Source organism: Apodemus sylvaticus, chromosome 5, assembly GCF_947179515.1.
Source record: "Apodemus sylvaticus chromosome 5, mApoSyl1.1, whole genome shotgun sequence".
In the NCBI taxonomy this organism is placed as follows: domain Eukaryota; kingdom Metazoa; phylum Chordata; class Mammalia; order Rodentia; family Muridae; genus Apodemus; species Apodemus sylvaticus.
This window is the reverse complement of record NC_067476.1, coordinates 68,441,582-68,513,670: the sequence shown is the minus strand read 5'-3', so window position 1 is coordinate 68,513,670 and position 72,089 is coordinate 68,441,582. Positions and strand designations below refer to the sequence as shown.

Genomic DNA, 72,089 nt, shown 5'->3' with positions numbered 1-72,089 from the left:
ATATTCATGGGCATCTCTCTCTTTATGTTGGGAAAGTTTTCTTCCATAATTTTGTTGAAGATATTTGATGGCCCTTCCAGTTGTAAATCTTCACTTTCATCTATTTAGATCCAGGATCGTTTTGCTCAGTTCCATCATTTGTGTGTTTGTGTTTTCTTTTAATTCTTTAAGAGATTTTTGTGTTTCCTCTTTCATGACTTCTGCCTGTTGACTCAAGTTCTCCTGCATTTCTTTAAGTTTTTTTTTTTTTTTTTTTTTTTTTTTTTTTTTTTTTTTTGCATTTCTTCTTTATTGGCTTCTATCTCTTGAGCCTTATTCTCCTTATTCTCCTGCATTTCTTTAAGTGATTTTTGTGTTTCCATTAAACGGGTTTCTAGCTTATTCATGTCCCCCTGTATTTCTTTAAGAGATTCATTTATGTCCTTTTTGTGTTCTTCTCACAGCATCATGACCAGTGATTTTAAATCCAAATCTTATTTCTCTGGTGTTGGCATAACCAGGACTTGCAGCTGTTGGAGAGTTTGGTTGAGATGCGGCCATATTGCCTAGATTTCTGCTAGTAGCGTTCCTGTGTTTGCCCTTTGCCATCTTGTTCTCTGGTGTTAGTTGGTCTTGTCTCTGGCTGGTATTTGTGCCTCCTGTGTGGCTGTAGGGCTATTTCTGCAACACTGGATGACTGGGTTTCCCCTGTTGCAGATTGCTGGTGTTCTGTCCTCCTCTTGGGTGCCCTTGCAGTCCTAGTGTGCCTTGCCCCAGGTTGTCTGTGTGAACCAGGCGGTGCCCATTTGCTCCTTCAAGGAGTGCTGATGGTGTATGCCACGGGACCTTTTCTGAGTGCTGATCACTCTGCTGGGCAGCCGAACTCCCAACTGAGTTGGTGCACATAAGGCTAGCCTAGCTGTTTAGGCCCTGAGTCTAGCTAAAAAGCCTGGCAGACCAATGTCTGAGCAAAGTTCCCCTTGGGCTATGACTGTTAGTTGGTTCTGTCAGATGGCCAGGATGGCGGAGTGTGTGCATGCTCCCTGAAAGTGCCAGGAGAGTCTGCTGGGCTAACAACCTCCTGGCTAGGTTGGCACACAGATGGCCCACCGAGCAGCCCAGGTCTTGGGGGCAGTCCAGGGCCTATTGGGGCCTAGATCCCTGCTATGTTAGCCTCGGGCTATGCCTGTTAGCCATCTTTGCCTGCTAGAACTCTCTGGCATCTGTATGCAAAATGGTGGCGCTCAGGGGCGGGCAAACAACCTCCTGGCCTGGTTGGCACCCCGATGGCCCCCACCCCAACAGCCCAGGGCCTGGGTGCAGGCCAATACACGTCGGGCTTAGACCCCTGCGATGTTGGCCTCAGGTTATGTTTGCATACCTCAGGCTGTCTGATCTCTCTGGCGTCTGAGAACCAAGATGGAGGAGAGTCTCTCATTACTGACTGGCGGGGGGCAGAGTTCTGAAGTGGCTTCTGTGCGGTGAAAGGCACTGTAATTCTGCTGCTGCTTGCAGCCAGGCTGGCCAGCAATGGTCAGTGGTCATGGGCGCAGGGTCTGCCTGGACCCTGTCACCTTGGTTCCACTGCTGATAGCCCTTTCTCTGGACCAGCCACTGGTGCTGCTGCTGTTGCCGTTGCTGCTGCTGCCACCTGAACACTTTCTTCCTCTCCTGTATTTCTTTAAGGGAGTTATTTATGTCCACTTTAAAGTTCCCTATCATCACAAGATGTGATTTTAAATTAGAGTATTGCTTTTCTGGCATGTTGGAACATTTAGGGCTCACTGTGGTAGGAGAACTGGATTCTGATGATGCCAAGTAGCCTTGGTTTCTGTTGATTATGTTCTTGCTGTTGCCTCTCACCATCTGATTATCTCTGTTGTTGATGGTCTTTCTCTCTCTGACTGTGGCTTCTCCTTCCTGCAAGCCTTTGTGCCAGTACGACTGGGAAATCAATTCTCTCTGGGTGGAATTTGGGTATGGAGAGTTGTGGCCAGATCAGCTCAGGAGTGCAGAAGGAATCAGAAGGATCCTGTCCTTGGTTTTTTCTTGGTTCTTGTGTCCTGAAGTCTCCGGGCAGGTCCCTCTGAGCAAAAGTGGTAGCAAAAGTGGTGGTCTTACCTGTGCTCACTGTTGTGCCCATGCTCCTGGGAGACCTGCTTTCTCTCCTGACAGTGTTTGTGTATGGACCACTGTGGCAAATGATTAGCTCTGTGTTTGTAAATGCTGTCCTTTTTACACTAGAGGGTTTTGGTTTCTTTGTCAAAGTTCAGGTGAGCATAGGGGTTTGGGATTAATTCTGGGTTTTCAATTCTATTACATTTACCTGCCTGTTTCTGTATCAATAGGTTTTTATCATTATTGTTCTGTACAATTACAGTTTGAGGTCAGGGATTTTGATTCCCCCAGAAGTTCAATTATTGTTGAGAATAGTTTTCCCTATTCTGTGTTCTTTGTTATTCCAGGTGAATTTGAGAATTGCTCTTTTATCTCTGTAAAGAATTGAGTTGGAATTTTTATGGGGATTACATTGAATTGGTAGATTTCTTTCGATAAAATTGTGATTTTTACCATGTTAATCTTGCTGATTCATTGCATAGGTGATCAACTTCTGAGGTCTTCCACAATTTCTTTCCTCAGAGACTTGAAGTTCTGGTCATATGAACCTTTCATTTGCTTGGATAGAGTCACACCAAGATATTTTATATTAATTGTGATTATTGAGAAGGGTGTTGTTTCTGTAATTTTTTCTCAGCGTGTTTACCCTTTGAGTAAGTTATAGACTTCTGATTTGTTTGAGCAAATTTTATATCAAGCCAGTTTGCTGAAGTTGTTATTGACTATAGGAGCTCTCTAGTGGAATTTTTTGAACGGGTTATATATACTGTTATATAACCTACAAATAGTGATATCTTGACTTCTTTTGCAATTTGTACATCTTTGACAACGTTTTGTTGTCTAACTGCTCTATATAGAACTTGGAGTATTATAATAAATAGATAGGGAGAGAGTGGACGTCCTTGTTTAGTCCCTGATTTTTGTGAGACTGCTTCAAGTTTCTCTCCATTTAATTTGCTATTGCCTATTAGTTTGCTGTATATTGGTTTTGTTATGTTTAGATATGGGCTTGGATTACTGATCGTTCCAAGTCTTATAACATGAAGAGATTTTGTATTTTGACAAATGCTTTTTCAGCATCTAGTGAAATTAAACTGTTTTTTTTTCCTATGAATTTGTTTATATAGTGGATTATTTTGATGGATTTCAAACCATCCTTGCATCCCTGGAATGAAGCCTACTTGATGATGGTGAATGATCATTTTGATGTATTCTTGGATTTGGTTTTTGAGAATTTTATTGACTATTTTTGTATACATATTTGTAAGGGAAATTAGTCTGGATTCTTTTTCTTTGTTGGGTCTTTGTGGTCTTTAAGTATCAGTGTATAACTATGGCTTCACAGATAGAATTAGATAGTATAGTTTCTGTTTTATTTTTGTGAAATAGTCTGAAAAGTATTGATATTACATCTTTGAAGGCCTGATATAGTTCTGTACTAAATCCATCTGGTACTGGGATTTTTTGGATGGTAGACTTTAAATGATTACTTCTATTTCTTTAGGGGTTACAGGACTGTTTAGATGGTTTATCTTATCATGATTTAACTATAGTACCTGGTATCTGTCTTGAAAATAATCTATTTTAGCAAGGCTTTCCAGTTTTGTTGATTATAGGTTTTTTGTAGTAGGATCTGATGATTTTTAAAAGTTCCTCACTTTCTGTTCTTATGACTCCATTTTCATTTCTAGTTTTGTTAATTTGGATACTGTCTCTGGGCCCTCTAGTTATTTTTGGCTGAGGTTTTATCTATCTTGGTAATTTTCTCAGAGAACCAGTTCCTAGTATTGTTGATTCTTTGTATATTGTTCTTTGTTTCTACATGGTTGATTTCAGCCCTAAGTTTGATTGTTTCATACCATCTACACCTCTTGGGTATATTTGCTTCCTTTTAGTTCCAGAGCTTTCACATGTGCTGTTAAGCTACTAGTGTATGTTCTCTCCAGTTTCTTTATGGAGGCACTCAGAACTTTGACTTTTCCTCTTACCACAGCCTTCACTGTGTCTCATAAGTTTGGGTATGTTTTGCCTTCATTTTCTTCTAAAAAGTTTTTATTTTTCTTTATTTCTTCCCTGTCCAAGTTATCATTGAGTAGAGAGTTGTTCACATTCTGTCAGGGTCAAGCCTCGAGACAGGATCAGAGTTCTCAACTCAAATCAGGCGTATCTGGAAGGTGCATAATAAATATAAACAGACTACTATTTGGGTTCAAGCTGACAGGCAATTTTTCAAGCCTTAAAGTTTCTATCTCTTCCCTCTCATTCTCTGCTCTCTTTCTCACTCATTCCCTCTCAGCTTGAGGCTGTCCACACTCTGCATTCTCCTGTGTGCTCTGCTTTTCTCCTGTGCACCTTTCTTTTGCTCACACACACCTCTGTGCATTCCCCTTCCACTCACACACATACTCTTCACACACATCTCATGCATACACCACATGCACTCTCCTTCCACACACACTTGCACTCTCCCTACACACCTCACATTCTCTCTTCACTCACTCTTCACATTCTCTTTTCATTTTCCCTTCACATACTCTTGTCACTTTCCCTTCACATACTCTTCTCATACTCACCTGCCATTTTCTTGCCCCAGTCTTTTATTGATACTCCAAAAGCAGATATAAAATGCATTGTATGATCATTGCCAATAAAATTCAAAAGAACAACCATATCTCACAAAGAATCAAGAAGTACAATTTTTCCCCAAATTCAGTGTTCCCTATTCCCAGGCCTATGGAAATAATAATAATAATTGCAAACTTATCATTATTTAAAGTTTAACTTATACTTCAGAGCTCAGAGCTCTGAGGCCAGATACTTGCATTTTCTTGTGAGGCTCTAATGATAAATGACATGGGCAAAGCTGCCAGGCAGTGGCCAGAACGAATCAAGTTATCCCTTAATTCAACAGTTCCACTAGCTTTCTGCTTCTGCACATTGCACACAATGACTCTCCTAAGAGTCCCCGTGTTTTGACTTAGTTTTACTAATATAAGATTTTACGTATTCTACACTCGTTTATCCAGGAACCACTCTCAAATGTTGTGCAAAACTTGGGGTCCCTATGTTGACTAATTCATTTTCTAATAATTTCATCAAACTTTCTTTGCAAGTCAAGCATTAATCTGGAACTACCATTGTGCATTTATTACATTGTTTCCAAGATGAGAACACACAGCATGTACCTGGGCCATTAGAAATATGCTGTGTTGTGCTCCATCCTTCAAGTTTTAATTGTTTAAGAATCATTACATCAGGGAACATCTAGTTTCACAGATTTTGCCAGAGCAGAAGGAGAAAGAAGTAAGAAATTCAGATATAATAGACTAATTATGCACACAAAGGCCAACTGAAAAGCAAACACACACAAATGAAATCTATACAGCCATTGTCCAGGGCTAAGGTTAGGAGAAATGGCAACAACTATTTTTTTTTTTTAACAAAGAGCTGCTGTGGGCTACTAAGATGTCTCCATCCAGGCCTACTGCAAGCAGTCTCTTTTTTCATTGGCAAATCCCCTGTTGAGATGTGTCTCCTGCTTCTCAGGCTTCTAGACATCATCCTTTTCTACAAGGAGCTACCATGGGCTTCTGAGATGTCTCTATCCAAGTCTATGGCAGGCAGTCCCTGTCACTGTATGCTGTCCCCAGTAAGGTTCTATGCGTATGTGGGTTTTTCTTGTTACTAAAAACCAGCCTTAGTCCATGATGATCCAATAAGATACATGGTATTATTTCAATTTTCTTATATCAGTTGAAGCTTGTTGTGTGCCCAGTAATATGGTCAATTTTGGAAAAAAATACCCTGAGGTTCTAAAAAGAAAGTATATTCTTTTGTTTTAGAGTGAAATTTTCTTTAGATATCTGTTAAAATCTATATGGTCCATAACTTATGTTAGTTTCACTGTATCTATGCATATTTCCTGTTTCCCTGATGTGTCCATTGGTGAGAGTGGGATGTTGAAGTCTCCAACCATTATTGTGTGAGGTTCAATGTGTGCTTTGAGCCTTAGTATCATTTCTTTACAAATGTGGGTGCCCTTGAATTAGTGGCATAATATTCTGAATTGAGAGTTCATCATGGTTAATTATTTCTTTGATATGAATGAAATATCCTTTCTCTTCTTTTTTGATAACTTTTGGTTGAATGTCAATTTTGTTGGATATTAGAATGGCTACTCCAGTTTATTTCTAGGGATGATTTGCTTGGAAAAAAATTTCAGCCTTTTACTCTGAGGTAGTGTCTGTCTTTTTCACTCAGGTTGTTTTATGTATGCAGCAAAATGTTTGGCCCTATTTCCCTATTTAGTCTTTTGGTCTATCTTTTAATTGGGGAATAGAGTCCATTAATGTTGAGAGATATCAATGACTGTTGCTTCCTGATTATTTTGTTGTTGTTGTTGTTAGAGGTGGAAGTATATTTGTGTGACTTTCTCCTTTTGGATTTGTTGTAAGAAGATTAATTTCTTGCTTTTTTCCTATGTGTAGTTTCTTTCCTTGTGTTAGAGTTTTCCATCTATTATGCTTTATAAGCCTGGATTTGTGGAAGAATATTGATTAAATTTTGTTTTGTCATGGAGTATCTTGGTTTCTCCATGTATTGTAATTGAGATTTTTGCTGGGTATAGTAGCCTATATCCAGGAAAATATTTCTCTTAGGGTCCTTATGACATCTTCCCAGGATCATTTGTTTTTGTTTTTGTTTTTTTTTATTTGATATAATTTATTTACATTTCAAATGATTTCCTCTTTTCTAGCCCCCCCACTCCCCGAAAGTCCCGTAAGCCCCCTTCTCTTCCCCTGTCCTCCCACCCACCCCTTCCCACTTCCCCATTATACTGTTTCACTGAGTCTTTCCAGAAGCAGGGGCCACTCCTCCTTTCTTCTTGTACCTCATTTTATGTGTGGATTATGTTTTGGGTATTTCAGTTTTCTAGGTTAATATCCACTTATTAGTGAGTGCATACCATGATTCACCTTTTGAGTCTGGGTTACCTCACTTAGTATGATGTTCTCTAGCTCCATCCATTTGCCTAAGAATTTCATGAATTCATTGTTTCTAATGGCTGAATAGTACTCCATTGTGTAGATATACCACATTTTTTGCATCCACTCTTCTGTTGAGGGGTACCTGGGTTCTTTCCAGCATCTGGCAATTATAAATAGGGCTGCTATGAACATAGTAGAGCATGTATCCTTATTACATGGTGGGGAGTCTTCTGGGTATATGCCCAGGAGTGGTATAGCAGGATCTTCTGGAAGTGAGGTGCCCAGTTTTCGGAGGAACCGCCAGACTGATTTCCAGAGTGGTTGTACCAATTTGCAACCCCACCAGCAGTGGAGGAGTGGTCCTCTTTCTCCACACCCTCTCCAACACTTGCTGTCTCCTGAATTTTTAATCTTAGCCATTCTGACTGGTGTAAGATGAAATCTTAGGGTTGTTTTGATTTGCATTTCTCTAATGACTAATGAAGTTGAGCATTTTTTAAGATGCTTCTCCGCCATCCAAAGTTCTTCAGGTGAGAATTCTTTGTTTAACTCTGTACCCCATTTTTTAATAGGGTTGTTCGGATTTCTGGAGTCTAACTTCTTGAGTTCTTTATATATATTGGATATTAGCCCTCTATCTGATGTAGGATTGGTGAAGATCTTTTCCCAATTTGTTGGTTGCCGATTTGTCCTCTTGATGGTGTCCTTTGCCTTACAGAAACTTTGTAATTTTATGAGGTCCCATTTGTCAATTCTTGCTCTTAGAGCATACGCAATTGGTGTTCTGTTCAGAAACTTTCTCCCTGTACTGATGTCCTCAAGGGTCTTCCCCAGTTTCTTTTCTAGTAGCTTCAGAGTGTCTGGCTTTATGTGGAGGTCCTTGATCCATTTGGATTTGAGCTTAGTACAAGGAGACAAGGATGGATCAATTCGCATTCTTCTGCATGCTGACCTCCAGTTGAGCCAGCACCATTTGTTGAAAAGGCTATCTTTTTTCCATTGGATGTTTTCAGCCTCTTTGTCGAGGATCAAGTGGCCATACAATCCACTACATAAACAAACTCAAAGAACAAAACCACATGGTCATTTCATTGGATGCTGAAAAAGCATTTGACAAAATTCAGCATCCTTTCATGCTTAAAGTCTTGGAGAGAACAGGAATTCAAGGCCCATACCTAAACATAGTAAAAGCAATATACAGCAAACCGGTAGCCAGCATCAAACTAAATGGACAGAAACTTGAAGCAATCCCATTGAAATCAGGGACCAGACAAGGCTGCCCCCTTTCTCCTTATCTTTTCAATATTGTACTTGAGGTACTAGCTCTGGCAATTCGACAACATAAGGAGGTCAAAGGGATACTAATTGGAAAGGAAGAAGTCAAACTATCATTATTTGCAGACGACATGATCGTCTACCTAGGTGACCCAAAGAACTCCACTAGAGAGCTCCTACAGCTGATAAACAACTTCAGCAAAGTGGCAGGTTATAAAATCAACTCAAGCAAATCAGTGGCCTTCCTATACTCAAAGGATAAGCAGGCTGAGAAAGAAATTAAGGAAATGACCCCCTTCACAATAGCCACAAACAGTAAAAAGTATCTTGGGGTGACTCTTACCAAACATGTGAAAGATCTGTATGACAAGAACTTCAAGACTCTGAAGAAGGAAATGGAAGAAGACCTCAAAAAATGGGAAAACTCCCATGCTCATGGATCGGTAGAATCAATATAGTTAAAATGGCCATTTTGCCAAAAGCACTATACAGATTCAATGCAATACCCATCAAAATCCCAACTCAATTCTTCACAGAGTTAGAAAGAGCAATTTTTAAATTCATCTGGAACAACAAAAAACCCAGGATAGCTAAAACTATTCATAGCAACAAAAGAAAATCTGGGGGAATCAGTATCCCTGACCTCAAGCAATACTACAGAGCAATAGTGTTAAAAACTGCATGGTATTGGTATAGTGACAGGCAGGAGGATCAATGGAACAGGATTGAAGATCCAGAAATGAACCCACACACCTATGGCCACTTGATCATTTGGTTTTTAGAGTCTCTGTTAAGTCTGGTGCAGACAAGCAGGAAGGTCAATGGAATAGAACTGAAGACCCAGAAAAGAACCCACACACATATGGTCATTTGATATTTGACAAAGGAGCAAAAAAAAAATCCAGTGGGAAAAAAAGACAGCATTTTTTTTAGCACTTATTTATTTATTTATTTATTTAGTTAGTTAGTTAGTTTTGGTTTTTTAAGGTAGGGTTTCTCTGTGTAGCCCTGGCTGTCCTGGAACTCACTCTGTAGACCAGGCTGGACTCAAACTCAGAAATCCACCTGCCTCTCCCTCCCAAGTGCTGGGATTAAAGTCATGTGCCACCACCTCCTGGCAAGACAGCATTTTAAACAAATGGTGCTGGATTAACTGGAGATTTGCATGCAGAAAAATGCAAATTGACCCATTCTTATCTCCTTGTACAAAGCTCAAGTCCAAGTGGATCAAGGATTTATACATAAAACCAGACACACTGAAGCTTATAGAGGGGATGAATCTTGAACACATGGGCACAGGGGAAAAGTTCTTGAACAGAACATCAATGGCTTATACTCTAAGAACAAGAATCAACAAATGGGACCTCATAAAACTGCAAAGCTTCTATAAGGCAAAGGACAGTCAATAGGACAAAATGGCGACCAACAAATTGGGAAAAGATTTTTACGAACCCTACATCTGATATAGGGCGAATATTCAATATATACAAAGAACTCAAGAATTTAGTCTCCAGAGAGTCAAATAACCCTATTAAAAATGGGGTACAGAGCTCAACAGGGAATTCTCAACTGAGGAAACTCAAATGGCTCTGTCGCACCTAAAGAAATGTTCACCATCCTTAGTTATCAGGGAAATGCAAATCAAAATAGCACTGAGACTCCAGCTTATACAGGTCAGAATGGCTAAGATGAAAAACTCAGGGGATAGCAGATGCTGGAGAGGATGTAGGGAAAAAGGAACACTTCTCCATTGTTGGTGGGATTTCAAGATGGTAAAACTACTCTGGAAATCAGTTTGGTGATCCCTCAGAAAATTAGATATAGTACTACCTGAGGACCCAGCTATACCACTCCTGGGCATATACCCAGAAGATGCTCCTACATACTATAAGGACACATGCTCCACTATGTTCATAGCTGCCTTATTTATAAAGCAAGAAAATTGAAAGAACCAAGATGTCCCTCAACAGAGGAATTGATACAGAAACAATGGTATATTTACACAATGGAGTACTATTCATGTATTAAAAACAATGAATTCATGAAATTCTTGGGCAAATGGATGGATCTAGAAAGTGTCATCCTGAGCAAGGCAACCCAATCACAAAAGAACACACATAGTATGTACTCACTAATAAGCAGATGTTAGCCCAAAAGGTCAAAATAAACAACTTACAATTCACCCAGCACAGGAAACTCAAGAAGGAGGACTTAAGTGAGGGTGCTTTGGTTCCTCTAAGAAAGGGAACAAAATACTCACAGGAGCAATGAGGGAGGCAATGTGTGGTGCAGAGACTGAAGTAAAGGCCACCCAGAGACTGCCCTACCTGGTGATTCATCCTATAAACAGTCACCAAATCCCAACACCTTTTTGGATGACAATAAGTACATACCAAAAGGAGCAGGCCATGGTTGTCTCTGGAGGGGCCCTGCCAGAGCCTTACAAATGCAGAGGCATATGCTAGCAACCAACTATTGGACTGGGCATGGGGTCCCAATGTAGGAGTTGGAGGATGCTCCAGAGGAGCTGAAGGGGTTTACAGCCCCATGGGAAGAACAATGATTTCGGCCACCCAGACACCCCAAGACTCCCAAGGACTGAACCATCAACCAAGGGACGCACATGGTTCCAGCCAAAAAGGTGGCAGAGGAAGGCATTGTTGGGCATCATTGGGAGGAATAGTCCTTGATCAGGTAAAGGCTCAACAGAGGCCCCAATAAAGGGAAACCGAGGGGGTAGAAGGTGGGAGTATAGTGTGCAGAGGGGCATATACATGAAGGCAGGGGGAAGGAGGAGGGGGTGGGTTGGGGGTCTTAGGGGAGGGTAGATATCAGGAAAGGTTTTACCATTGACAAGGTAAATGAAGATGATATTCAATAAAAAAAAAAGAAGTCTGGTATAATTCTGACAGGTCTGACTTCATATGTTACTTCACTATCTTGCCCTACTGCTTTTAATATTCTTTATTTGTTCTGTGCATTTATTATTTTGGTTATTATGTGACAGGAGGAACTTCTTTTCTGGTCCAATTTGTTTGGCATTCTGGAGACTTCTTGTACGTTTATGGGTTTCTCTTTCTTTAGGTTAGGGAAGTTTTCTTCTATAATTTTGTTGAAGATGACTTCTGGCCCTTTGAGTTGGGAATCTTAGCTCTCTTCTATACCTATTATTCTTAGATTTGCTCTTCTCATTGTGTCCTAGATTTCTTGGATGTTTGGGGTTAAGAGCTTTTTGCATTTTGCACTTTCTTTGACTGTTGTGTCAATGTTTGCTATGATTTCTTCTGCACCTGAGATTCTCTCTTCTATGTCTTATACTCTGTTGGTATCTAAGACTCCTCATCTCCTTTGTAGATGTTCTATCTCTAGGGCTGTCTCCCTTTGTGCTTTCTTTATTGACTTTATTTCCAATTTATGTTCTGGATAGTTTTGTTCAATTACTTTACCTGTTTGGTTGTGTTTTACAAAGGCTTCCACTTGTTTACCTGTGCACTCCTTCAGGGAGGTATTTATGTCCTTTTTTAAAAGATTTATTTTATTTATATGAGTACTATAGCTGTCCTTAGACACACCAGAAGAGGGCATCAGATCTCTTTACAGATGGTTGTGAACTACCATGTGGTTGCTGGAAATTGAACTCAGGACCTTTGGAAGAGTCGTCAGTGCTCTTAACCACTGTCTCTCAAGACCTATTTATGTACTTCTTAAAGTCCTCTATCTTCTTCATGAGATGTGATTTTCAGACTGCATCTTGCTTTTCAGGTGTGCTGGACTATCCAAGGTTTGCTGTATTGGGAGAACTGGGTTCTAATAATGCCAAGCAACCTTGGTTTCTATTGTGCATATTCTTGGGCTTGCCTTTTACCATCTGGTTATCTCTGGTGGTAGCTGGCCTTGCTGTCTCTGACTGGAGCTTGTCCCTCCTGTGAGCTTGGGTGCATCAGCTCTCCTCAGGGTTCAGCTTTCTCTTGGTGAGCTTAGGTTTCTGAGGGCTGTAATACAGGGTCAGCTCTTGAGCATAGATAAAGCAGAAAGGATCTTGTCCCTGTCTGTGTTGACATTCCTGTGTCCACAGGCCTCTGGGTGTGTTCCTCTTGGACCTGGTGTTGGGGCGCTAGTACTGCTCTCACCTGTGAGTTTGGGTGTGCCAACACTTCTGGGGTATAATCTTTATCTAGGTGGGATTGGGATATGGAGGGCTGTAGCACAGGGTCAGCTTTGGGATACAGATGAAAACCAGAATGGGAAACCATATTCTTAAAATAATAAAAATACCATCCTAACTTACCACCATTTTGTAAGAGAAAAGTGTGTGATTTGTAGTAATATAACAGCATCTCTGTTAGATGACTCAGGCTATTCTCAGTGTGCATTCTGCCTACTGCATGTGGTTTGAGGTTAGAACTCCTTGCTCTTCCAGGATCCATTGTTTGCCATCATGTACTCTATCCCACTGGAGTAGCAAGCCTAAATAAATGCTTTCTTTAAAAAACAATGTACTTATGGAACTGAATATAATGCAAAGATGTATCTATAAAAATGGAATAGTTTATTTGATATGACATACAGAACTGTCCTTCAACATATAAATCCTATACTCCATGGAAGCAAGAGGTTCTCAGGACTTAACAGGGATGATTTTAGCCAAAATACCTAACAAAGTGAATATAGAACCAGTAGAGACCACCTCCAATAGATAGGCATGGCCTCCAGTCAAGGGATGGGGCCACCCTCTCATCTGAAAATATTTAACCCAGAATTGTTCCTTTCTGATGAAAGACAAGGACAAAAAATGAAGCAGAGACTGAAGGAACAGCTATCCCAAGACAGTCCAAGGTAGGAATCCAACCGCTCTGAGGCACCAACCCCCCACACTATTGCTGATGTCAAGAAGTGCTTGTTTTCAGGAGCTTGGGATTGTTGTCCCATGGAGAGTTCTTCAAGCATCTGACTAATACAGATGCATATACTCACAACCAACCATAAGACTGAGCCTGTGAACCTCAATGGAAGAGCTAGGGGGAAGGACTGAAGGGGCTGAAGGGGATTGAAACTTCATATGAAGAATGATACCAACTAACTAGACCACCGAGATCTCCCAGGGAATAGACACCAACTGAAGATTGTACCTGGAGGGACCCATGGCTCTACCTACATATGTAGATGGCCTTAGCTGGCATCAACGTGAGGGGAGGCCCTTGGTCCTGTGGAGGCTTGATGTCCCAGCATAGTGGGATGGTAGAGTGGCAAGGTGGAAATGGATGAGTGGGTAGAATAGCACCTTCATAAAAGCAAAGGTGATGGAAGATGGGATGGGGGATTTGTGGAGGAAAAACCAGGAAGATCATATCTTTTGAAATGTAAATGAATAAAATACTAAATAAAAAGGGGGAAAACATAAAATACAATTTTATTTGGAAATACTTACCAGTTTAGAAAAAAATAAATGTTACATGCTTAAGCAATAACCATTCTGGAATTAATATTACTAATAAATATAAAATCCTGTCTGGCAATTTATAATGCTATATTACAGGTAATTGTTTACATTATTATTTTCTCTGTGTTGTCATGACAGTACTCTTACTTTAAAATAAATATCATTGTCACAATGGTTACACCACACATACAAGATGCAATGAGTAGAAGCAGAAGTGTCTTTCATGGTAGTGGGGCAACATATGGCTGATGGCAATTTCAAGATTATAGGTATGATTTTACTTTAGCAGAAAACGATTAACAGAAATGGACACTGGAAAAAGAACACAGTACCAAGAAAAACGATGATCTAATTCACAAAGATTATCACACATAGCAAGGGAATCAGAGTGGGCGAGACAATGTCAAAAAAGTAACTGATTCCATAGGAACACTAAAAGTATAAAGAGCACATCTGCAAGTCTTCCCCATGTAAACAAGGATTCTACTGACATAACTATACACACTACACATTACCCCCTAAACATAAATTTGTTTTTCAGGACTAGGCACATCTTCTACTAAGGCCAAACAATGCTGTCAGTTTAGGTGTACAGGATCCACATTCAGGTAGACAATAGGCCCAGGTAGAGGCCCTGTTCCAATTGTTGAGAGACCTGCAGGAACACCAAGGTACGCATGTGCAGGGGTCTTAGGTCTAGCCAATGCTTTCTCCTTATTTGCTTATTCAGTTTTTGGAAGACCTCCAGTGTTCAGGATAGTTGACTCTATTGGTCTTCCTGTGCAGTCCTGGTCCTCTTAAGGTCCCCCAATCCTTCTCCCAAATCTTCCTTAAATCTCTGCAAACTCCATTGAATGTTTGGGAGTGAGTCTCTGGATCTCTTTCCATTCACTGTTAGGTGGAGCCTCTCAGAGGTCATTTATGCAAGGTGTTTGTTTATAAGCATAACAATATTATTAATAGTGACAGGGATGGTCTTTCCTCCAGTCTCTGCTACACAATTTGTCTCTGTATCTCCTCCCATGGGTATTTTGTTCCCCCTTCTAAGAAGTACCAAAGTACTTCTTAGGGCCTGTATGAAATTGGCCCAGGATCTTCTAGCTTTCATAGTCTCTGGTGAGAATTCTGATATAATTCTGATAGGTCTACCTTTATATGTTACTTAACATTTTTCCATTACTGCTCTTAATATTCTTTCTTTGTTTTGTGCATTTGATATTTTGATATTATGTGACAGGAGGAAATTCTTTTCTTTTCTTTTTTTTTCTTTCTTTTTTTTTTTTGGAGGCACTCAAAGCTATGAGTTTTCCTCTTAGCACTGCTTTCATTGTGTCCCATAGATCTGTGGATGTTGTGCCTTCATTTTCATTAAATTCTAAGAAATCTTTGATTTCTTTCTTTTTTTATTGATATATTTTTATATACATTTCAAATGATTTCCCCTTTTCTGGGTCCCCACTCCCCGCAAGTCCCATAAGCCCTCTTCCGTCCCCCTGTTCTTCCATCCACGCCTTCCCATTTCCCTGTTCTGGAATTCCCCTATACTCTTGCACTGAGTCTTTCCAGAACCAGGGGCAACTCCTCCGTTCTTTTTGGACATCATTTAATTTGTGGATTATGTCCTGGGTATTCAAAGTTTCTAGGCTAATATCCACTTATCAGTGAGTGCATACCATGATTGATCTTTTGAAAATGGGTTACCTCACTTAGTATGATGTTCTCCAGCTCCATCCATTTGTCTAAGAATTTCATGAATTCATTGTTTCTAATGGCTGAATAGTACTCCATTGTGTAAATATACCACATTTTTTGTATCCATTCCTCTGTTAAAGGACACCTAGGTTCTTTCCAGCTTCTGGCTACTACAAATAGGGCTGCTATGAACATAGTGGAGCATGTGTCCTTATTACATGCTGAAGAATCCTCTGGATATATGCCCAGGAGTGGTAAAACAGGGTCCTCAGGAAGTGACATGCCCAGTTTTCTGAGGAACCGCCAGACTGATTTCCAAAGTGGTTGCACCATCTTGCAATTCCACCCAGCAGTGGAGGAGTGTTCCTCTTTCTCCACATCCTCGCCAACACCTGCTGTCTCCTGAGTTTTTGACCTTAGCCATTCTGACTGGTGTGAGGTGAAATCTCAGGGTTGTTTTGATTTGCATTTCCCTAATTATTAATGATGTTGAACATTTCTTAAGGTGTTTCTCAGCTCTCCAAAGTTCTTCATGTGAAAATTCTTTGTTTAGCTCCGTACCCCACTTTTTAATGGGGTTATTTGGTTCTCTGGGTTCTCCTTTCTTGAATTCTTTGTATATATTAGTTATTAGCCTTCTGTCAGATTTAAGGTTGGTGAAGATTCTTTTCCACTCTGTTGGTTGATGTTTTGTCCTTTTGATGGTGTCCTTTGCCTTACAGAAACTTTGTAGATTTATGAGGTCCCGTTTGTCAATTCTTGATCTTAGAGCATAAGCTATTGGTGTTCTATTCAGGAACTTTTCCCCTGTGCCCATGTCCTCCAGGGTCTTCCCCAGTTTCTTTTCGATTAGTTTCAGTGTGTCAGGTTTTATGTGGAGGTCCTTGATCCATTTGGAATTGAGCTTGGTACAAGGAGATAAGAATGGATCGATGTGCATTCTTCTGCATGCTGACACCCAATTGAACGAGCACCATTTGTTGAAAAAACTATCTTTTTCCACTGGATGCTTTCAGCTCCTTTGTCGAAGACCAAGTGACCATAGGTGTGCTGATTCATTTCTGGGTCTTCAATCCTATTCCATTGATCCATTTGCCTGATATTGTACCAATACCATGCAGTTTTTATCACTATTGCTCTGTAGTAGAGTTTAAAGCCTGGGATACTGAATCCCCCTGAAGTTCTTTTACTGTGGAGAATAGTTTTAGCTATCCTGGGTTTTTTGTTATTCCAGAAGAATTTGAGAATTGCTCTTTCTTGCTCTATGAAGAACTGGGTTGGGATTTTTATGGGGATAGCATTGAATCTGTAGATTGCCTTTGGCAAGATGGCCATTTTAACTATATTAATCCTGCCAATCCACCAGCCTGGAAGATTTTTCCATTTTCTGAGATCTTCTTCGATTTCCTTCTTCAGAGATCTGAAGTTCTTGTCATATAGGTCTTTCACTTGTTTGGTTAGAGTCACCCCAAGATACTTTATACTGTTTGTAGCTATTGTGAAGGGGGTCATTTCCATAACTTCTTTCTCAGTCTGCTTATCCTTTGAATATATAAAGGCTACTGATTTGCTTGCGTTGATTTTGTAGCCAGCCACTCCGCTGAAGTTGTTTATCAGATATAGGAGTTCTCTAGTAGAGTTTTTGGGGTCACTTAAGTATACGATCATATCATCTGGAAATAGTGATAGTTTGACTTCTTCCTTTCCAATTTGTATCCCTTTGACTTCCTTATGTTGTCTAGTTGCTCTAGCTAGGACTTCAAGAACTATATTGAAAAGATATGGAGAGAGGGGGCAGCCTTGTCTAGTCCCTGATTTTAGTGGGATTGCTTCAAGTTTCTCTCCATTTAGTATGATGTTGGCTACCAGATTGCTGTATATTACCTTTAATATGTTTAGATATGGGCCTTGAATTCCTGTCCTTTCCAAGACTTTTAGCATGAAAGGATGCTGAATTTTGTCAATTGCTTTTTCCGCATCTAATGAAATGATCATGCGGTTTTTTTCTTTGAGTTTGTTTATGTAGTGGATAGCATTTATGGATTTCCTTATATTGAACCATCCCTGCATCCCTGGGATGAAGCCTACTTGATCATGGTGGATGATCGTTTTGATGTGTTCTTGGATTCGGTGGGCAAGAATTTTATTTAGTATTTTTGCATCGATATTCATAAGAAAAATTGGCCTGAAATTCTCTTTCTTAGTTGGATCTTTGTGTGGTTTTGGTATCAGCGTAATAGTGGCTTCGAAGAAGGAGTTGGGTAGTGTTCCTTCTGTTTCTATTTGGTGGAAAAGTTTGAAGAGTATTGGTGTTAAGTCTTCTTTGAAAGTCTGATAGAATTCTGCACTGAAACCATCTGGTCCTGGGCTTTTTTTGGTCCGAAGCCTATCTATGACCCCTTCTATTTCTTTAGGAGTTATGGGTCTGTTTAGATGGTCTGTTTGATCCTGGTTTAATTTTGGTAATTGCTATCTGTCTAAGAAAATGTCCATTTCCTCCAGATTCTCCAGTTGTGTTGAGTACAGGTTTTTGTAGTAGGATCTGATGATTTTTTGAATTTCCTCGGTTTCTGTTGTAATAGTTCCGTTTTCATTTCTAATCTTGTTAATTTGGATACTTTCTCTGTGCCCTTTGGTTAGTCTGGCTAAGGGTTTATCTATCTTGTTGATTTTTTCAAAGAACCAGCTTTTGGTCTTGTTGATTCTTTATATGGTTCTCTTGGTTTCTACTTGATTGACTTCAGCCCCGAGTTTGATGATTTCCTGTCTTCTTCTACTCCTGGGTGAATTAGCTTCTTCTTGTTCCAGGGCTTTCAGTTGTTCCGTTAATCTTCTAATGTAAGCTCTCTCGAATTTCGTTTTGGAGGCACTCAAAGCTATGAGTTTTCCTCTTAGCACTGCTTTCATTGTGTCCCATAGATTTGTGTATGTTGTGCCTTCATTTTCGTTAAATTCTAAGAAATCTTTGGTTTCTTTCTTTATTTGTTCCTTGACCAAGGTATCACTGAGTAGAGTATTCAGTTTCCATGTGTATGTGGGCTTTCTCTTGTTTTTACTGTTACTAAAGCCACTTTTACTCCATAGTGATCTGATAGGAGGCATGGGATTAATTCAATCTTCTTATATTTGTTGAGGTCTGTCTTGTGACCAACTATATGATCTATTTTGGAGAAGGTACCATGAGGTGCTGAGAAAAAGGTATATTCTTTTGCTTTGGGATGAAAACTTCTGTATATATCTGTTAACTCCAATTGGTTCAAAGCTTCAATTAGTTTCATTGTCTCCCTGTTTAGTTTGTTTTCCTGATCAGTCCATTGATGAGAGTGGAGTGTTGAAGTCACCCACAATTTTTGTGTTAGGTGCAATATGTACTTTGAGCTTTAGTAAAGTTTCTTTTATGAATGAGGGTGTCCTTGTGTTTGGGGCATATATGTTCAGGATTGAGAGTTCTTCTTGGTGGATTTTTCCTTTGACCAGCAAGTAGTGACCTTTCATGTCTCTTGTGATGACATTAGGTTGGAAGTCAATTTTATATGAAATTAGAATGGCAACTCCAGCTTGTTTCCTGGGACCATTTGCTTGTAAAATTGTCTTCCAGCCTTCTACTCTAAGGTAGTTTTTGTCTTTGACACTGAGGTGTGTTTCCTGTGTGCAGCAAAATGTAGGGTCCTGTTTACGTAACCAGTCTGTTAGTCTATGTCTTTTTATTGGGGAATTGAGTCTATTGATGTTAAGAGATATCAAGGAGTAGTGTTTATTGCTTCCTATCATTTTATATTTTAATTTTATACGTGTGTGTTTATCTTCTTTGGGTTTGATGAAAGAAGCTTAATGTCCTGCTCTTTCCAGGGTATAGTTTCCCTTGTTGTAATGGTGTTTTCCCCCTATTATCCTTTGTAGGGCTGGGTTTGTAGAAAGATATTGTGTAAATTTGGTTTTGTCATGGAATATCTTGGTTTCTCCATCTATAGCAATTGAGAGTTTCGCTTGGTATAGTAGTCTCAGCTGGAATTTGTGTTCTCTTAGAGTCTACATGAGCTCTGCCCAGGATCTTCTAGCTTTCATTGTCTCTGGTGAGAAATCTGGTGTAATTCTGATAGGTCTTCCTTTATATGTTACTTGCCCCTTTTCTCTTACTGACCTAAGTATTCTTTCTTTGTTTAGTACATTTGGGGTTTTGATTATTATGTGACAGGAGGTATTTCTGTTCTGGTCCAGTCTGTTTGGAGTTCTGTAGGCTTCTTGTATATTCATGGGCATCTCTCTCTTTAGGTTAGGGAAGTTTTCTTCCATAATTTTGTTGAAGATATTTGCTGGCCCTTTAAGTTGTAAATCTTCACTCTCATCAATGCCTATAATCCTTAGATTTGGCTTTCTCATTGTGTCCTGGATTTCCTGGATGTTTTGGGTTACAAGCTTTTTGCATTTTGCATTTTCTTTAACTGTTGAGCCCATGGTTTCTATGGTATCTTCGGCATCTGAGATTCTTTCTTCTATCTCTTGTATTCTGTTGTTGATATTTTCGTCTATGATCCCTGATTTCTTCCCAAGGTTTTCTATCTCCAAAGTTGTCTCCCTTTGTGCTTTCTTAGTTGTTTCTACTTCTGTTTTTAGATCCTGGAAGTTTTTACTCAGTTCTGTCATTTGCTTGTTTGTGTTTTCCTCTAATTCTTTAAGAGATTTTTGTGTTTCCTCTTTCATGACTTCTGCCTGTTGATCAAGGTTCTCCTGTATTTCTTTAAGTGATTTTTGCATTTCCTCCTTATTGGCTTTTGTATTCTCCTGAATTTCTTTCAATGATTTTTGTGTTTCCCTTGTAAGGGCTTCTAAGTTTTGATCCATTTTCTTCTGAATTTCTTTAAGTATGTCCTTCATGTGTTCCTGTACCAGCATCATGACCAGTGATTTTAAATCAAAATCTTGTTTTTCTGGTGTGTTGGGGTATCCAGGACTTGCTAATGTTGGAGAATTGGGTTCAGATGCTGCCATAATGCCTTGGTTTCTGTTACTAACATTCCTACATTTGCCTTTAGCCATCTGGTTCTCCCAGGTGTTTGATGGTCTTATTGTCATTGGCTGGTGCTTCAACCTACTGTGGATCTTTAAGGTTATCTCTGCAATACTGGATAACTGGGTTTCTTCTGGCACAGATTACTGATATGCTCCCTTCCTCTTTTGTGCCTTTGGAGCCCTTCTCTGTCTTGCCTCAAGCAATGTTATACTTAGGTTGTCAAGGTTAACCAGGTGTTCTCTGTCTGCTCTATTATGGAGCAAAGATGTTGTGGTGGGGGTCACTCCCTCTGTTGATTCTCACATAGGACACAGGTCCTGCGATGGACTGGCTTGCAGATGAACCACCTATGTGCTTAGTTCCTGAATGCAGGCAGACCCCTGGCAGTTTGCACCACCAGAAATCTAAAGCTCAGGGTGACACGGTACCTAGTGATCCTTTTCTGTCCAGGCAGGCAGAAAATATGGTTGCAGGGCTTCTACCCTTCTGCAGCTCCCTGGGTAGGATACGGGGCCTGAGCCAGGTGGGCTGGTAGACAAATCCGCCTATGTGCTCTGTTCCTGAGTGCAGGCAGACCCCTGGCAATTTGCACCTCCAGAAATCTAAAGCTCAGGGTGATACTGTACCTAGTGATCCTTTTCTGTCCCCGGCAGGCAGCAAATATGGCTGAGGGGCTTCTCTCCTTCCAAGCTCCCTGGGCAGGACACGGGCCCCAAGCCCAGCAGGCTGGCAGACAAAACCCGCCTACATGCTCAGTTCCTGAGTGCAGACAGACCCCTGGCGATTTGCACCACCAGAAATCTAAAGCTCAGGGTGGTACAGTTGCTAGTGATCCTTTTCTGTCCAGGCAGGCAGCAAATATGGTCGCGGGGCTTCTCCCCTTCCACAGCTTCCTGAGCAGGACACCTATTTCTTTTAATTTTAACACTGTAGTCTTTGCCCCAATCCTGGTCCATCCTTCCAATGTTCATAATCATCATCCCATTCCACCTCCTAGCTGTCTTCAAGAGGATGTTCCCTCCACAACCCCTTACCCCTCAACCAGGCCTCCCCACTCTCTTCTGTCTGAAGTATCTCCAGGGTTAGGCACATCTCTCACTGAGGTTAAACCAGGCAGTCCTCTGCTGTATTTATGTCCAGGGCCTCATACTAGCTAGTGTATGCTGCCTCCTTGGTGGATTAGTGTCTGAGATATCTTGGGGTGTAGGTTATTTGAGACTGCTGGTACTCCTATCAGGTCTCTCTCCTCCTCAGCTTCTTTCAGCATTTCCTTAATTCAACCATGGGGGTACCCAACTTTAATCCACTGATTTGGTATAAATATCTGAATCTGTCTCAGTCACCTTCTTGTTGGACCTCTCAGAAGACAGCCATGCTAGGCCCCTATCTGTGAATATACCACATAGCATCAGGCTTTGGAGCTATTCCTTAAGATGGATCTCAAATTGGGCTGGTCACTGTACCTCCTTTCCCTCAGTCACATCTCCATATTTGTTCCTGCAGTACTTTTATACAAGAAAAAATCTAGGTCAGAGTATTTTACCTTGCATGGCAACCCCATCCTTATGTTTAATGCCATGCCTTTCTACTAGAAGTAGACTCTACAAATTTCCTCTCTCTACTGTTGGGCATTCATCTAAGGCTCCTCCTTTTGAGTCCTGGGAGTCTTTGACTTTCCAGGTATCTGGTACATTTTAGAGGGTCACCCCACCTTCTACATCACCCTCCAACCAAGTTTGTATATTTCCATTCATTCTGTTTGTCCTCAGGGCTTCTCTCCTGCTTCGCTCCCTATACCTCCAAGTTTCTCTTTTCTCCTCCACAAACCCTCTCTTATCCAGATCCATCCCTATCTCAGCCCTCCCAAATACATATGATTGCTTTCTTCTCCCTCCCAAGTGGGACTGAAGTATCCTCATTTGGGCAATTCAGCTTGTTAACCTTCTTGAGTTCTGTGGATTGTATTCTGGGTATTCTGTACTTGTTTGGCTAATATCTATTTATTAGTGAATGCATACCATACATGTCCTTTGGGGTCTGAATTACCTCACTCAGAATGATAATTTCTAGTCCCATCCATTGCCTATAAAACTCAGGATGTTCTTATTCTTTTTTTTTTATTTGATATAATTTATTTACATTTCAAATGATTTCCCCTTTTCTAGCCCCCCACTCCCCGAAAGTCCCATAAGGCCCCTTCTCTTCCCCTGTTCTCCCACCCACCCCTTCCCACTTCCCCGTTCTGGTTTTGCCGAATACTGCTTCACTGAGTCTTTCCAGAACCAGGGGCCACTCCTCCTTTCTTCTTGTATCTCATTTGATGTGTGGATTATGTTTTGGGTATTCCAGGTTTCTAGGTTAATATCCACTTATTAGTGAGTGCATACCATGATTCACCTTTTGAGTCTGGGTTACCTCACTTAGTATGATGTTCTCTAGCTCCATCCATTTGCCTAAGAATTTCATGAATTCATTGTTTCTAATGGCTGAATAGTAATCCATTGTGTAGATATACCACATTTTTTGCATCCATTCTTCTGTTGAGGGATACTTGGGTTCTTTCCAACTTCTGGCAATTATAAATAGGGCTGCTATGAACATAGTAGAGCATGTATCCTTATTACATGGTGGGGAATCCTCTGGGTATATGCCCAGGAGTGGTATAGCAGGATCTTCTGGAAGTGAGGTGCCCAGTTTTCAGAGGAACCGCCAGACTGATTTCCAGAGTGGTTGTACCAATTTGCAACCCCACCAGCAGTGGAGGAGTGTTCCTCTTTCTCCACACCCTCTCCAACACCTGCTGTCTCCTGAATTTTTAATCTTAGCCATTCTGACTGGTGTAAGATGAAATCTCAGGGTTGTTTTGATTTGCATTTCCCTGAAGACTAATGAAGTTGAGCATTTTTTAAGATGCTTCTCCGCCATCCGAAGATCTTCAGGTGAGAATTCTTTGTTTAACTCTGTACCCCATTTTTAATAGGGTTGTTCGGTTTTCTGGAGTCTAACTTCTTGAGTTCTTTATATATATTGGATATTAGCCCTCTATCTGATGTAGGATTGGTGAAGATCTTTTCCCAATTTGTTGGTTGCCGATTTGTCCTTTTGATGGTGTCCTTTGCCTTACAGAAACTTTGTAATTTTATGAGGTCCCATTTGTCAATTCTTGCTCTTATAGCATATGCTATTGGTGTTCTGTTCAGAAACTTTCTCCCTGTACTGATGTCCTCAAGGGTCTTCCCCAGTTTCTTTTCTATTAGCTTAAGAGTGTCTGGCTTTATGTGGAGGTCCTTGATCCATTTGGATTTGAGCTTAGTACAAGGAGACAAGGATGGATCAATTCGCATTCTTCTGCATGCTGACCTCCAGTTGAACCAGCACCATTTGTTGAAAAGGCTATCTTTTTTCCATTGGATGTTTTCAGCTTCTTTGTCGAGGATCAAGTGGCCATAGGTGTGTGGGTTCATTTCTGGATCTTCAATCCTGTTCCATTGATCCTCCTGCATGTCACTGTACCAATACCATGCAGTTTTTAACACTATTGCTCTGTAGTATTGCTTGAGGTCAGGGATTCTAATTCCCCCAGATTTTCTTTTGTTGCTGAGGATAGTTTTAGCTATCCTGGGTTTTTTGTTGTTCCAGATGAATTTGATATTTGCTCTTTCTAACTCTGTGAAGAATTGAGTTGAGATTTTGATGGGTATTGCATTGAATCTGTATATTGCTTTTGGCAAAATGGCCATTTTAACTATATTGATTCTACCGATCCATGAGCATGGGAGGTTTTCCCATTTTTTGAGGTCTTCTTCCATTTCCTTCTTCAGAGTTTTGAAGTTCTTGCTGATGGCCCTTCAGCTGGACCAGCCACTGCTGCACTGCTGCCGACGCCGCCGACGCTGCCGACGCCGCCGAACCTGCCCAGATGTTCTTATTCTTAATAACTGAGTACTAGTCTACTGTGTAAATGAACTACATTTTCTGTATCCACTATTCTATTGTGGAACATCTGGGTTGTTTCCAGCTTCTGGCTATCACAGATGAGGCTGATATGAACATAGTAGAGCACATGCACCTGTGGTATGGTGGGGATCTTTTAGGTATATGGCCAAGAGTAGTATGGTTGGGTCTTCAGTAGATCTATTTACAATTTTCTGAGGAACGCCAAGATTGATCTCCAGAATGGTTGAATCAGTTTGCAATTCCACCTGCAACAGAGGTGTTTTTCTTTCTTCACATGCTCACCAACATATGCTGTCACCTGAGTTTTTGATCTTAGCCATTCTGATTCTCAGGTGGAATTTCAGGATCCTTCTGATTTGCATTTTCCTTATGACTAAGGACTTTGAACAAATCCCTAAGTGCTCCTCCACCATTCAAGATTCCTCTGTTGTGAATTGGGTTTAGTTCTATATCCCATTTTATGGGGTTGTTTGTTTTTATGGATGTTAGTTTTTTCATAAAACTTAAACAAAAACAAGTAAAAGATCTGTGTAAAAAGAACTTCAAGTCTCTCAAATAAGAAATCAGAGATCTCAAAAAAGGAGAGATCTCCCATGATTATGGATTTGTAAGATTAACAGTAAAAATGGGTATTCTACCAAAAACAATATTCAGATTCAACACAATCTCCATTAAAAATCTAACACAGTTTGTCAAATACATGGATAGAGCAATTCTCAATTTCATGTGAAAAAAAACAAGAAACAAACAAACAAACAAACAAACAAACAAAAAAACCCAGGATAGCAAAAACAATTCTTAACAATGAAAGAACTTCTGGGGGAATCACAATCCCCGAGCTCAAGATTCACTTCAAAGCAATAGTAATAAAAACTGCATGGTATCAGTACAGACACAGACAGGTTAATTAATGGAATAGAATCGAAGACTAGAAATAAAGCCACACACTTGGGGTCTCTTGATCTTTGACAAGAAATCAAAACTATACAATAGAAAAAAAGAAAGCATCTTTAGCAAATGGTACTGGTCTAACTGTCAATCAGTATGTAGAAATATGAAAATAGATCTACACTTGTCACCTTGCACAAAGTTCAAGTACAAGTATATCAAGGAACACAACATAAAATCAAATACACTGAATCTAATGAAAGAGAACTTGGAAAAGAGCCTCGAATTCATTGGGTGGGAAATTTCCTAAACAGAACTCCAATGTCTCAAGATCTCAGATCAAAAATTAATTAATAGGACCTCATGAAACTGAAAATCTTCTGTATGACAATGGACATAGTAAATAGAACAAATCTACAATCTACATATTGGAAAAATCTTCACTAATCCCACATCCAATGGAAGGCTAATATTCAAAATATATAAATAACTCAACAAAATGTTTTAAGATACTACACTGGTTTACTTTTTCTAAAAGTAAAATATCACATAGTCTCACATCCTATTTATTTTTGCTTTATAGAAGCCAGGGAATTTCATAACAATAAAACAAATCATATACCCAGAGGGAGCAATTAAGACACATTACTGTGATTTGAGGTATGTGTGATTTAAGTTTTGAAACCCAGAAATAAATTCACACACAGTGGCCAAAGCCATACAATGGAAAAATGAAAGCATCTGCAGCAAATAGTGCTGGATTAACTGGATGTCTACATGTAGAAGAATGAAAATAGATCCATACTTATCAACCCTCACAAAACTCAAGTCCAAGTGGATCAATGACTTCAACATAATACAAGACACACTAAATCCCATAGAAGACAAGGTGTGAGATATCCTTGAATGCATTGCTCCAGGAGAAAAGTTCCTGAACAGAACACCAATGGATCAGACTCTAAGATCAACAATTAATAACTGCAATTCATGAAACTGCAAGGCTATTAATAACCCATTAAAACACTATTAATAGGTCACTATTAATAGGACAAATCAGCAAACCACAGATTGTGAAAAATTCTTCAGCAACATTATACCTGACACAGGGCTAATCCAAATTTTACAAAGAACTCAAGAAGTTAGACACCAACAACCAAAATAACCTAATTAAGAACTGGGGTATAGAAGTAAACACAGAATTTTCAACAGAGGCATCTTAAATGGCCAAGAAGCACTTAGAAAAAGGTTCAAAGTTCTTATTCATCAAGTAAATGCAAATCAAAACAACTCTGATGTACCATTTTACACCCATGAGAATGGCTAAGATAAAAACACAGCCAGGGAGTGGTGGCTCATGCCTTTAATCCCAGCACTTGGGAGGCAGAGGCAGGCAGATCTCTGAGTTTGAGTTCATTATGGTCTACAGAGTGAGTTCCAAGACAGCTAGGGCTACACAGAGAAACCCTGTATCAAACACATGCACACACACACACACACACACACACACACACACACACACACACAAAGTGACAGCACATGCTGGGGAGGATGTAGAACCTACATTGTTGCTGGGAGTGAAAATTTGTACAACCACTTTAGAAATCAATTTGGCATATTTTTCCAAAAAACATTGACTAGTTGTCCCTCAAGACTCTGATATGCCACTAATGGGCATATACCCAAAAGATGTTCCAACATTTCACAAAGATAATTGCTCAATTATGTTCATTATACCTTTATTCATATTTGCAGAAACTGGAAACAACCTACATATCCCTCAATTGAAGAGTGGATAAAGAAAATGTGGTAATCTACACAATGGAATCCTATTCAGCCATTAAAACCAAGAAACTATGAATTTTCCAGGCAAATGGATGGAACTTGAACATATCATGTCCATTGAGGTAACCTAGTCCCAAAATGACATCCATGGTGTGAAATCAACTATATGTGGATATTAGCCATAAAATATATGTACCATGTTACACACTGCAGACCCAAAGAAGCTAAAAAAGAAAGAAGGCCCAAGTAAGGAAGTTTTTGTCTCACTTAGAAGGGAAATAAAATAGACATGAGAGATGGAGAGGGGGAACTGGGAGGGAAGGACTATGGGTTTAGCAATGAGGGATTCAGGATCAGGTGTGGGGAAGGAGAGGAGAAATGGTTAGATGACCATGAAAATGAAGGGAAATCTACAACTGATGGGGGTGAGGATCTGGGGCATCTCCAGGTAGATACAAGGCCTGAGAAAAGGGAGGTGCCTATGAATCAATGGGGCCTACCTTAGCCATGACTCACCGATTATGGATATGGAACTTGAAAAGGCATATCCAGACAGGAATCCTGGTGAAGAGATAGAGGCGCTAATCCACCCACAAATAATGCAGGCATGAGGAAGGGAGCAGAGAATGAGGGAATGGCCAATCACCAATCCAATTTGAGACACATCCTATGGGCAACCACCAATTCCTAACATTGTGAATGATATTCTGTTATGCTTTCAGAGAGGAGCCTGTTGTCCGGTGAGAGGATGCATCCAGAAGTTGAATGTGAGAGATACAGATACCCACAGGCAGACAATGTATGGAGCTTGGGGATATTTACAGAAGAATATGAAGAAGGATTGCAGGTTCCAGAGGGGATAGGAACTCCACAAGAAGACCAACAAAAGCCTGGAGAGATGGCTCAGGGGTTAAGAGCACTGACTGCTCTTCCAAAGGTCCTGAGTTCAAATCCCAGGAACCACATGGTGGCTCACAACCATCTGACATGCTCTTCTGGAGTGTCTGAAGAGAGCTACAGTGTATTCATATACAATAATAAATCAATCTTTAAAAAAAAAATAAAGACCAACAAAGCCAATCAACCTGGACCTTTGGGTCTCTCAGAATCTAAACCACCAACCAAGAACTTACATGGGCTGGACCTAGATCTGTCCACGCATATGTAGCAGATGTCCAATTTCACATATATTTGAGTCCTGAACAACTGTGCAATGACAAATGCCGTTTTCTGTCAATGGGATATATTCTACTAGCTAGGCTATGTTCTCTTGTATCAATCACCTAGCAATGCAGAGACATGAGTATAAGGGTAGGGGGAAAAACTAGGGGGGGGGGTCCCCACTCTCACAGAGGAGAAGGGTATGGGCAAAGAATTGTGGGAGGAGGTGATCAGAAGGGAGACAGTGACCTTGAGCAGGATATAAAGTGCATGAGAAAAAAATAAGGCTCCAGGTAAGATAGGATAGGCGGTTCCAAGTACTGAGACATCCCAAGTTTAAGATCTCTGGGACGCATACCACTAGGCAGCTGCCTGTGCTCAGGACCTTGGCAGATCGGCGGTTCGTCTGTGTGCCAGCCTGTCATGGGTCCTGTGCCCTGCAGGGTGGTCTGCATTTGAAGGGGCTCCCCACTGCCCCTTCAAAAAAGAGGAACATTCCTCCACTGCTGGTGGAATTGAACGATGGTACAACTACTCTGGAAATCAGTCTGGTGGTTCCTCAGAAAACAGGGCATGGCACTTTCAGATGACCCTGCTAAACCACTCCTGGGCATATACCCAGAGGATTCCCCAGCATGCAATAAGGACACATGCTCTACTATGTTCATAGCAGCCTTATTTATAATAGCCTGAAGCTGGAAAGAACCCAGATGTCCATCAGTGGAGGAATGGATACAGAAAATGTGGTATATTTACACGATGGAATACTACTCAGCAATTAAAAACAATGAATTCATGAAATTTTTAGGCAAATGGTTGGAACTGGAGAATATCATCCTAAGTGAGGTAACCCAATAGAATGCACATGGAATGCAATCACTGATAAATGGATATTAATTAGCCCAGAAGCTCTGAATACTCAAGACACAATGAGCATAACAAATGATTCCCATGAAGAAGGAAGGAGAGGGCCCTGGTCCTGGAAAGGCTTGATCCAGCATTGTAGGGTTGTACCAGGACAGAGAAATGGGAGGAGATGATTGGGAAATGGTGGAGGGAAGAGGGCTTATGAGACATATGGGGAGGAGGGAACCAGGAAAGGGGAAAGCATTTGGAATGTAAACAAAGAATATAGAAAAAAAAAGAAAATAATCCAATTAAAAAAACTTAAAAAGAAAATGAATATACTGAAGGAAAGCAAATGTGTTGTTTGGCAAGCTCTGCTCCAGGTATTAAAATATTTATGATTACAAAAAAATTTAATTAATTAATTAAATTTTTAAAAAGAACATTTGAAAACTTTTTGATATTAAGACAATTGAACACTACTGACAGCAGAATAAATTATTTTAATAAAGTGAAAAAAGCAACACTTTGTTTCTAATCACATTATTTAATTTTATGCAAAGGATTTATTTACACAGTGTCACTGCTTATTTCAAATTTTGTATTTTTATTAGATTCTTGAGTATGTAAAAGTGCAATGTCACTTTATTTTTATTTTTTATTTTTTTATTTTTTTATTTTTTGGTTTTTCAAGACAGGGTTTGTCTGTATAGCCCTGGCTATCCCAGAACTCACTCTGTAGACCAGGCTGGCCTCAAACTCACAAATCCAACTTCCTCTGCCTCCCAAGTGTTGGGATTATGGGCTTGAGTCACCACTGTCCAGCAACTTTTGTGACTTCTTTTCCTCTTAGGAACCCCCCCCCCAAAAAAAAATCCTTATTCCTAAGAGACCAAGTATTAAGCACTCAGGGATAGGCAGATAGGTTCATAACTCAGGTGATTACAGAGAGTGTTTAATCTGTGTGTGGACAGAACTATATCCACTAACATCTCTTTTCCTGGATCAGGTACAGACATATTTGCTGGTTTTCATATGTTCATTATAAGTTTCTTCATTTTTCTCTTTTTTTTTTCAGTTGTAACAAATATACATATGAAGGCAGGTATGAAACAAGGTATGTCTGCTTTATATACTAAGCATTTTAATGTTTAAGAAAATAATAGGGTGAACAAATGTACTAAGATTGAAAGAGAAGTTGGCAAATTTCATTTAGTACTTTCACATTAGACATGTAATTTTATGTATCTTAAATGTTATAAATATATTAAATGAAATAATTGTTTAAAGTTATATATACTGAGAAATATATCTACAACAATTTATTCAAGTTTTAGAAATTGGTGAGCTAAATAAAATTTTCAGATTTCATATGCATTTATTTTGCTAATCACACTTCAGTTTTACATGTTTATATATATGAACTTTCTGTGTTAATGTAACTATGAACATATCAAATGATAGCTCTCTACTTTCACATATACATGAAATTTACATAGAGTTTTAGTTTGTTAGAGTGAAACAATGGAACAATGAGACATGGACTTTAATTGGAAGAACTTCCCAGGAAATATTAATTATAAACACAGATCAGCTGATTAAAAGTCTTCATGAAAGGCAAAAAGAAATAAGGAGAAAGTAAAGTATTGCAACAATGTCTGGAGACTTAGGAGGGCACAATGCTCAGACACAAACCTGGGTTCTGAAACAATGAACAGCAGCTAGTTTTCTCATTGTCTGTTTACACATGAGATTAGGTGTGCAGAGTGTGAAGCTTCTGCTTTATTACAACTCAGTTGTCAGGTCATCTGTTTTATTGCTCATTTGACCAACTCTGCTAGCAGCACAACTAGCATAAAATGCTGTCTCTGACAGACTCTTGTCTTTATGCTCAGTATTTCTGAACCTAGAAATCTTTTCGTCTGCTTAACCAGAATCTCTCTGCTTATTTAAATGGATCTTAATTCTTAGATCTAAGTCATAGTAAATGTAGCTCTATATTTGAAACCAGAGATCAACTTGAGATGTTTTCAGTAAAGTATATGAATTTCCTTATATAACTTCTGTCATACTAGGAATGTTCCATAGGTTTATAGAATGAAGGAATAAGAATAGTTACTTTCAGTACCCATATTTACTTGTGCTTATTCATTTTAGAGGATATAGTGATGCTTTTCATAAATAAAATATAACAACTCTTATCTGAAGATGCCAGTTTTCTTCATAAGCTGAAAGAAGGAACATGGCCTGTTTTTCTGAAACTATCCACTTCCTAACCTATAAAAGGGTGAGGCACTATTCTCATGGTTGTTTGCATATTGAGTGGATAAATTTGCATGAAAATGTACTCCATATTCTAAAGGGAGCTATGCAGCTACAAGAAATGCTCTAATTTTCCCACTAATGGTCAGTGAGTCAAATAAATTTCTAATAGTTTAATTCATGCACTGGTGAGTTCATCAATTTTTCCTCTGTCAAAAGCAAAGACTAAAAGTCTGACTATGAACACAGAAAAATTATAACTCTCATTTTTTCTTTCTTTATTGAAATCCAGGGTATATCCAGATCCAAAGAATGAAGTTTGAAAACTTCACTGTTTTTACTGATTTTGTCTTGTTAGGACTTTCTTGCAGACAGGATGTGCAACAGGGCCTTTTTGCTTTGTTCTTCCTTGTTTATGGCTTAACTATAATTGCTAATCTAGGGATGGTCATATTGATTAAACTGGACATCAGGCTTCATACACCTATGTACTACTTCCTGAGCAATCTGTCCTTCTGTGACATCTGCTACTCCTCCACTGTTTCTCCCAAGATGCTGGCTGATTTCTTATCTAAAGAGAAGAGGATTGCCTACAATTTATGTGCTGTTCAAATGTATTTTTTCGTGGCCTTTGCAGATGTAGAATGTCTCATGCTAGCTGTCATGGCCTATGATCGTTATGTCGCCATCTGCAAACCCCTGCTCTATACAATTGCAATGTCCAAGAAGGTCTGCATCCAGCTTGTGGCTGTTACCTATGCAGTAGGCTTGGTGGACTCAGCAATCCACACATCCTGTACATTCCGATTGTCCTTCTGCAATTCAAATGTCATCAATCACTTTCTCTGTGACATTCCACCTTTGCTGGCACTCTCCTGCTCAGATACATCCATCAATGAAATACTGCTGTTCACGTTTAGTACCTTCCTGCTAGGGTGCAGCATTGTCAGTGTCCTTCTGTCCTACTGCTACATCATTGCTACCATCTGCAGGATGAACTCTGCTGAGGGCAGACGCAAAGCATTTTCCACATGTGCCTCCCACCTCATGGCTGTGGCCATTTTTCATGGAACTCTGCTTTTCATGTATTTCCGACCCAGCTCAAGTTACTCCATGGACACAGACAAAATGGCCTCTGTTTTCTACACAGTTGTGACTCCTATGTTAAACCCACTGATCTACAGTTTAAGAAATCAGGATGTGAAGGGGGCTCTGAAGAAGGCAATCAATATTAACTTGTGGCCTGGGTGAAATTCTATGTCACATGACAAAATGAATAGAATATTCTGAGACCGTGTTTAAGTGTATTAACATAGATTCCCTTGTGTACAAGTTTTAAAATATTTCCTACTGATAATTGGGTATAATGAAACAACCCTTCCTTCTTATTCTTCATTCTAAACTAATGAACAATAAAGAATCCAGTTTTAGAGTTTTGAAGAGACGGCCCTTAACACCTTTTCCATAGCTCAGCAAATGCTTCACATCTAAAATCCCTCAACTTTTCCTCTAATTTCAATAAAAGGGTCCATAAATAAAGTTAATAATTTCAAAGTTAATGTTGGACAGTAAAAATAAGTTCTTTGTTATTTTGCAATAATCAAGTATATTAAGGTCATCCAATTTATGTCCAGAATATTTCAGTCAATAATTAGCATCTAAATGAATAAACACAAGCAAACAACAGATACCTGCTTTAGACTCTTACCCTGTATTGCTATTATTGTTATGTCATTTAGTTTGTTATTATTATCTTTGGATAAAGGGCTCCCATTAAAAGACAGCTACTGAATAAATAAGGGTGTATACATTTAAAAGTAATATATTGTGGTTAATTATAAATGTTAACAAAACTTTCTTTTCATTTCATTATTGTATATTTTATCTTGAGTTAAATATTTCTTTTGTGTTTGGCCTAGAAATGACTGGGTAAAGGGTAGCTTGGTATCAGTTTCTATTCAGTTGTCTTACTTGCATCAGTAAAGTTCCCAGGATCAGCTATTGTGCATTGCTGCTTATTATTTCCTGCTCTCTCAGAAGGTTGTTGATACTCAGGTGAGGTCATATAAAATCTTAATTGCACAGATAAGGCTAGAGCCTGAGATTGGGCAGTGGAAGGGAAATGTGGAGCTGAAAAGTTTTAGTGAAGAGACAGAGAGAGAGGTGGAGGAAAATAGACAGAGACAGAGAGAAAGACAAGATGGAACTAGAAGGAGAAGATGGAGCTGACCCACGTGGTCTGGAGAAGCCTCAAGTAACTAAGGATTTCATACATGGGCAATAGGCAGTAGGGGGTACATATGCCTAATCTAGGTGTGCAGCTTGTATTTATGTCAACTGAGTTTTGTGTTCTTTGTCTGGACATTTTGGGGTTGAAGATTTATTGTTATAAATCTGTCTGTTATATTACAAGTCTCTGATGTTATCATTCTACAGGGATGCTAGCCACAGGGGATGCTAGTGACTTGGCAACAAACTAGCTTCTGGAACCATCAGGGTGGGTGCCAATGATGGTGCCAAATTTGTTTAGTGTGCATTCATTTTTAAAACTACACACAACCAACAGCAACGCCAGGTTTTCTTGCATCTAAGCTTCTACCTTTCATCTCTGGAGTTCCCTTGTTTTGTTCACACTGAAAACATTTTGTTATACTCTTACCAGTTTTATTTTTGGCACTAACATTTTGGATTACAAACATCTATATCTATAGTTACTGGGTATTTGATGCCCTTTTCTGAGCTCCATAGGCACCTGAAATTTTACACACAAATATTCAATAAAAATGCATATATATATATAATAAAAATAGATATATCTTTAAAATGAATTAAAAATTAAAATTACATTTTTGTCATTCAGATATAATTTTATGATTTCTTTTAAAGTAACTGATTTATTACCTTTATCAGTTGTTGAAACCCAGTGGTTTTGTTGTATTTTTATATTAAATTAATTATTTGATAACTATATACAGGTCTTCAATAGATTTGGTTTGTTCTCTCTGTCCTACATTCTTTGATTTGTTGTATCTCTGTCAACTATTTTCCATCTACACAACTGTCTCTTTCCCAGACTGATATTTTCTTTCTTTGCTTCATTTGGATTCATCAGGGTCATCTGGGTAAACAGTAGGATTTAGGCTATCTGAATCTGGAGGGTCAGCAGTAGGTATATAAGTGAAGGAAAGGATTTCACTGTCTATTAATCTACTCAGAAGAAACAGATCTGCTTTGAGAAGTAGGTCTCTATGAATCCTTATGACCCTTGCCTATCTGATCAGTGTCCATTCCTGTGCAGGCTGAGTGCAGTCATTTCTAACTGTTTTGGATGGTCATTTTGGTGGTTATGGTGATTGTGGTTATTGTCCAGGTGATGACATTTCACTCACACACAACTTCTCTCTTCCAGCTAATATCTCTCATTCTTTTCACTATTTCTTGCACAATATTTTCTGACCCTTGTGCGGATGGTGAAAAAGTCATATTTATGGCTGGCTTTTAATTTTCACTTGAAGAAAAACAAAAAGGGGCTGATTGCCGGTAGCAGCGCAATGCTGCAGCTGCAGGAAACGGTGGACTGGTCACAAGTCCCATGGCACTGCTAGCAGTCTTCGAGGATGAGGGCCCGGGCAGGCAGATGGAGGAGATTAGAGCCCTAGTAGGGCTGGTGGAAGACAGCCGAGATCCAGAGCATGTGGCTGCTAACCGAGGTGGACCATTGAAACAACAAGGAGTGTCTGGTGCTGATCCCTGCCAGGAGCCATACTCACTTACATCTCAATGCCAAGAACTCTCCATACCAGGAGCCATCCCCCCACCTGGCTCTCAATGCCAGGAGACCTCTATACCAGGAGTCATTCTCACTTAGATCTCCATGCCAGGAACTATTCCTACGTAAATCACAAAACTCCCTCCTTTTGAAGTTCATCTGTTGGTAAGTTACTATAGCAACCCCTTTCCACTTTACCTCCTCATGACCCCCCTTTATCATGCCAAAATTCCAGCAACAATAACTAGCCTTACCCAGAAATTATGAAAAACTGTTTCTTAGAAATGATGTCAGCCCCCTGAGATTGTTCCCCCTTTACCCCTCCCAAACCTTATAAGCTTCCCTTTATATTGACTTGTGTAAAAATGAAAATTTGACAGCTTGATCGGGATAAGACTTGCTGTTGGTCTCTCTTTTATGTCTCTGTCCCATCACCTTTCTTTTAGATACCTCCAGGAACCCTGTTGACTGTCCTCTGGGTTGGGATAGATCCCCAACTAATCATTGCTTATCTGCAAATATTACTTCATCAGCCTCAGTGCCAGCAGGTGGTTAGGGTGTCACTCAGAGCGGTGAAACACCATCTCCTGTGGAGAATTTCAGTTTCCTCCAAGTCTCTCAAAGAACAAGAAGGCTGCCCGGTGGTGGCGCACGTCTGTAATCCCAGCACTCTGGGAGTCAGAGGCAGGTGGATTTCTGAGTTCGAGGCCAGCCTGGTCTACAGAGTGAGTTCCAAGACAGCCATGGCTACAGAGAAACCCTGTCTTGAAAAAAAACCAAATCCAAAAAAAAAAAAAAAAAGAAGAACAAGAAGGCTTTGAAGGTCACATTCAGTGAGACCAGCAGAGCTGCCCTTCTTTCATCAAGAGAACAGATGGAATCCCTGGTCTACAAACATGCCCTATGCCACCTTCATAGAACACCGGATGGCTAGAATGGAGTCTTGGTGCCATTTGAAAGCTTCAAGTCTCTCCTAATCCAAGCTGCCAAGAAAGCCCAGAAGGAAAGTCCAGGGCAAACGAATATCGTGCTGGTGCTAGAGTGCCCCCTCCTCATCGAGACCTACCTGGCACTCATGTCCGTCATTAACAATGAGGACAAGCTGGGCTACTCCATAACCGGAGCAAGATAGGCTTCTAGACAGCTGCGCCCAGAGAAACCAGAGAGATGGGAACTCCTTGTGCCACCTCATGCTACCCACTGGCTGGAGGGAGCTAGGGAATTGTCTTGTTATGTGTCTGGTTAGAATAGTCAAGTAGATTATGTATATTAAGTTGGATATTGGACTTCTTGCCAACAAGATCTTACAAAGGCAGATTCAGCAGCCCCTATACCACTGTGTTCCTTTTGTAACTCCATGTTCTTCTTCTAGCATGTGGAGCACAGTGTACCCCTCCACTCGTGCTGTGTAGACTGTTGAATAAAACTGAGTGCAGTGAGAGTCTTCTGCACATACACATATACTAACTCTCCCTGTCAAGTGCTGTATTTTAAAATTCAGCCCATTTTTTTAAAAAAATTAAATACATTAGCAGCCAGCAGACAGATCACAAAGAAAAATAGTCTGCCTAGCAGCTCTGAGTGAACATGCCTTTCTGTAAATATGTTTGACTTATAATCATACTTTATGGCTGGGCAGTGGTGGCACACGCCTATAATTCCAGCACTCTGGGAGGCAGAGGCTGGCAGAGAAACCCTGTCTCTAAAAAACCAAAAATCAATAAAAAACCAAATAAATAAATAAATAAATAAAATTTAAAAAAATAAAAAATAATAATCATACTTCATTAATTAATTCAAGTTCTGTTAATATTGCAATTTCCCTAAGCCCAAAAAGTCACTCTTATAACATAAGCCAGCCCCTTCTGAAAGTCATGGTAGTAGGTTTCTATCATCCTGTCTTCGTTTAAAAGGGACTGAAAAGTTGGGTTTTAAAGGTGCATGCCTATAAACAGACAAGCTTCCTGGAGCTCTCTGAGCATTGCTGAACTTGGACTCGCCAGGCACACACAGCTTGCCACTGTAGCTCTAGCCTTGCAATTGCACGGTAGAGGCTGGTCTGTCTCTTTATACCTCTAGCTATAAGTTAAATGGATTTGCCAGAATGCCACAGCCTGTCCAAGAGAAAGGGTGACCTCAGATGCACCTGTCTTCAGCCTGTACTTTTGTTCTAGTAAAGATATTTAACTCCCCCCCCCAAAAAAAAAACAAAAAGAAAGAAAGAAAAAAGAAAAGGAAAAAAGAAAGGAATGACTGAAATAAAATCTGTATATACTAAATTTAATTAACAGAATTTATGTATATAAATGTATGTATTTCTAGCTAAAACCTGAAAAAGAGATAAAGAAGTAGAAAAAAAATCACCACCACATGATCAACAGAACTAACTCTGTGCAATCATAGTGAACTATGTGTCAAGGAAGAACCTGTTGGTACAATGAGACAGGAAAATGTTGATGATTATAACCCATTAAGGTAGTATCCTTTCCTGGCTGTACCTTCTGTATTTCATAGAGCCTGATCAGCTACCTAGCCAATATCTACCTGCATATTCTATCTCCAATCCAGCTTGTGGATCTCTGCCTGAAGAGCTGAGATATTCCTACTGTACTTGACTCTGTCTTTTCTCTGTGTTAGAACTAAGTATAGCCTGCATCTTAGCTCTCCCTACAGCCACATGACACCTTGCACTGAACTGTTTCTAGGATCTGTTCTTTTGGATTATATCTCAACTCCTTTCAGCTGCAAGAATGTAGGTAATTATTCCCACAGCACCTTATTTATTGCTATGTTTTGTGGCACTATCCTAAAATTGGAGCTTTGATGACACATTTAATAATACAAAACAATAATAACTGTAGTTTGAGAAGAATCTACGTACTTCAGGAAATATTTGCTATTGACTGTACATCATAAAGGAGTTATGTCTCTTCAGTCTCACAATCCATTCCTCTCATTGTTTTTGTAGTACTAGTTGGTTAGTATTAAAGTTAATGTTTATGGACAACTCGTCTACAAATTAGTGTTTTAACAGTAGTAATAGTCACTTTGACCCAAATTTTCAAGCCAGAAAATAATTCAAAGGAATTATTTTGCTTTTAATTATCTTAGAGGGAGACAATAAAAGTGTCCTTTGAGTTCAAAAGATAATGTTTATCCCATAGAGCTGGCACTAATAGGGAATGAGACATACGATGTAAGACCTACAAACTGAACTTTCAAGAACATTATGCATTCTTGTACCCTGAGCCATCTCTCTCGACAACTAGAAAGTATTTTGGGGTGTTATCATGCACTCTAAAATTTAGATGAGGTTTCACAATTTAATTGATCTTTAATACATTATAAGACACAAACTTACACTTTCTCATTGTGATATTACTAGTCCATACTTCAGTATATTTTACAGTGCGATAATAACAGTATGTTGCCAATTTTTGCCAGAACAGTATGTTGCTGGCAAAAATACAAATGTAGACCAATGGAATAAAATAGCATACCTAAACAGGACTACTCGGAATTAGCGTTTGATAACTGGAAAAGGAAGACAAAAATAAATAAATAAATAAACTGGAGAAAAGATAGTATCTTTAACAAACAGCACTGAAAAATTGGCTGACTACCTGCAGAAGAATGAAATTAGACTTGTGTCTATGATTCTGTACAAAATAGATCCCAAAGTGATCACAGATATAAATTGCAAATCTGAAATGCTTAAATTGCTATAAAAAATAAAGTCAGTGCCTTGTAAATTATAGATATAAAAAGAATCTTTTGATGAAAGAATCTTTTGAAGAAGACAGTATTTGTACAGGAATTGGGGCTAAATTGATAAAAATTTGAATCCAAAAACCAAATCATAGAAATCTCAAATCTATTGCATGGAAACAGCCATTAAAGTGATGTGAAGAGTCACAGAGTGGAAGAAAATTTTGTCTACTGTACATAACAGAGGATTAATATCTAGAATATCTAGAGAGAGAGAGAGAGAAAAGAAGAAGGAAGGAAGGAAGGAAGGAAGGAAGGAAGGAAGGAAGGAAGGAAGGAAGGAAGGAAGGAAAAGAAAATGTCAGGAACCAATTAAAAATGGACTGAGTCGCTGGGCAGTGGTGGTGCACACCTGTAATCCCAGCACTTGGAAGGCAGAGGCAGGCAGATTTCTGAGTTCGAGGCCAGCCTGGTCTACAGAGTGAGTTCCTGGACAGACAGGACTACACAGAGAAACCCTGTCTCGAAAAAACAAACGGAAACACACACACACACACACACACACAAGGACCGATTCTTAACAGAATTCTCAATGATATAAAAAGACTAAGAAATAGCATGGAAAACCATCATTTTTTTTTCAATTAAAGGAATGTAAATTATAACATATGCACACTGCTAATCTGCAGACAGAAATATAATAGTTTAAAGGAATTATCATATTTCTTACATCAAAATAGCATAATACATTTGCTTTAAAGAAAATGATATTTCTGGATCCCACACACAATGGAGGAGCTGGCCAGAGGCAGCCAGGGGATGGCAGCCCCTCCTGGCGCAGCAGGGAGGGGGATAGGGGGGTGGGGGGTGGGGGAAGGGAGGAGAACCTGAGCCTTCCACCAGGAGCATGGGGTAGAAGGTGGGGTCCCCCCACACCCACACCCCACACACACCCACACACCCCCAACCCCCAGCCCCCCAGCCCCCCAGTCCCCCAACCCCCAACCCCCCAGCCCCCACCCTCTGTCCTGGTACTCCCCTACAATGCTGGATCAAGCCTTTCCAGGATCAGGACCCTCTCCTTACTTCTTCATGGAAGTCATTTGATATGCTAATTGTGCCTTGGTTATTCATAGCTTCTGGGCTAGTTAATATCCACTTATCAGTGACTGCATTCCATGTGTATTCTTTTGTGATTGGGTTACCTCACTTAGGATGATATTTTCCAGTTCCAACTATTTGCCTACAAATTTCATGAATTCATTGTTTTTAATTGCTGAGTAGTATTCCATTGTGTAAATATAACACATTTTCTGTATCCATTCCTCCATTGAGGGACATCTGGGTTCTTTCCAGCTTCTGGCTATTATAAATAAGGCTGCTATGAACATAGTGGAGCATGTGTCCTTATTGCAAGCTGGGGAATCCTCTGGGTATATGCCCAGGAGCGGTATAGCAGGGTCCTCCAGAAGTGTTACATTCAGTTTTCTGAGGAACTGCCAGACTGATGTCCAGAGTGGTTTTACCATCTTGAAATCCCACCAGCAGTGGAGGAGTGTTCCCCTTTCTCCACATCCTAGCCAACACCTGCTGTCTCCTGAATTTTTAACCTTAGCTATTCTGACTGGTGTGAGGTGAGGAACTGCTTCTCTCCCAGGTCCAAGGTGCAGGCGGCAGCCCCGAAGCTCAGTTGTCTGTGTCCCCAGAGGTCAGATACTAGGGATAGCCCAGTACCTGGGGTCGCCTGTCTCCTCTGGCTGGGGACAAAGATGGTGACTCCGCCTTCTCCACAGGGCAGAGTACCTGTGCCTGGCTGGCCTACAGAGGAACCACTGCTCTCCCTGGTCTTAGGTGCAGGTGGTAGCCCACAGCTTGGTTGTCTGCATCCCCAGAGGTCTTATCAAGGATTGCATTTTTACAAGGAGAAAGGAAAGGTCAAGAGAATTTGAAGGATTTAGTGAGAAGAATAAAGATGTTAGAGTATGCATTAAAACAAGAAAGGGCAAAGTATCACAAATTAAAATATGGCACAGAACTGAACCAAAGTGATTTGAAAATGCCCACCTTTGAATCAGAGGAAACCAAAGATGTGGAGGCTCTTCCAGCACCCCAGAATAGCCAGCTAACATGGAAGCAAGGCAGACAACTATTAAGACAGTATCTTCAGGAAGTAGGATACACAGATACAATATTAGATGTACAATCTCAACAGGTAAGGTCATTACATGGACTGTCTAATTCAGAGCCAAACGGATCTGTAGAATCAAAGAATTTAGAACAGATCTTGAATGGTGGTGAATCTCCTAAGGAAAAATGACAAGAAATCAAAAGGCCCCCTGGTAATGTTCTTGAGACATTCAATTTCTTAGAAAATGCTGATGACAGTGATGATGAAGAAAGTGACATAATAGAGGGTGTGCTGGCTAGTTTCTTGTGTCAACTTGACACAGGCTGGAATTATCACAGAGAAAGGAGCTTCAGTTGGGGAAGTGCCTCCATGAGCTCCAGCTGTGGGGCATTTTCTCAATTAGTGATCAAGTGGGAAGGGCACCTTGTGGGTGGTACCACCTTTGGGCTGGTGTTCTTGGAATCTATAAGAGCAGGTTGAGCAAGCCAGGGGAAGCAAGCCAGTAAGAAACATCCCTCTATGGCCTCTGCATCAGCTCCTGCTTCCTGATCTGCTTGAGTTCCAGTCCTGACTTCCTTTAGTGATGAACTGCAACGAGGAAGTGTCAGCTCAATAAACCCTTTCCTCCCCAACTTGTTTCTTGGTCATGATGTTTGTGCAGGAATAGAAACCCTGACTAAGACAGAGGGCATCCCAGAAGGACAAGACAAGCTTCGGGTTCATAAGCACAAAATAGGTAATGAAGGTTTAGCTGCTGACTTAACTGATGATCCTGATACTGAGGAAGCCCTGAAAGAATTGGACTTTTTAGTAACTGTGGAAGATGGTGAAGGGGCTGATGAAGCACGGAGTTCAGGGGATGGTACAGAGTGGGATAAAGATGATCTCTTCCCCACTGCTGAGATTTGTAATGTAGACCAGGGGCTAATAAGTAAGCTGAAGGAACAGTACCAGAAGGAGCAAAAGAGGAAGAAAGGGGTGAAGACTGAACCAATAACACTTCCATTTGGAGGAGGCAAGTCATTTATTATGGGTTCTGATGATGTCTTGTTAAGTGTACTGGGCCTTGGAGATCTTGCAGACGTGAAGGTAACAAATGATGCAGACTATAGTTATGATTTGCCTGCCAACAGAGATGCCTTTCGAAAGACTTGGAACCCCAAATATACACTATGTAGTCATTTTGATGGAGTGAGAGCATTAGCTTTTCATCCTGTAGAACCTGTGCTTGTCACTGCCTCTGAGGACCACACCCTGAAACTTTGGAACTTGCAAAAGACAGTTCCTGACAAAAAGAGTACCTCTTTAGATGTAGAACCTATCTGCACACTTAGGACCCACATTGGCCCTGTCCTATCATTAGCTATTAGTTCTAATGGAGAACAGTGTTTTAGTGGTGGTATTGATGCAACCATTCAATAGTGGAATATGCCCACTCCTAATGTGGATCCCTATGACACATATGAGTCAAATGCTCTAGCTGGCACTTTAGTTGCTCATACAGACGTAGTCTTGGGTCTTGCCTATAGTGGCATAAAAAAATCAGTTACTCTCTTGTTCAGCAGATGGCACCCTTAGCTTATGGAATCCACAAGAAAAATTGCCATGTATTTGCACTTACAATGGAGTCAAAGAACATGGAACACCTACATTGGTTGACTTTATAGGCTGTGACCCAGCTCATATGGTTACCTCTTTCAACACTGGTAGTGAGGTCGTTTATGATTTAGAAACATCACAGTCATTAGTGATGCTTTCTTTCCTCACAGGTAGATTCTGGTTTCCAATCTAGTTGTAATCACATTATCAGAGTAGTAAGTCACCCTACACTTCCTGTTACAAATAACTGCTCATGAAGACAGACACATCAAGTTTTTTGACAATAAAATGGGTAAAATGATCCATTCTATGGTAGCTCATTTGGATGCTGTTACACGTTTAGCAGTAGATCCCAATGGAATCTGTTTGATGTCTGAAAGCCATGACTGCTCCATTAGATTATGGAATTTGGACAGTAAGACATGTGTACAAATTTAAATAGCTCATAGGAAGAAATTGGATGAGTCAATTTATGATGTTGCTTTCCATTCATCAAAGGCATATATTGCCAGTGCAAGAGCCGATGCTCTTGCCAAAGTATTTGTGTGAACCAACATAGACTCACTTCGTGGAAAACAAAGATTTGCTTGGTCAGAAAGGGGGTCTGCATCACTGCCATCATGGAGTTTACTGATACGACACTACATGTGATCTGCCTGGTGAAAGCTATTGGGGGCAGGCAGAAATTGGGAATCACATCCTAATGTCAGGTTTATTAGTTTATCTATAATTAACTGTATTCTGTGGGATAGCCTTTCCTTCAGTCTCTTCTCATTTTTCTTCCCTCAATTCTTTTACACAGGAACAAATATGGGTCAGAAATTTTGCCTGTGTTTTGGCATACTATCCCTCTACTTGGGGCCTGTTTATATGCTGGATGTGGACTCTTCTCTCTCCCCGCTGTTGGGAATTTTGCCTAAGGTCACTCATGTAGAGTCAGGAAAATCTCTAATGTCCTACGTTTCTGGGCTGTTCAAGAGGATCCTTCCACCTCACCTCCCAAACCCCCAGGCTGTATATTTCCATCCATTCTCCTGGTCCTTTCGGCTTCTCTCCTCCCACCACCACCCCCAACCTGATTCTGTTTCTCTTTACCCCTCCTCCTCCCATTTGCCACCCAGGATCCTCCCTCTCTCTGCCTCCCTGATTGTATTGATTCCCCTTTTAAGTGGGATTGAAGCATCTCCACTTGGACCTGCCTGCTTGTTAATTTCTCATGGTCTGTGAGTTGTTTTGTGGGTATTCTGTATACTTTTTGGCTAATATCCACTTCAGTATACCACACACATAATTTTGGGTCTGGGTTACCTCACTTTGGATGATATTTTCTAGTTCCATCCATTTGTCTGAAAAATTCACATTATCCTTATGTAGTCCATTATGTAAATGAAACACAATTTCTGTATCCATTCTTCAGTTGAGGCTCATCTAAGTTGTTTCCTGCTTCTGAGTGTTACAAATAAGACTGCTAAAAACAAAGTAGACCACTTGTCCTTGTTGTATGGTTAAGAATCTTTTGGTTATATTACTAGGAGTGGTATAGCTAGGTCTTCAAGTAGAACTATTTCCAGTTTTCTAAGGACCTGACTGGTTGATTTCCAGAGTGGTTGGACCACTTTGCCATCCCACCAGTAATGGAGATGTTTTTCTCTTTCTCCACATTCTTGCCAGCATATGCAGTCCTTTGAGCTTTTGATGTTAGCCATTCTAGTTGGTATAAGGTGGAATCTTAGGGTCTTTTTTGACTTGGATTTCCCTGAAGACTAAGCATGTTGAACACTTCATTAAGTACTTCTTGGCCATCCATGATTTCTGTTGAGAATTCTCTGTTTAGCTCTGTACCCCAGGTTTTAATATGGATTTTGGGAAGTTAACTTCTTGCATTTTTAATATATATATTTTAGATATTAACTCTCTATCTGATGTAATGTGAGTGAAGATTTTTTTCCCAATCTGTAAGTTGCCCTATTTGTCCTATTAATGGTGTCCTTTGGCTTACAGAAGCTTTTCAATTTTATGTTATCAATTGTTGTTCTTATAGCCGAAGCCATTATTGTTTTCTGTTCAGGATATATTGCCCTGTGCCAACGTTTTAGTCTTTTCTATCTTCTCCTCTATTATATTCAGTGTATCTAGTTTTAGGTTGAAGTCCTTGGTCCACTCAAGCTTTACGGAAGTTGATAAATATGAATCTATTTTAATTCTTCTATAGGCAGACTACCAGTTAGACCAGCACCATTTATTAAAGATACTTTCTTTTTCCACTGTATGATTTTTTGCTTCTTTGTCAAAAATCAAATGACCATAGGTGTGCAGGTTTATTTCTGTGTATTTGATTCTATTTATTTCATTGATAGGCTTCTACTAATACCATTTGGTCTTTATCACTATTGCTTTTTAGGACAATTTGAGGTCAGGGTGGTGTTGCCCCCAAAAGATATTTTATTGTTAAGAATCATTTTTGCTATCCTGAGATTTTTGTTGTTGTTGTTTTTTTTTTTCATATGAAGTTCAGAATTGCTCTTTCCATGTCTGTGAAGATTTTTCTGGAATTTTGATGGACATTGCTTTAAATCTATAGATTGCTATTTTGTAAAATGGTGATTTTCACTACGTTAATCCTACCAATCCATGAGCAGGGGAGATCGTTCTATCTTCTGAAATCTTCTTTGACTTCTTTCTTCAGGGACCTGAAGATCTTGTCAAACAGGACTTTCAGTTGCTGGGGAAGATTTACAACAAGATATTTTATATTATTTGTGGCTCTTGTGAAAGGTGTTCTGTCCCTAATTTGTTTCTCAGTCTGTTTATCATTTTTATAACAGAAGGCTACTGAGTTAGTTTTATATACCACCACTTCACTAAAATTGATTATCAGCTATGGTGGAATTTTGGGTGGATATATGTTTACTATCAAAACATCCACAAACATTGATACTTTGATTTCCTTATTTCCAATGTGTACTTCCTCGATCTCCTTTGCTTGTCTGACTGGTCTAACTAGAACTTCAAGTACTTTATTGAGAAAATAGGGATAGAGTGGGCAGCCTTGTTTTGTACTTGATTTTAATGGGGTTGCTTCTAACTTGATTTGGTGTTGGTTGTTGATTTGCTATCTATTGCTTTCATTATGTTTAGGTATGTACCATGAATTCCTGGTCTTTCTAAGACTTTTAATCTGAAGGGGTGTTGCAGTTTGTTAAATACTTTTTCAGTATCTAATGAGATGTTCATATGACTTTTTTCCTTGAGTTTGATTATATAGTGTATTACGCTGATGGATTTTTCTATATTGAACCATCCCAGTTTCCCTGGAACAAAGCCTACTTGACATTGATGAGTGATGGTTTTCATGTGGTCTTGGGTCGTGTTTGGAGAATTTTATTGAGTATCTTTCCATCAATATTCATAAGTGAAGTAGACCTGAAATTCTCTTTCATTGTTGGTTCTTTGTGTGGTTTATATATCAGAGTGATTGAAGTGTCATAGAATGAATTAGGTAGTTTTCCTTTCTTTTCTGTCTTGTGGAATAGTTTGAGGAGTATTAGTATGCATGTCTATTCCTGGAGCATGTTCTACAAGATTTCATGGCAGTCTCAGTCTTCAAGCCTGTTAACTCAATTACAGAGCAAATCGTCTAGTGTGGTTTTCAGATGACATCTTCCATGAAGCTAGATTCTCAGCTTCTATTACACAAGGGATTTTCATAGGAGAGAAGATGTCTATGTAGTGATTCTTACAATCAGAATTATCAATAAATAGTGACACATTTAGATGATGAACCATGTTGGTTATCACAAGTACCATATTCTGTCATTGTGTACCTGAGTGTTAGAACTCTCAATTCTTCCATAATTTCCCCTGTTTTCTTCTAATTATTTTTGCTTTCCTCACTCAGCCTAGCTAAATAATTGTCTTCAATTACTTCTTTAAACATTAATTAATTTGCATCTATTTCTTAAATAGCTACATGCAATGTCAGTATATATATATACATATATATATACTGCATGCAAATATATACATATATATATATATATACACTGCATGCAAATATATACATATATATATGTATATGTATATATTCAAATACTGGATCATCCTAACTATAAAAGCTTCAAAGCCATATGTAGGGAATAGAATGAGACACCAAAAGAAAAACAAAACAAAATTCTGTATAATATGAAATTTAGGAATGACATTAACCATTGTTAAGATAATCCAACTTGCGTATGGAATATTCTATATACACAATTAGACACTTTAGCCTTTGAAAAAAGTACAAAACATGGTTGTGGATACAAACCTAAAGTATGCTAATAATTAAGTTACTGAGAGATAGCATCTTGCCAATCAGTATGCCCTATGTTTGTCTTTTTCCTATATTATTCACCCATATTTCTCATGATTGGATTTTGAAAAACCTTGATATATTAGGATATGGACCTGAGTTTGAAAGCCATGTAAACACTCTTTTTGTTGTTAACCACAATCACAGGAACTGAATTTTCCTGAGCACTTTCAATTTGGCTGTTCCAGTGTCAAAAATTCTGCATGAGGCTGGGCAGTGGTGATGCATGCCTTTAATGGGGAGGCAGAGGCAGGTAGATTTCTGAGTTTCGAGGCCAGCCTGTTTTAGAGTGAGTCCCAGAACAGCCAGAGCTACACAGAGAAACCGTGTCTTGAAAAAAAACCAAAAAAAAAAAAAAAAAAAAAATCTGCATGAAATTATTTCAGAATTGAAAACCTGACGCTCCTCTGCTTTATTTTTCCATGTGGCAGATTATGAGATGACAGAAATTACTTAAAAGGCTTTTGTCATTTAGATAAACTAAGATTGGTGAAATAACTTCTTAGTCAAATCCTTTATCTTTTTTTTTTTTTTTCCTGAATTGTGAACTATGGCCAGAGTTGTCATGTTTTTACTCGAGTGTTTAAATACTAGTTGTGTACTTTGGGTATTTTACTTGGTCATTTTATGTTTGTTTCCTTATTTTCTAAGGAGAAAGAAAGAAAGGGCATGGAGTTGGTTGGGTAGAGAAGTGGAAAGGATTTGTGATGATGGGGAGACAAAAATAGTGACTTGAATACATATGGAATATTTTTTCAATAAAGTGTGATGATCAAAGTATTAATATAATGCATGGTCTTTGGACAATGATAAATCCATAAGTCAGAGCCTACAGAAATTGGATTGCAGACCTTACCATATAGGGCCTAATAACTCCCTCTCTCTTTCTACCACTAAAGTGAAATAAAGGTCCAAAATAACTATGATCAAGAGTGAGTGCTATAAGTACTCATCACACTTAACTACAATTATTGCCTGCTTTTGTCTTCTGGGGTTTACTAGTATGTAATATTTTGTAATAACAATTCAAAAAGTTAAAAAAACGAACATGGTTACAAACTGTTTCAGTTATGTCAAAGATTATATAAAATGTGGTGAAAGTTAGTTGATAATAAATTAAAATTGGTAAACAGATCACTGATTAGCTTTTATCCTTCTTAAAGGACATTTGAATTTCATTGCATTTAAACATTAATTTATGCTACATCATCCTATTTTGTTATGTACAAAATGTGATCAAAAGAAAAGGAAAATTAAAAGCCATTAATATCTTAAAATACTTTGAGTTGATTCACAATTTTTAAGATGAATGAGCAAATAATGTTGAAAATTTGCCCCTTGCATTTATTTAAGGGACTCTATGACTTTAACTGAAGCTTGACGAGTTGACTCTTCAGTCTGATGGTTGCACGATACTGTGGACCACAACCTCAGAGGCTTTGTCATAGTAAGTGAGAAATCTACTTAAATGTTCATAGCTTCTTTCTATTTTCAGTTTTTCTGAATCACACCCTTCTTTTTAAATATCATTTGATGATTATATGTAACTACTATTGTACTGACTGGTTTTGTGTGTCAACTTGACACAGGCTAGAGTGATCCCAGAGAAAGGAGCTTCAGTTGGGGAAGTGCCTCCATGAGATCCAACTGTGAGGCATTTTCTCAATTAGTGATCAAGTGGGGAGGGCCCCTTGTGGGTGGTGCCATCCCTGGGCTGGTAGTCTTGGGTTCTATAAGAGAGCAGGCTGAGCAAGCCAGGGGAAGCAAGCCAATAAGAAACATCCCTCCATGGCCTCTGCATCAGCTCCTGCTTCCTGACCTGCTTGAGTTCCAGTCCTGACCTCCTTTGGTGATAAACAGCAATTTGGAACCGTAAGCTGAATAAACCCTTTCCTCTACAACTTGCTTCTTGGTCATGATGTTTGTGCAGGAATAGAAACCCTGACTAAAACAAATTGGTACCAGCGTAGTGGGGTATTCCTGTGACAACCTGACCATGTTTTGGGGAGGACTATGGAAGGTCTTTGGAACTTTGGGCTAGATGATCCATTCGGTGTTAAGAGCTCTGTGAAATGTTCTGTAGGAGCTTGGATGATAATGTTGAGAACATTGCAGAAAATGGAGGCCTGGCTTGTGAAATTTCAGAGGGAAGATTAAAGACTCCTATCAGGGCCATGTTTGATTGTGAAGATTCTGTGGTTTTGGTTAGCTAGGGCTGAAGAATCAGCTGTGATTAACAAGATACCAGAACCACTAAAGCAAAGCTTTGTGTTACTGAGACTATTGATGCTGGTTAGCTGGAGCTAAGAAATTAACAGTGATTAAGAAGAGACCAGCATCACTGAGGTGAAATCTTCTGGGAAGTGTTTTCTGTGAGCACAGAAGCTGTGTTCCAGAGATAGCCACAGTTGTATTTTGTGCTGTGGCAGGACTTGGTATTATGTAAGAGTCACCTAGATGGTACTGGTTTTGAAGGCATGAAGGGGTCATGAAGAGCAGCTAAGGCTCTTGGCACAGTGAGAGGGCATGGAAGGCCATTGGTAAAGGTGCAGCCTCAGTGCAATTGATGGGCCAGGACATGAAGGGGTCATGCATAGGAGCAGAGGCTTGTCACCACAAAGAAAGCCTATGAGAGGCTATTGGTGAAGCCTAATTATAGTGGAAGATAGCAGTGTTTTGGAGATGCCAGTACCATGTGATGACCACCAAGAACAGCAGCAGTAGTGGAGTACAGGCAGCTGAAGCCTAGAAGACAAGCTGTGTGCTACAAAGGGCAGAGCTGGAGAAGTGCCCCAAGCCCTTGGATGAGCCCAGAAGATCGTGAGTGGGATCCCAGATATTGAACCATTGGAGTTTGAGTTTTGCTTTTGGTTGTGACTGTGCCCTGATAGCTTTCTCTCTTGAAGGAAGAAAGTATTTTAATGGCGCCCACAGTTAAGAGACTTTGAATTTTTAAAAGATTCTGAATTTTAAAGATATTAGACATTTTAAAGTGATTGAACTTTTAATATGTAAAAATTGTGGGACTTTTAAAGTAATTTAGATCTTGGGAATGAATAAGAAAGTAATGGTTGAGGCTTAATAATGATGTCTTTGTGTGTCAAGTTGACAAGGGGTCAATTGCACTGGCTGGTTTTGTGTGTCAACTTGACACAGGCTGGAGTTATCACAGAGAAAGGCGCTTCAGTTGGGGAAGTTCCTCCATGAGATCCAACTGTGAGGCATTTTCTCAATTAGCCCCTTGTGGGTGGTACCATCCCTGCGCTGGTATTCTTGGGTTCTATAAGAGAGCAGGCTGAGCAAGCTATGGAAAGCAAGCCAGTAAGGAACATCCCTCCTTGGCCTCTGCACCAGCTCCTGCTTCCTGACCTGCTTGAGTTCCAGTCCTGAGCTCCTTTGGTGATAAACAGCAATCTGGAACTATAAGCTGAATAAACCCTTTCCTTCCCAACTTGCTTCTTGGACATGATGTTTGTGCAGGAATAAAAACCCTGACTAAGACAACTATTGAGTTCAACTTATTAATCTGAACAGTCTATATGCTTGGCATGATACATGGTACATTTAGATCAGACACTAATCATAGTGCACATAAGATTAAGAGAGAGCAGCCGGGCGGTGGTGGCGCACGCCTGTAATCTCAGCACTTGGGAGGCAGAGGCAGGTGGATTTCTGAGTTCGAGGCCAGCCTGCTCTACAGAGTGAATTCCAGGACAGCCAGGGCTACACAGAGAAACTCTGTCTCAAAAAACCAAAAAAAAAAAAAAAAAAAAAAAAAAAAAAAAAAAAAAAAAAAAAAAAGATTAAGAGAGAGCAAGCCAGGCGTAGTGGTGCACGCCTGTAATCCCAGCACTTGGGAGGCAGAGGCAGTCAAATCTCTGAGTTCAAGGCCAGCCTGGTCTATAGAGTGATTTCCAGGACAGCCAGGGTTACACAGAAAAACCCTGTCTTGAAAAAAACCAAAGAGAGAGAGAGAGAGAGAGAGAGAGAGAGAGAGAGAGAGAGAGAGAGAGAGAGAGAGAGAGAGGGAAAGAGAGAGAGAGAGAGAGAAAGCTGAATGACACCCAAAAAATAAAAATAAATTTGTGTGAAAGATTTTTGATGATCTGCCATAGCCATATCTGCTGGATATGGGGAGAGTCTTTTTTGTTTGTTTGTTTGTTTTTTGTTTTTTGAGACAGGGTTTCTCTGTATAGCCCTGGCTGTCCTGCAACTCACTCTGTGGACCAGGTTGGCCTCAAATTCAGAAATCTGCCTGCCTCTGCCTCCCAAGTGCTGGGATTAAAGGTGTGTGCCACCAAAGCCCATTGGGGAGAGTCATCATTAATTTCTTATATTAGTCTCACATAGATTTCAAAAGAATCTTTAAGCAGTTCAGGAGTTATGAATGAATAAGCGCTTTTTACTGCTGTAAATATTATAAGTGAGAATCATTTGTTTGTATATTTAGATAGACATAATCATTACTTTAGCATATAATTGATATTTTCTTTCTACATTTCAGTTGTTTATAATATGAATTGCACAGTCAGTCCTTAAGCAAAGGACATTTACATAATCACACTGAAAAAATATCTGACACAAATTTGTGTTACAAGGCATTCGCAAGATGATTATTTATGAGTTAACAAGTGCATCTTATCACTCAGACAAAGTAGACAGGGAAGGGAAGAGAAGCTACTGAGAGACTTGACATCCATTACAGTCCATGTAACCATGCCCTTTATGAGGACTCTGTTCTTGGTTCTTAAGCTACTTTGAACATCTGCAAATCTAAAAGTGAAATAGGTAAGTAGCCCATAAAATTTTGACAGTTTCCAGACACTCTGCCTAAAATTGTTCATTTCTTCTTTTTTTTAAGAGTTTTTTTATTGACTTATTAATTTACTATATGTTAGTACACTGTAGCTGTCTTCAGACACTACAGAAGAGGGTGCCAGATTTTGTTATGGATGGTTGTGAGCCACCATGTGGTTGCTGGGATTTGAACTCAGGACCTTCGGAAGAGCAGTCAGTCAGTCAGTGCTCTTAAACGCTGAGCCATCTCTCCAGCCCCTGTTCATTTCTTCTAATGTTAGTGTCTGCCCTGACTTGTCTGGTCAAGGTCATCTGATATGAGGGACAGAAATGAAAACAGGACAGTTGGAGGCTTCACAGTAAAATATAAGCTGTGGCAATGTTATTAAGAGCAATTAGACATTTTTTATACCTTTATCAGAAATAATATAATGGAGATTGGCAGGATCAATACAGTTATAATTGCCAGGATTCAGTGATATTTGCAAACTATACATAGTACTCAAGATTAGTATCTAAAACTGATTGTCCTGTCCAACTTCTATGCTTCTTTGACTTCCAAGGTACAGAGAAACATAAAACACCCTGAATGTTCCACTGCCTGAGGAAGTATGTCAATCTCTCAGGAAGTGGAAAGTACTTTGTTCCTTAGAAGTCAAGGACTCTAACTTGAAAAGTTGATTCCTTCCAAGGTAGCTAGGCCAAACCATGGTTCAGTATAGGTGAGGACATCTTTAGATATGCAACAGGGCATCCTTGTCAACATTGCTGATTTTTTGAAAGCCAGACTTGCATATTAACTCAAGAAACATATTTCCATACAGATTTTGTTCTCTGATAGTTTAGAAGCTGATTAAGAGCTATTTGCTTGCTCATATAGTTTTTATCCATGATTTACATTAGATGATTGCCCTTATGACTAAGATGAAAGATGATTCACAGCTGGGAAGTGGTGACACATGCCTTTAAACCCAGCACTTGGGAGGCAGAGGCAGGCAGATTTCTGAGTTCAAGGCCAGCCTGGTCTACAGAGTGAGTTCCAGGACTGCCAGGACTACACAGAGAAATCCTGTCTTAAAAAAAACAAACCAGCCAGTGGCACACGCCTTTAATCCCAACACTTGGGAGGCAGAGGCAGTGGATTTCTGAGTTCGAGGCTAACCTGGTCTACAGAGTGAGCTCCAGGACAGCCAGGGCTACACAGAGAAATCCTGTCTGGAAAAAAGAAAAGAAAGAGAAAAAAACAAAACAAAGCCAGGCGTTGGTGCTGCATGCCTTTAATCCCAGCACTTGGAAACCTAGCATTTGGAAGGCAGAAGCAGGCAGGTATATTTCTGAGTTCGAGACCAGCCTGGTCTACAGAGTGAGTTCCAGGGCTATACAGAGAAATCCTGTCTTAAAAAAAAAAAAAAAAAAAAAAAAAAAAAAAAAAAAAAAAAAAACCAGCTGGTGGCACACGCCTTTAATCCCAGCACTTGGGAGGCAGAGGCAGGCAGATTTCTGAATTCGAGGCTAGCCTGGTCTACAGAGTGAGCTCCAAGGCAGCCAGGGCTACACAGAGAAACCCTGTCTGAAAAAGAAAAAACCAAGAAGAAAAAGAAAAACACATTATGGGATATTCTTCAAATATTTATTTATTTATTTATTTACTTACTTATTTATTTATTTAATGTGTATGAGTACACTGTAGATTGTACAGATGATTGTGAGCCATCATGTGGTTGCTGGGAAATTAGGACATCTGCTCACTCTATCTGTAAGTACACTGTAACTGTCTTCAGACAGACTAGAAGACTAGAAGGAAGGAAAGATAAGAAGAAAAGGAAAAAGAAAAGAGAAGAGAAGAGAAAAGAAAAGAAAGGGAAAGAAAATAAAGAAAATGGCTGGAGAGATGGCTCATCGGTTAAGAGCACTGACTGCTCTTCTGAAGGTTCAGAGTTCAAATCCCAGCAACCACATGGTGGCTCACAACCATCTCTAATGAAATCTAACTCCCTCTTCTGGAGTGTCTGAAGACAGCTACAGTGTACTTACTTATAATAAATAAATAAATATAAAAAAAAAAAGAAAGAAGAAATGAACAAACACAGCAAGGCCAAAATCCAATAGGCCAAACACCAATGCTTGCAGCTACATGTCGAGTGTATGGGACTTATCACACATTTCTCTTGATGACAAAAGCCTTACGTAACTCTTTCAACTTCCTACTGAATCCTTAACATATCTTTTTAGAGCCACTTCTATTGAGTTAAGTATAAGGAAGTTACCAACTTATGTCTGAGATTTTCTATGTTGTTGTGTTTAAGCACTCTATCTGAAGGAAGCAATGTGTAGGAGTAAAGGGATTTTGTCACCTTGTACTTCAAGGTCATGGTCCATAATCAATGGAATTCAGAACTGGAACCCAAATAAAAACTGTATCAGCAACCACAGAAGCATGCAACTTACTGACTCACTCAGTCTCATGATCAGCTAGCTTATCAATCCATCCCAGACCCATTCCAGGAATGGTACTATCAATCTCATATTACTCAGTACAGTTTCTCATAGACATGGACATTGAAGATTGCAGTCTCAACTGGAAAATTTCTTAGTTGATGAACTGTCTGCTACAGTAATTTGATTTATGTTGTGGCATATCCATTACACACACACAAACCAGATTTGTGTTTTGTATTCTCACCAAGTTAAAGTTTTTCTAGCGTTACAAACACTACATGATGGGCTAAAGGGATGGCTCAGAGGTTAAGAGCGCTGACTGACCCTCCAGAGGTCCTGAGTTCAATTCCCAGCAATCACATGGTGGCTTAAAATTATCTGTAATAGGATCTGATACCCTCTTCTGATGTGTCTATTGTCAGCTACAGTGTATTAATATACATAAAAATAAAATAAATAAATAAACCTTAAAAAAATAAAGAAACACTACACCACTACCTCAATGTGTTTCAGGCTAGTGCTTGCCTTTCAACAACATGTTTTACATATTTTCCAAAATAAATTTAATTTCAAATTTTTATTTTGACATACCAAGTTAATGATAATAGTAAGAAAATATAGTTCCATCTTTAAGGAGGAATGTCATGTAGTCACAGGAGAGCAAAAAGCCTTGAAAAAAAAGTAATAACATGTTTTTATAACAACAAATCCTAAGGGGAAGGGCTGCAGGGATATAAATCCCAAGTGGGACATGATATAGTAAAATGCTGCCTTCCCCTTTCTGCTAAGGAAAATCAATCTTCTCAGGTAAACTCCTAAGATTCCTAATCCAAAAAATAAGATTAAAACTTACGTTTTCTGAAAAGATTTATATAGTTTTCAGATTAATGAACGTTTGTATCCTACTTGGATCAGCATGTCTAAAATCTAATTAAAATACTATTTTATCTTCAATAATGAAGATTGAATATCTTATTACTATCTATTAAACCATATTTTACTAATTTTAATAGATTATTAAAAGATCATTTCAATTTTTTTTTTTTTGGTTTATTTCAAGACAGGCTTTCTCTATGTAGCGCTGGCTGTACTTGATCTCACACTGTAGACCACGCCGGCCTCAAACTCAGAAATCCCCCTACCTCTGCCTCCCAAGTGCTGAAATGATTTCAATTTGTATATACATATATGGGTGATTTCAAGGACTGTGTACTCTTTATCTGCATTTTGATTACCTTTTTCTAAAACTTTCTTAAGATAAAGATTATGGAAATAGTCTATTAAAATAATAAATTTTAAATTTTAACTCTCTTTATATATAGTCAAATTCTCCTATAAAGACACATGCCTAAGTTCTAATTTTCATGTTTTCTAAATCGCAAACACTTGGAAAAATCATGAAACTTCACATAATTGCATATAAACAGAAGGACATATATCTCATGACTCTTAATTAAGCCTCATATTTTTTTCAGTGTATCTACTATGAAATACCCAATATCTTCAGCTATGCATATATATGTGTGACTTCATGTTAATTACACCATTTTTTTAGCCTTTTACATTGAATGACTATAAGATTTTTCTTTTGGTTTCAAGTGACACCCCCTTCAAATATTATACAAGTATGATGGCCAACAAACATATCTCGAAATAAAAGTATTTAGGAATTATTTGTTGCTTATCATAAACTAATTAACAGAAATTTTGCTGAGAAACAGTGAAAAAATATTAGCTGTTCTTTTGGTTAGGAATAGGGGTCTCACTTTTAAAACTCTGAGTTTTTCATAGAATCTTGATGCTTGGGGAATAATTTTATATATATCTGAATATTAAGTACAGTGAATTTGAAACTTCAATATGTTGTCACTTATTCTCACTAATTTAGGAGGTGAATATATATTATTTTTAGATTATAATGGTAAATATATTATTCCTGTTAAGGAAAGCAAATTCAGGAAGACTAAAGTGTGGGTAATATTTGAAAAGAACTGTTTTTAGATACCAGAGTTTATTAATTGTTATGTGAGAGAGATTATTAAAATTAAAAGATTCAATCTTATTTGAAGATTGAAATATAATTATATATGTATTTGAGGATAAAATAAATTAAAACTAAAATAATGTTCCACAATAAATGTATTTTGAATATATGACTTTTAATTTTTAAAGTTTACCTAAGAAACATGTACAGGAGAAATTGCTCCTCTCTGGATGAATTCATTTTGTTGGGAATTACCGATAACCCTGAAATGAAAGTGGCCCTCTTTACCACATTCCTACTTGTTTATCTCATTAATCTTCTTGCCAATCTTGGGATGATCATCTTAATCAGAGTGGACACTCAGCTGCACACACCCATGTACTTCTTCCTCAGCCACCTCTCTTTCTGTGACCTCTGCTATTCCACAGCAATTGGACCCAAGATGCTGGTGGATCTTTTAGCTGAGGATAAATCAATTTCCATAGTTGGATGTGCACTGCAGTTTTTCACCCTCTGTGCCTTTGTAGATTCCGAGTGTCTACTGTTGGCAGTGATGGCTTATGATAGATACCAGGCCATCAGTAACCCCTTGCTCTACACAGTGAACATGTCCAGCCAGCTGTGCTTCCTCCTGATGGCTGGGGTTTACCTGGTGGGAACAGCAGATGCTTTGATACATACCACCTTGGCCTTCAGTTTGTGTTTCTGTGGGTCCAATGAGATCAACCACTTTTTTTGTGATGTTCCTCCTCTTCTATTAATATCTTGCTCAGATACAGAGGCAAATGAGTTAGTTACATTCACAATTTTTGGATTTATTGAATTAAGCACAATTTCTGGACTTCTTGTCTCTTACTGTTATATCATCTCATCAGTCTTGAAGATCCGCTCTTCTGATGGAAGGTCCAAAGCATTCTCCACATGTGCCTCCCACCTGACTGCAGTTGCAGTTTTTCAGGGAACTCTGCTCTTTATGTATTTCCGTCCAAGTTCTTCCTACTCTTTGGATCAAGATAAAATGACATCCTTATTCTACACCCTGGTGAATCCAATGTTGAATCCTCTGATTTACAGCCTGAGGAACAAGGATGTGAAAGAGGCTCTTGAAAAGTTGAAGAAAAGGTGACTTTATATCAATTTCAGATATAACTGTACATGTTTGCTTTTAATTCATTCTCCATCACAAAACATTGTATAATGTATTAATGACTATATATCAACAAGTCTATCATCTAATATTAGTAAAATATTACATCTGTCTATGCCTAGCTTTTAATAAACATCATATTACATTCTCTCTTTGTAGAAATTTAACTAACAATTTCCATTGTGGCCAGATTGTATGTATTGACATTCATTCAATGTCAAATTTAATATGATGTAGTGTATTATTCATTGATTTTGGGAGATTTGGATTTTTCAAAGAAACCTATGTAGTTAATTGACATTGATACATACATGTGTGTGTGTTTGTATATATGTGTATATACATACATTTATAATTAATGAATATTCTCATAATTAATAGATTTTAGAGACTATGTGCATAAATCTATCGACTCAGCACCAGAGCCAACTCTCTAATCCAGTTTTAAGATACCACTTTTTAAGAGGTAGATATTCTGTCTGTACAAAAGGAAAAAAAGATGCTTTCAGGGAAGGGGAAATAGTCTGTGTCATGACTCTGATAGTAGTTTTCTTCTGTGGGTACACGTTTGTAAAATCCATTTTGTTTGATTAACACAAGTACCTGTCTTGGCAATGACTAAATGGAAAAAGCATGGAATATTTTATGTTCATAAATATATACTTTAGGGCTTGAAGAAAGTACAAAAAATGTTGTAGATACAAATCTAAAATAATTGTTAATAATTATGTTACTGAGAGATGAGTATCTTGACTTTGAATATGTCTTTGGTATAACTTTTACACAAACTGTTGAATAAGACTTCCTGTTTCTAAAGCTCTAAAAATTCTTTCTGAAAAACTCTGGTTATAGACATAAGGTTATAGTATATTGAAGATTTTCTCTTTTTTTCTTTTCAGTCACAGTTTCAATTCTAAACTCTCCTAAGCTCATTCAGTTTTACTGGTTCCAGTAGCAAATGTTTTTTCATGAAAATATATCAGAATTGAAGATCTAGTGCTGCTCTGTTTCATAATGTGGGACAATATGACATATCAGCAGATGCAAGTCAGATGATGCTATTCAGTTCCAGGTGTTTGATCTGATGGACATTTCGATGCTGAGACAGATAACTCATGTCTGACTCTGACAGTGTTTATCAATGTGATTACCAGGAATTCTAAGAAATTTTCTAAGCATCAGGTTGTGATGGGCAAAGTTCATCTCAGGAAAGTTCTAGATGACAGAAGGTTTTTACCTACAGGTTTTAGATGCTTGTTAGGCCTAACATCATGCTGAACACATCATGTTAAAGCCAGAAGGCTCCTTACTGAGGAGTTAGCAACTCAAGTCTTGTCACATTATGCAGAAAGAACACACCATCAACTTGATTGTTTCTGCCCTCAGCTCTACAATTCTCTCTGATATGGCAAACAACACAAAACAGATACGAGGCATATATGTGGGGCATACATGCAAGCAAAACTCATGTTTTGATCCTTTAGTCCCAGCCCTCCAGAGGCAGAGAAGGATCTCTGTGAGATCAGCCCACTAGAGTACAGAGCTCCAGGCCAACCATGACTACACAGAAAAACTCTTGTCTTGAAAACCAAGACACATCACATAGACAGACAGACAGACAGACAGCAGACTGATAGACAGTTGCCTTAGAACATGCTGAAATAAAAAAAAAAAAACCTTCATTTACCAGAGAGATAATTAAAAGAATTTAAAAGCACTCTGGGCAGTGTTCACACATAATGCCAGTACTCAGGCTGGCTGATCTCTAAAGCAAGCCAGGACTACAGAGTGCGTCATGATAGTCTGGACTACACAGTGGAACTGGGGAGAAAAAAAAAAAAGAAAAGAAAAGCATATGATTATGTTGGCGGTTTTTGGCCATATTATCCAGAAATACCTTGTAAGAAATTTTCAATTTAGTCTCAGTTTTCTTTGTAACTCCACCTTAAGCCTGTTTAAGTAATTTTTAGAGTTTTTTCATTATACCATACAAAAATTTTTAAAAAATGGAGTTCTAGCCAGGCTGTGGTGGTGCTCGCCTTTAATCCCAGCACTTGGGAGGCAGAGGCAGGTGGATATTTGAGTTCAAGGCCAGCCTGATCTACAGAGTGAGTTCCAGGACAGCCAGGGCTACACAGAGAAACTGTCTCAAACACCAAAAAAAAAAAAAAAAAAAAAAAAAAAAAGAAAAAAAAAAAAAGAAAAGAAAAAACAAAAAAGGAAAATGGAGTTCTAGTAATAAAATACATGATAAAATTCTGATTTTGCTAATGCCATTGTCTAGTTGATGAAGTCACAGTAAAATTGGGGCAGGAAGTATAATCCAAGCAGCAAAAGAAGCCTTTTAAACATTTTAAATGCCATATTTAGCATATCTCATACCTAATTTTTAACAAACTTTACTTGTTTTTAGTTACTTGCTTTAGGGGTTAACCTTTAACATACTTAAGAAAGCAAAAGCTCAGCCTTGTAAATGAATTAAATTTGTACTTAGCACAAAACAAAAGAATGATTATTTTTAAGGTGACTGACCATTAACTTGCATACTTAATCATTTTTGAAGAGTTTCTAACAAGTTAGTAACTTTTGTAAGTTTAGTATTTTTAAGTTTTAAAGACACATCACTAAGTTTGGTTAAGCTGACTGTGTAACCTTAGGAACATATTATATACAAATTCATCCCAATTCAAAATATCTTGGAGATTTGCTATGGTTGCCTCTTCAGTCTCAAAAGAAAATATAATTAACAGAAAGTTCATTGGGGCTAAGAAATTTTATAGTTGCTGTCTTTTAGCAAAAAAGCCACATCTCTTTCTGGCTTTCCTCCCTTACAGGTTTTTCTGACTAGTGTTTTCAAGAGACAGGTGCAAGCAGTTCTGTATTACTGTTGTGTTACAATGAAATTAGATTTATTATTTCTTATAGCAAAGAAATGGAGCTGCAGGAGTACATTAAACCTTTTTTCCAACTGTTGGCTCCTTTCCATCACTATCTCCAAAGCACTCCTGCCCCATCCATTCCAACTTTACTTTAACAAGACTCTATTCTCAAGTACCTCATTGCCAAGGTTTCCTTCCACTATACCCTTCCTATACTCATGATCTATCTGCAACATTCTTTTTCTCTCCATAGGTTGCTTTCCATGCTTAGTTCATCTCTGTCATGTACTAATATGAGGCCAGTTAATATTGAGCATCAACCTTCCTTAGGAGGATCCATTTTGGATGAGGATGTGAAAAATGGGGTTTTGCCAATTATAGGTGGAATAATTTGCCCACATTGTATTTATTGGAAAAATGTAAGTTCTTTATCAGTAATAGATTATTCCCATGAGCTACCTCTTTAGCAGTAAGCCAATAACCTACTGTTACAGATAATACATTTTTATAGAATTTAAGTTTCCTAAAAGCAACTTAAAACAAGAGCAGACCCTATTCGTCAGTAGTGATAAACAGATAAGAGTGTAACCAATGGTCTATTTTACTAATCATACAAAAACTTGGTCTCAGAGGACTGAGAAAAGCCCATTATTTAGTTCTACTCTCACTTTAAGGTTATAACTCCTTTACAGTGAAAGAACCCCAAAAGCCAAAAGAAAACTTTTCTTACCTTCTCCTAGGTCCATGTCCCCTACATTTACGTGTCTGTTGTGGGGTGGGGTGGGAATGTCTCTGTAAGTGGATAATAATACAACTATATATGCTGTTTTACTTCAACCTGGATTGGCCTTCAGGAAATCTAAAGCCAGACAGTTCATTGTCAGAATATTTAAAATATAGTAAAACTTGGGAAAAGGTTTCCAGGCAACAATCAGTCCATTTCCAGGAGTATAATAAAGCTTAAGGTGTGGCTATATAAAAACTACTTTTCAAAGTACATGTGACCACAGGTGTAACTTCTAGAGCTAAAAGGTGTGATCTGACTGAAAGCTAGGAAGTCCTCAGGCCATAAAGTACACAAGACTTCTCCCTTAAGGATAGATAATGGTCTAAGGGGGGGGGGGGGAGAAGAGTCTGGAATAACCATTCTGGGGATTTTGGGTGAGGCCTGCCTTTATTGCAAAAGATCAAAGAAATCTATCTCAACAGATAACAAGGTGGGTGAGGTCAGTCTCCATAGATAGCAAAAAGGTCACCAGTTCCTTAAAAAAACAAAACAAAATAAACAAACAAACAAACAAAAAGCCCTCAGAACTGGGAAGAGGTGGGAGGGAGGACTGGGGAAGAGAAGGGGGCTTACGGGACTTTCGGGGGAGTAGGGGGGCTAGAAAAGGGGAAATCATTTGAAATGTAAATAAATTATATCGAATAAAAAAAATTTAAAAAAAAAAAGCCCTCAGCTTTCTGGTTGAAATGTGGGTAATTTTTTTTTCTACTTTGAGGAAACAACCCTGCATGATTAGCATTCCTGGTTCTTAGAGCTTCTCAGAATACCATGACCTCTGGGCCCTACTCCAGGTTCTCAGTACTCCTCCAGGTTCCAGGGTCCAAATGTACCTTTACAGCTACAATTCTAGGAAAACCCAAACTAGAACTTCAGGGAACAATATTTACAAGCTTATAATTGTGATACTAAATAATCACTGAAAAATGTATAATTGTCTTTCTGACTCCCCCAGTCTCCTGCAACCTCATTGCATTATTTTCCATGTCAATCACAGTCCCTGGGATCTGAATCCACTGCACATCAATTTCTTTCCAAAGTGAAGCCATGTCTTCTAGGTCTCCTTGATGGCATACTTGCCTATAGGATGCCATGACCTGCACAATTTTAAGAGTGACGTGATTAGGGAGATGGAGAAAGAAACAGATTAAAAACGTGGAATCAAATGGGCTGTGGGCTGATAGAGATGCGCTAGCATCCCAAAAGCTCAGCATCTTTATTATTTGCAAGCAATGACATACACATACATGGTGCTCCATTAATGATACCAGAAGGACCTTATTCTACTTACTAACAAAGACACTGACAAAGGCATTCTGTGCACTCTATATTATAATGATAATGACAGGAATGTAAACACTCCAAGCAGGTACTAGTAACAAAGGAGACTTTCTTGGGCTGCCTTTGGGCCCTAATTATGTCCATCAGCTCTGGACAAAGTTGCTTAAATCTGTCTTTAAGTATCTTGAAACCATCATAGCATTCCAGAGGGGCAGGGTACAGCTCCTGGGTCAACTGGCTCAGCTTGGCTGTGTGACAAAGAAGGCTCTTCAGGACAAACAGAGAGATGTAATTATGAGAGAAGCTGACTTTGAAGAGCTTGGAGCATTTGCTCAGGGCAGGCAAGAGGGCTTTGAAATGAGAGTCATTCATTCCACACTGCTCCAGCTCCAGAATTTGCAGGGTACTTGTAACTTTCTCAAGGATGAGCCCGGGAAGCTCATAGCCTACATCAGATAGAAAGAGAGCATTCAGGTTCAGATGCTTGAGCTTACAAATATTCAGACAATTGGGCAGGTACTCAAAGTCTGACTGTAAGAGCCGAGGGCAGTCCACAATTGACAAGGTCTCCAAAGGGTTCGTCAGGCAGCTAGGGAGAAAGCAAGAGATTATTTTTGCAAAATGGTATTCAAGAGCATTGGTGGGCTTGAAAGGACCTCAGGTAACACTTGTTCCAAATCTAGTCTATCTCTAATGGTTTCAGTTTCATTCATTCTAGGGAATGGATGTACCTAAGAGAACTTAGATCTGTTCCCTACCACAACTGTGTCCATTTTCATCTTCAAATCCAGTGTCACATATTTTCCATCATCTACACAAACCCTTACTCAAACTAACCTTTCACATGTAAGCAATTAGAAGCATGCAGGTACATGGTCACACATATCTGAGTACAGAACTTATCTGTTCAGATATGCTATGTATATCTCTAACACTGCTAGGTTTACAGTGGTCAGACCATCAAGGTCTTACTTACTAACTTCTAAGGAAAAGAGTTGTGATTTCTATGTCTGCAGAATGCTCTTCATCCTCCCTTACCTGAGCCACTTGTCAAGGGAGTCTTCTAGAAGGTAGATATCATTCAAATAGAGATTCTCGAGACAGTTGAAGTTGGAGAGCAGAGAAAGCAACATGCTTTGCCACTTGTCGTCCCGGTCTTCACAAGCAACAAAACTGAAGGACTTCTTAATTCCCTCTAACATGAGGGTGCGAAGATTACTCATCTGCTCCATGTAAGGAACAAGGTCTTCCAGGAATTCAAGACGGTCTTCTAGGAGACACCACTGACTCAGCCTCAACTCCAGGATACAGTTTAAATCAACCAATTTAAAGAAATTTATGACAGTAGAGACTGGTGAGGCACAAATGTGCAGCTTCCTACAGCATAGATGAATGGAAGCTTTTCTCTGCTGGACCCACTGCAACAAGTATATGGTCCACTCATCAAAACTGGCCTTCATGACTTCAAAATCAGTTACCACCTTAAAATGTATTTTCCTTCTGAGGTTAGGACAGGTCTCTACTGGCTTTTTCTGTGCCAAGATCTGTGGTGAGTAGTGATCTTCATGGGATCCAGTCCATATGTTCCAGAAGTCGTGGTGCACATTCCTTCTCAAATCAAGCACTCTGAGTTTGCACCTACTGTAGATGGGTAGAATTTTCAGAAGATCAGACATACTTCATGGTCCATTCCTGGTCCACATCTCACACTTCAACTATCTCTTCCAAATGCCTTTTTCCCTATGCCTAGTATCCTTGTGCCACATGTTCAGTTAAAAAGGAATCAGCTGCAGCCCTATCTGTCTCCCTTCATTCCATTCCATTTTATCCCAGTCTCATTCCACTTATACTTGTGTGATAAACAGGGACAGGTTATTCCTCAGGAGCTGTGTCCTCCATATATCCCATCATTTGCTCTGATGGCTGAGCAACCCTCTAGGCTGATGCTATCAGAAGCCTCTGGTCCACCTTTGGCCAAATACTCCCTGTTCCCAGATGTTCCTTCTCTACACACACAGAGCCTTCCTCCACCCTAGCTGGGTTTTGCTTACCTGGAATAAACCTTCTGTGTTACCAGGACATCCAACCCATCAAGCAGTGCTTTCAAAGTCTCCAGGTGAGGGTCATCTATCAGAGCTCCTACAGGAAGACATGGGAAGGGCCAGGCAGACACCATTGCCTTTAGGACCTTTGTATGCCTGCTGGTGAAGGCCCCCTTGAACATCTCTGGAAGTAGGTGACTGGGCAGTTCCTCCAGAGAAGAAATGGCTAAAGCTTCTTCCTTTAGTAGAGTGTGTCTTGCCCACTGAAAGAGTGTGGACACAGAGTCAACACTCATTGTGACTGATTTTCAGGAAAGATGATCCTGGGAAGCATAAAAGCAAAGACACCGTTCAGAAAACTTTGAAAGCCTATCTTCCACACAAAGACTTCTCCTCCCAATATCACTGCTGTGATGGTAGATGTTGCAGGTTAAACATTTTGATCACTGGATATTAGTTTTAAAGCCATACTTCTCTCTGGTGTGAGAAACCTCTTCAAAGTGGGCTCTTTCCCAAATACACCCATCCAACTCCAACCATAGCTCAGAGAAATATACCCTACAGAGAAGGGGTCAACGAGAAAGCCCACACACATCTTGATATACTGTTCAACACCCCAGGCCCTGGAGAGACAACTGGAGATGCATATACCCAGTTCCCCAACCTTTCCACAGTCTGTATCCTCCCAGCTGACCCAGTCTGTAATGAGGGAATCTGTGTAATAGGCATCATTAATTATTGACTTCAATGATTGGTTATTACATGCACTGGCATTTCAACAGAGGAGGTTAAGTGGGCTGCAAATTTGTCCTCTTCAAGCTACATAGCAGAACAGGATGGTAAAACACTAAACTGAGTCTGCAAACCTTTAATAGCCATTGCCAAGGTCTGTAGCTGTATGTAAAACATTTGCAAAGACAGGACTGAGATGGAGCTTATAATTTCCATGTTAAAGTCAGGAAACTTATTAGCTCTATGTCATGGCAGGTTACTTCTAGACTTCAAGACTGCCCTGCCTAACCTCTCCAAAAATGAAAGGAAGATCAAAAAAGAAAAGAATTTGAAACTATGTGTAAGAGCCGGGCATGGTGGTTCCATGCCTGTAATCTCAGCCCTTGGGAGGCAGAGGCAGGCAGATTTCTGAGTTTGAGGCCAACCCGGTCTACAGAGTGAGTTCCAGGACAGCAGGGCTACACAGAGAAACCCTGTCTCAAAGAAACCAAAAAACAAAAACAAAAACAAGCATTCCCCTAGTACCCCCAGAAAAGATCAGCACAGTCAAGACATTTGAATACTCATATCTGGAATGCCCCACAGAATTTCCTGGAGTTCAGTGTTACCCTGATATTCAGAGTGAGACTGTCTCAAAAATACACAGAGAAACTACAGACTCAAAAAATGCCTTGTGGGCTGGAGAGATAGTTCATCAGTTAAGAGCCCGTTTTCCAGAATTCCTGAGTTCAATTACTAGCAAACACTAGGTAGCTCACAATTATCCCTGATAGGATCTGGCACTCTCCTTTGTTGTGTCTAAGAACAATGTACTCACATACATAAAATAAATTAATCTTAAAAAAAAAAAGACTTGTTATAAGCAACACACACTGGTCTGATGGTTAGCTGTCCCTCGGGTTGCTGAGGCAGCAGAAGCTCTGTTAATTATGTCCTTATCTCAAAAAGAAAATAATCAGTTAACTAAAAATATATACAAATGACACATTGAGGTGAATTTAAAGCTAGATTCTGCTGAGTGAGATAGAGTGCCCCAGTAAGGAAATTTTACCTGATCTGAACACGTTTAAAAATCTCTAGATTCCAGCAGAGGTAAGCGGTGACTCCAAGTGGCTCTAGGCGCCAAAACCCTGAGTGTGTCTCCAGCCACTCTATTTATACCTTTCCACTGAACTGCCCACTTTGTAAATACACCCTCCCAACCAAAATCTGCAGTCTGATTTAATAGTTGAATGACAACACACTTTCTTTTCTCATTTGGGAATTTAGATGATGTCAGGGTAGATTGGATAAACTCTCAGCCCAGGAAAAGAACTTAAACTACAGCAATAAGTAGTTATGAACTCCATCCACTAACAGAATTAGTGAACACTGACCTGACTTGTTAGTGATGGATTTATAGACTTGGATTTGTTTTGTTTTTTAATTTTTTTGAAAGATTTTATTTACTATTATATCCAAGTATACTGTAGCTGTCTTCAGACACACCAGCACCAGAAAAGGGTGTCAGATCTCTTTCCGGGTGGTTGTGAGCCGCCATGTAGTTGCTAGGATTTGAACTCATGACGTTCAGAAGAGCAGTCAGTACTCATAACAGCCCTCCTGCCTCAGACTTCCCTATGATATGGTGTGAGCTGCCACATCTAAATGAGTTTTATTCCTCGGTTTTGTTTTGTTTTTGTTTTTGTTGTTTTTATGAGGCAGGGTTTCTCTGTGTAGTCCTGACTGCCCTGGAACTCAATCTGTAGACCAGGCTAGCCTCACCTGCCTCTGCCTCACGAGTGCTGGTTTTAAAGGCATACTATACCACTGCCTCGTGTGAGTTTTATTCTTATGTGAACAGCATAGTTCTGACAGTCAGCTTAGGATTTACAGGACTGTTCCTCATGATTGACCTGAAGTATTGAGAGACCCCCCCAACTCAATGTTTTTAGACCTCTAAACAATTAGCCCAGCAAAGAGTAACTTGTTTTTCTGCTTTCAGCTTGAGAAAGATAGCCCACCCTGTTCTAGTTCCAATGTTTAACTATACAATGCCCCAAGGACGTTTGCTCCAGATAATCTCTAACCTTCCTTACTTGCTCATTCTGTACTTCCCCATTCCCTGCATGCTTTGTCCACCAACCCTTATCTTGAGATTTTTTTTCCCCTTTAAATACCCCTGACTTCAGTTGCACGGGGTCTTCAGTCCTCTACCCCTGCATGATGTACTGCTGTGGAACCCAGAATTCTTGAATAAAGAAATCCTCATGTTATTGCATAGAGACTGTTTCTCACCAGTGATTTGGGTGTCGCCTTCTGAGGTGTGGGGTGCTGGGGCACCTTCAGTTTTGTGGGTCTTACAGTATAAAACAGAGAATATTAGGGTTAAAGGACCTTTGGCATGGTCTCCATTATGATTCTCTTCTGGAGGTTTTGACGTGTGCTGGATGCTGGGGCATGCCAAGGATGAGGATGGTGTAAAATTATTCATCTTGTGATGTTGATGCTGAGGATACAGCTCAGTTGTCATGATATCTGCAACATGCGCACAATTAATACAGGAGGCAGGAGAATGGTCAAGTGATTCTAGCCTGAACTGCATAACGAAATCAGGTCCCAACCAACAACACTGAGACCTGTGGTCCTTTGTCACATAACAGCTTGGCAGTGAGACTTGAAGGATCAGGCAGTTTACACCATGACTTTTCAACTTCTGTTCTCAAAGCCTCTATTCCACCCACTGCAGCAAGGAGAGCCTTTTCAATCATCCACCTGGTTAGGTTCACCATGTCCCACTGAATTCCACCCACTGCTCCAAAACAAATGTTAAAGTTTTTTAAATAAAATGACATAAAACAGACACTTGGGGAATGGCACCATGGATAATAGAAGAGGGCCACAGACCTTAATAGGATTCCAGAAATTAGCACAACTGACTCCATGGCAGATGGATATACCATTCAGACCATAAAACTCAGCAGGTCGGAAAGTACCACAAGCCAACACCAAAACAAAATCTAGTCCATTATAGCTCATACATCTAGGAAATTCTCTAAATGTACTAACCTTGCTTTTGATTTCTGTTATTCACCTTCTGGCTAACTTTTCTTGTTAACAGATTTTTAAGATTTATTTATTGTTATATGTAAGTACACTGTAGCTGTCTTCAGACACACCCGAAGAGGTCATTGAATCCTCGGATCTCATGGATGTTGTGAGCCACTATGTGGTTGTTGAGATTTGAACTCAGGACCTTTTGAAGAGCAGTCAGTGCTCTTAACTGTTGAGCCATCTCTCCAGACCATCTTTGTTCTTAAAATATCTTCAACACCAAGTATAGGCTGGGAAGTAAAGACCCAGCTTAATATTGCCTTAAACTTATATCTGGATAGTTTTCTCTGGAGAATATATACCAATAGAGAAATCTCTCTGCCCTGTTGTACCCTCTAGCTGTCTCAAATATAAACCTTCATCAGGCTCAGCATGTAAAATCTGTCACAAGAACCAACACAGACACAATTTACCTTTGTCCCACCAGATACTAAATCCTGCTCCTTTGAATTTTACTCCCTTTTGGAAAGGTTATTTAGGAGAAAGCATGATGGAGAAAGGTGACCACTCCATTGATGGTGAGAGTATAAACTTATACAACTGCTTTAGAAATCATTTTGGTAGATTCTCAGGAACCTGGAAGAAGTTCTATCTGAATATCCAGCTATACCACTGCTGAGCACATACCTAGAAGATGCTCCATCATCCATCAAAGACACTTGCTCCACTCTGTTCATAGCAGCTTTATTCATAATAGGCAGTAAGTGGAAACAATCTAGATGTCCTTCAATTGAAGAATAAATAAAGAAAATGAGGTACCTCTAAACAATGGAATGCTGTTCAGCTATTAAAAACAAAGACATCATAACATTTTCAGGCAAATGGTTGTAACTTGAGCCCATCATCCTGAGTGACATGCTAACCCAGTCCCAAACGGACAAATAAGGTATGTACTCATTTATAAGTGGATATTAGCCATAAAATACAGGTATCATATTAAACTCCACAACAAATCTAAACAAGAAGGAAGGCCAAAGCTAGGAAGGTTGACTCTCACTAAGAAGGGAGAATAAAATAGTCATAAGAGACAGATGGAGGGAAAGAGGATGGTGAGGGGAATGCGGGTTCAGGATCAGGGATGGGGAAAGTCAGGAAAGATGGCTAGATGAAATGAATGAAATTGTTCAAGTGCCTGAGGTGAGGAGCTGGGGAGTTTCTCCAGGATGACACAGACACCTGCAATAAAGAAGGTGCACAAGAATCAATGAGGGTAACCTTACCTGTGACTCAGGTATTGGGGATATGGAACCAGAAAAGGACAGCTCCTATAGTTGGACAAGAACCCCAGTGGAGCAATGGAGACACCAACCCACCCACAAAATATATCCTGTCTATTAGAAATTCAGGGACAGGGGATAGAACAGAGGCTGAGCAAATGGCCAACCAATAAACTGGTCCAATTTGAGACCCATCTCAAGGACAAGCACCAATCTCTAACACTATTAATGATACTCTATTATGAATGCAGACAGGAGCAAGTTGTCCTCTGAGAGGTTCCAGAGCAGCTGGCTGAGAGGGATACAGACACCCACAGCCAAACTGTGGATGGAGCTTGGGCACTCTTATGGAAGAATAGGAGGAACGATTGTGTGCACTGGGAGGATAGGAACTCTATAGGAAGACCAACAGAGACAACGATCCTAGACCACAGGGGCTCTCAGAGTCTGAACAACCAACCAAAGAGTATACACAGGCTGGACCTTAAGCCTCCCAAACATATATAGCAGTTTGGTCTTCATTTAAGTCCCAAACACCTGGAACAGGAACTATTCCAAAAGCTATTGCCAGTCGGGCAGTGGTGGTTCATGCCTTTTATCCCAACACATCCCAAGGCAGAGGCAGGCAAGTTCTGAGTTCAAGACTACTACAGAGTGATTTCCAGGACAGCCAGGGCTCTACAGAGAAAACCTGTCTTAAAGGAAAAAAAAAAGCTATTGCCTGCACTTGCACTTGGGATATGTTCCTCTAGAAGGACAGCCTTGTCTGACTTCAATGGGAAAGGTAATACCTTGCCTTGCAGAGACTTGAAGTGCCAGGGTGGAGGGAATACCCAGGAGCCCCACCCACTCAGAGAAGTAGAGGGGTATAGGGAATGAATTGTGGAAGTGGGTGAATGGGAGAGGGATAGTGAGCAGGATATAAAGTGAATCATTTAAAAAATAAATTTAAATTTAAAAACAATGTGAAACAAAAAACGAATGAATGTGTAATGGTTATTGCTGGTTGTAAACTTTACTATGTTTAGAAAGAAGTACAATCCCGAATTGGAAGATTTACTTCTGATCCAGACCTTGAGACTGGAAGATACAAGTTTCTGACCTGGATCTTGACATGGAGATCTTGAGACATAGTAGCAAGGAAACCCAGGAGACTAAGGCAAGGAGATTTCTGAGTTCAAAGTCATCTGCAACAAAGCAAGTTCCAGACCCAGGCTCAGTGGTACTCTCCTTTAATATCTTTAATCAGGCCCACATCTTCTAAAAGTGCCACTCCCTGAGTCAAGCACAGATAAACCATCACATTCCACTCCCTGGCCCCACAGTCTTGTTAAAACAAGAGTCTATGGGGGGCCATACCTAAACATAGCATAATGAAAAAATACATTTAGTACTATTTCAAAACTTGAATACTCTACAGCAGTCTCAATGTTAAAAATTCAAAGTCTCTTCTGAGATTTCATCCAAACAGTTTACAGTAATCCCCAAAGCAACACAGGAAACCAGGTGGGCAAACTCCACATTCTGCATCTCCAGATCTGACATCAAAGCAGTTTTCAGATCTCCAACTCCTCTTTCATCTTTGTGGATTGCAAACTTCTTTCTACTGGGCTGGTTCCACTCCCTGTAAGTAGCTTTCCTCAGCAGATACCCTATGGTTCTAGCATCTTGAATATTTTGAGGTCTTCAAGGCAACTTCAGTGTTAGAGCTTCTTGTTTCAATGTCTAGTACCCGGGACTGGGGTATTGTTGTGATAGGCCTGACCATGTATTTTGGATACATGAATGTAGATTTTGGGAATTTGGACTTGGAAAGCAGTGGAATGCTTTATATAGGGCTTAAAGAGTTATCTGAGAACCTGTGACTCACTCAAATGGTCTTTTACATTTTTTTTTTTTTTTTGGTTTTCTAGATTTTGTTTTTTTTTTGAGACAGAGTTTCTCTGTATATCCCTGTCTGTCCTGGAACTCACTCTTTAGACCAGGCTGGCCTCGAACTCAGAAATCCAACTGCCTCTGTCTCTGCTGTCCAGAGTGCTGGGATTACTGGTGTGTGCTACCACCACCTGGCGATTTTTTTCTTTTTTTACAGATTTATTTATTGTTATATATAAGTACACTGTAGCTATCTTCAGACACACCAGAAGAGGGCATCAAATCTCATTATGGACCACCATAATGAGCCACCATGTGATTGCCAGGAGGTGGTGGCACATGCCTGTAATCCCAGCTCTCTGGGAGGCCGAGTGAGGCAGATTTCTGAGTTCATGCCAGTCTGGTCTACAGAAGGAGTTCCAGGACAGCCAGGGCTATACAGTGAAACCCTGTCTCCAAAAAAACAAACAAACAAAAATAAATAAATAAATAAATAAATAGAGCCACCATGTGGTTACAGGGATTTGTACCCAGGGTCTTCAGAAGAGCAGTCAGTCCTCTTAATTGCTGAGCCATCCCTCCAGCCCTCACATGGTCTTTAAGGGACTTAGTCTCAGACTAGGGGTTGCATCCATCAGCCAACTACAGTGATGGAGGCTGTAGTCATTTGCTGGTTGGACTGTCCTGCCATCTGGTTCAAATGTGGTAATTTATTTTTTTAATTTTTTAGGTTTTTTTTTTTTTTTTTTTTTTTTTTTTTTTTTTTTTGAGACAGGGTTTCTCTGTGTAGCCCTGGCTGTCCTGAAGCTCACTCTATAGACCAGGCTGGCCCCAAACTCAGAAATCTGCCCTCCTCTGCATCCCA

The 72,089-nt window shown here is 39.5% G+C and overlaps 3 protein-coding genes and 2 pseudogenes across 3 annotated transcripts; 4 read left to right on the top strand and 1 right to left on the bottom strand.

The window, feature by feature from the left end:
* The first annotated feature begins 31,711 nt into the window (after nucleotides 1-31,711).
* Nucleotides 31,712-32,650, top strand: LOC127685564 (olfactory receptor 5W2-like). The gene has a single exon (XM_052182870.1). It carries the CDS (start codon nucleotides 31,712-31,714, stop codon nucleotides 32,648-32,650), a length of 939 nt encoding a protein of 312 aa, XP_052038830.1.
* A 2,300-nt stretch (nucleotides 32,651-34,950) lies between these two features.
* On the top strand, nucleotides 34,951-36,300 carry LOC127684823 (tumor protein p63-regulated gene 1-like protein; annotated as a pseudogene).
* Nucleotides 36,301-39,665: 3,365 nt separating this feature from the next.
* LOC127684822 (striatin-3-like) lies at nucleotides 39,666-43,152 on the top strand (annotated as a pseudogene).
* A 13,224-nt stretch (nucleotides 43,153-56,376) lies between these two features.
* On the top strand, nucleotides 56,377-57,300 carry LOC127685570 (olfactory receptor 5W2-like). The gene has a single exon (XM_052182877.1). The coding sequence runs from the start codon at nucleotides 56,377-56,379 to the stop codon at nucleotides 57,298-57,300; it is 924 nt and encodes a 307-aa protein (XP_052038837.1).
* A 4,974-nt stretch (nucleotides 57,301-62,274) lies between these two features.
* On the bottom strand, nucleotides 62,275-64,603 carry LOC127685554 (oogenesin-3-like). The gene is made up of 3 exons (XM_052182857.1): nucleotides 64,317-64,603; nucleotides 63,304-63,906; nucleotides 62,275-62,854 (listed from the first exon to the last, which is right to left on the bottom strand). The coding sequence occupies exons 1-3, from the start codon at nucleotides 64,601-64,603 to the stop codon at nucleotides 62,275-62,277; spliced, it is 1,470 nt and encodes a 489-aa protein (XP_052038817.1).
* Nucleotides 64,604-72,089: the final 7,486 nt, after the last annotated feature.

Excerpts from the sequence above, each read along its gene's own strand:
- LOC127685564 (XM_052182870.1), top strand. The coding sequence starts at position 31,712 with ATGAAGTTTGAAAACTTCACTGTTTTTACTGATTTTGTCTTGTTAGGA.
- LOC127685570 (XM_052182877.1), top strand. The coding sequence starts at position 56,377 with ATGTACAGGAGAAATTGCTCCTCTCTGGATGAATTCATTTTGTTGGGA.
- LOC127685554 (XM_052182857.1), bottom strand. The coding sequence starts at position 64,603 with ATGAGTGTTGACTCTGTGTCCACACTCTTTCAGTGGGCAAGACACACT. Across the intron at positions 63,907-64,316 it reads ACACAGAAGGTTTATTCCAG|TAGGTGCAAACTCAGAGTGC; the intron begins GTAAGCAAAACC and ends ACCCATCTACAG. Across the intron at positions 62,855-63,303 it reads TCCCTTGACAAGTGGCTCAG|CTGCCTGACGAACCCTTTGG; the intron begins GTAAGGGAGGAT and ends CTTTCTCCCTAG.